Consider the following 71,863-nt stretch of genomic DNA (forward strand, 5'->3'; position numbering starts at 1 on the left):
CATATTGTTCCCCTTTACTGGCTTTCCCTGAATTGCCCGAGCCATGCAGAGACGGGGACGTTGGATTTGAAGCCCATATTTTTTACTCACTTAAACGCCTGTTATAGTTTTCAGTTTTTTTTGGGGGGGCTATAGCGGTTACGAATATATTTAAAGAAATCAAATGATAATAAATCTCAGAGAGCACCAGATAGTCTCAATTTTCAAAGTAACTCTACTCCTATGTAGTTATTTAGTTTGATCATTTGGTTCCCTTGACCAAAAGATGCTTAGTTTACCAGTTTTTGTTAAATCTGTTGACAGTTTCATTTTTTTTTTCCACGAAAAGGTACTTTGCACTTATATATATATATATATATATATATATATATATATATATATATATATATATATGATATACTTTGGTGGAGTTGGATAGCTGTTCATTCTATTTATTTTCTTTATAATCGTAGTCTTTGTTTCTTACAACTACTCTTCTTATAAATTAACAAGTGTGCTGATATTCGTGTTATGGATGCAACCTAAGGTGTAGAAAGTATATGGTTGTCTCTTAGGGATAATAATTTTTCCAAAATCTACTTGTATATTGAGGAAATAAATATCTTTAAGAAAGTGTATTTAGGGCTCGTTTGGTTCGCAGGAAAAGGAGGGGGGAAAGTGTGGTCAACGGGAAAGTAATGAAATGCCTCTTGTTTGGTTGGAGTTTTCAAAGGAGAGAGATGGGAAAGTTGTATTCCCATGGGAATATGATTCCCACATTTCATGGGAAAGTCTTTCCCATGAGAAACATGGGAAAGTTACTTTCCCATGAGGTGGGAATCACTTCTTTTTTATTTTTTCCCAAAAAGACCCTTCAGCATTAAAGAAGCATTAAAGAGGCATTAAAGACCTAATTTTTATTAAGGGCATAATAGGAATTATACACAACTTTCCTAGGAAAATGGATGGTTAACCAAACATAAGCACTTTGGAAATTTGTCACTTTCCCATGGTTAACCAAACATGCCAAAAGTACTTTCCTAGGTATCCTCTTCCTAGGAATCTGATTCCCAGGAATCATATTCCTAGGAGGGAAAATACTTCCCGCGAACCAAACGAGCCCTTAGTGGTACACCTAGCCCAGCTATTTGTTTATATGTGGCAGGTTTTTCTTGAATTTGGTAGATGAAGTCCTCCAACAACACCAGGGTACTATTAACCCTGACTAATGGGGATATTTTTGGTATCACTTAGACTGTCATTTCTTTTTCGAGTCATAGAACGGTCAGTCATATGCACGTCATCGCAACCTACAGGAGAAGGCATATTCGGGATATATAACCTATTTGCAACCTTCCAATTGCAATAATAGACTTATCAAATCAATTATAAGATTTTTTGCTTAAAACAAGATTATAATCAATTTCAACAAGTTTGGGTGTAGACATCATATTTCTTTGAATATTTGGTGTGTTCAAAGTATCTCCAAGACTAGCCTCTGATTATTAAGATTCAAGACCACATCTCCTAAGTTTGGTACTAGAACCCTCCATTCCATCTCGAGGTACATTTCATCGAGCTCCTTTAGAATCCTTGCAAATAGTTATAGACATGTAGCATGGATCCAGAATCCGTAATCCAAGAGTAAGGAGGTCTGATTAAGTTATTCACTAAAATAAACAGCTCTTGAACACCAAAAATAATAGCTAACTGAATCAGGATTTTCAATTCAACAGTATGGCTCTATTAAAATCCAGTACTATCCCTTCAATATACCAAATCAATGATAGAACCTATTGAGTTCTCCATCCTATGTTTTACCCACTCTCGTGTGTGCATTGCGGGCGGGACCAATTTAATGGAGCAGATAGCAACTATCCTTCCATCCTGTGGTGAATACTGATATTGTAAATATTAGTATCAACACCATCATTTTCAAGTTAGGATGCTCAACCTTTTGTGTTGGTGCTAATAGAATACAAGTCCTGATACTATAGGGCTACCGTTACACTCAGAAGTGGCCCAATGTATTTAGGGACCTAAGACCATTTTATCTTTGAGGCCTTCTCTGCAGTGGGCCAGTCTAAGACGAACTCATAGTGAGGCCTTTTTTTCTTTCCGTTTTGTTCCTGCGGTGGGCCTTCTTTGGGCCGAGGCCTTAGGCGACCGCCTCAGTCGCCTAAGGGTTGGGCCGGCCCTGAATTTGCACTCATCAGTCAAGTGTGACCAACTGTCTTAGTTAGGAGTCAAAAGCATATGATAAATTCTATGTGAGCATGTACTTACATTCAATATGCTCATTTCCAATTTATGCACCACTATGAATGTACTAACAAAAGTACATATGGTCTCTAAATGGGCATATGGCTATCTAGCACCTTATGGAGTCGACAGTGAGGGCCATGGTGACTTAATATATAAGCCCCCATACACACATAACATTTAGGTATTGTTTGAGGCAACAACAGGCTTCGCCCTTTTAGTAATTGGTGTGTGTGTGTATCAATACATATACCAATATATATAATATCAAGCATGCAATGCATTTGTAGTAGGAAACAAACATATCTAGTATTTAAATAAATCAAACAGCATGTTCCAGTCCCTATGAATACGATGGCATCAGAAATTTATATCAAATCCATTTTGGTGTGCAGCCTAAATCCTTGCATTATGTGGCTTCACCCTTGAGCTACCGCTCTTCCGATGAGCCTCCACGAGATGTTATTTGTAATGATAAATGCATAAAAATGGTGGCCACTAGGCTGCAAAACAAGTCTTTAAGTTACATAATAACCATATTAATATACTAGTTGTATACAAAATATTATTCTAGGTCCTTGGTATAATTATTTTAATCAACCATAACCGCCATTACATAACCATAAAATCATATTATAAATTGAAACATAGGATCCACCATCTCACAGGGTTTAAACACAGCTTGCTCAATGTTTACAGAGAATCTCATGCACGTCATACAAAACAAGTGCCCACAATTGATACTAAAAAATTATTCAAAAAAATATCATGAATAGGGTATTGTGGAATCAAGACCCTTCCACTAAATCTAGGTTTTCATCCAAGCAAATAATCATATTAATTACTTAGAGAATTCTTATGCATGAATATTAATCAATAAGGCTGCATAATCTAGGAAATCGGTGGCCATAATGGATAAATCTAGGCGACAAGGCGTGATGGCCACAAATCATAACGGATAAATGTATGTTGGAAATGATTTAAAGGAAAGAACAGGGGTCTGGAGGAGACACAAATGGGGTTCTACCCTTTCTACTGACAAAGCAATTCGATTAGGGAAGCGGCTCCAAGACTTCTCTTGGGGTCATCAACCACCCAACTGTTTTGATATGCAATTATATCTTTCTCGCTTATGTGGAGGCTGGTTGTGGGAGAATCATGCAGCTATTATCCAACCATCAAGATGGTGCATATATAAATCATAATGAAACACATTCTGTGCATCCATTAAACAATGCTTTAATTAATTTAATTGCATGCACTAGCTGAATGAGAAGTGTGCAATGAATTAGACACCATAGCATGTGCAAAATCCATGGGTGACGAGAATGTCCATGGCTACTGCATTAAATTATTTCATATTGCCTTGAGAATAATATCTCTTGGGTAATATATCTCATTACTATAGGTTCATTGACAAGGTCGAGGTCGTGCATCAGTGAAATTTCAAATTGGGTGCATCATGCATGCAAGGTATAGAATGCCCTTGCACTTATTCGGTGCACAGTTTTGCTGAGCTTCTAGTGAGAAGATGAGTGGGGGTGTTTGCAATGCTAAATAAGTGTAATACAACTGATAGAAGGCATGCCCTATAATCATGTAATATGAAATGTTGACAAGGTGTGCACTGAAAGATTCATGTGGATAAAAGGTGTGCACTTCGCTAGCAGAAAAAGTGCATTAGCATACACGAATCCTAAAACAAATGGTAGCTTGGAGAAGTGAGGGTGGGGGATGAAGATTAGGCGCCGCTAGATAGCCACAATGGCGATCTCCATCTCAGTCGTCCTGAGGTTGCAACATGGATGGGGCTAGGGTGGCGAGGCATTCTTTTTAGAATTCCTAGGTTGGTGTGAGATATTAGCATATCTCTCTTGCAAATTGAGATGCGTCTTCTTTTAAGGTCGATCAATTATATCCTTAACTCGGCACATTATGGGCTAGAACCTTGCCTCCAGATGATTACCGTATATGCCCTTACGTACTTTAGTGCCTTAGCATTGAAATGGTTGATGAATTATCGAAGCAACTCATCTTTCTTCTCCTCGATTATCATCAAATTCACTGAGGACTTTTTGCACCTCACCCTACTAATGAAATGACTAACAAACTGTCGACTGCATTATTTGCTCTTTTGTAGACATGAAAAATCTCAATAGAACGCAATGCACGCATCATTCGCCAACGATCATGTAGAAGAGGATGAAAACTAATTTCATCAGGAGGTAAATTTGAAAGCTATCTAATAACTATCATGTAATCTTCCTCTAAACAAATGAGTTGCTCTCAGTGCGTGCCTGAGTTGCATAATTTGGTTCTTTCTATGCGACACGTAGTTCCGCTATTATAATATTTGTATCAAAATTCTGATATCATTGCAGCACCGCTAACACTTCTAACAGTAAAATCCGCTTCACCGAAAGCACCACTATTATATATACTATCATCAAAGTTAATTTTGAGAGAATAGAGAGATAGCAGCGCCTAACAAAATAAAATATATATAAGGAACCAAAACTATTGTGGAAGACAGGGACTATGTAGTGATTTATGACATGGAAGGGATTCACAAGGAGATTTCAGCACAAAAGGCCACCACACTGATTTGACGCTTGAACGCATCTAACTTGCAGCCCTACCTAACTCAGGTCTCCTCCTCGCGGACTCCTGAGAGACCTGTCAGTTTGAAACGGGAGAGGACACAACAGGTCGTCACCGGACTTGGACAAGTTCCCAACTTTCTTATCCAAGTACTTAATAAAAAAATTACATGACGTTGTCGCAAAAAATAAAATGGGATGGTGCTTTGGTCCTCTGACTCTCTCTTTTTTTTTTTTTTTTTTTTTGCATTACGCGAATCACATTTATTGTAGCATACGCGAATCAGAATATACAATGTTCCAAAAAATCCTCTTGACTTCTTTGTTGGAAAGATAACCATATCATGAGTTGTGGGTATATGTTCTGGTTCTTCGCGCGATGTCTATAAAATCTAGGGGGGATTTGGGCATTTCCTTCCACTTTGTGAGATTGGCGGCAAGGTAAGAAAGTTCCTGTCTTTATTGTTACCAAAAAAAAAAAGGATATTCCAGTCTTTATTATTGCCGGATTCCTTTTTCTCCCCTTATCCTTTTATTTAAAAACCTTCCTTTTTTCCTTCCACCTTGTCTCCTTGTTGTTCGATATTGGGTGGCTCAAAGCTGTCCCGTTGATGCAAGACTACAGTCTTTTTAGTTTTTTCTGCGGAATTTTGGAATTCTGGGTTCGCTTTTCTGAATCAAAAATTGGGTTCTTCTTTCAGTTCATCCATGGGATTTTGCGTGGCGAAAATCTAATCTTTTTTGTCTTTTTCGGGAAATTCGGAGCTCTAGTTTTTTTGTCTAGAGGAAAGATCGCCCCTTTTTGCTCATCTCAACCGGTATCCTGTTTTTCCGAATTTTGGCTTGTGGATTTCGTTTTCTGATGGAAAGCTTGCTCCTTTCGGTGAATGCACTGGGTTTCACCTACTTCTGATAAGCTTTTTTTCCCATCCCTCCCCTCAGCTCTTTCGGGGTGTTTCCATTGAGGGGTTGATGAGAGTCTTCATCAGAGGTGGAAAGGGTTGAATCCAGGAAATTTTCTTCTTTCTATTTCGAGGGGGGAGGAGATTCTTTCTTATATGTCGCTTTTTTCTGGGTAATGACGTGGAATTTTAGTGACCGTGATCTGTTAATCCTCGGGAAATTTTGATGAGGGTTTCCTCCTGCAACTGCCACTGCCCGTTGATGTGCTGCTCCAAGCCCTCGCTGCCTCGCCATTGCCCGCCGCATGCTTCCTCGGTCCCCGCTCCGGTTTCTGTGGTTTCGGAGGAGAAGCCATCCGATGAGAAGGATGCGGATGAGCAGGCTGCAGTGGATGAGGGTAAGGTTGAGGTCTTTCTGAAGAGCAGTCTAAAGAAGCCAGAGAGCTCTGATTTGAAAGAAGATGAAAAGGGGAATGTGAAGTGGATGGATCTCTTGGGGAAAGAACTTGTCGAGATTAAGGAATTCGAACCCAGGTATATTTCTCTCCCTCTTACCATTCTTTTAGCAGATCTTTGATTGCAATGCTGATTGTTTGTTTGCTGTCGTTTTTTAGATTTCTTTTAGTCTGGGTTTGTTCTTCATTTTTTTTTTCTTTTAATGTAGAGTAAATAATTACTCTTTACCATCTTTGCTGGTGCACATTGATTTTATGTTGGTAAGCCACGTTTCCCCCTTCCCCTTTTTTTCTTTAATTTTTATATTATATCAGCACATTAATATAAGCAGAGAGGAGGGTGCTTGATAAAAAAAAAATTCTGATAACCTTTGGAGTTCAGTAATAACCTTTGGAGTTCAGTATGTTGGCATGTTCTAGATATGGTTCTGTATGTTATGCGTTGCCAGCTTTCCATTAACAAAATGCTCAGACAAATTGAAGTTACTCCTTTGTCACTTTTCTTCAGGTACACTACTCAAATCGTTGTGAAGGAGACAGTCTAGGTTGTTCTATTACTTAGTATGTTCTTTTAGTATGTAATAGACCTTTTATGTCTATATGAATAACATACTCCAGACACTAAAAATTAGTTGATTTCTAAAAGAACAACTAAGTAATAGATTAACAAGTTACAGCAGAATGAATCCCAATAAGATATGGACTGACCTGACACCAATTTGGCTGACCAAAAACTCCAAAAATCCCTAGAAAAGTAACCCAAAAAATTAATAAGAAAATTGTATCTAAAAAGGCCTAAGTCTTGAAATAAATACAATCATCTTGAGTGCTTGAATTCTGATTGCATCACAAAATAATGGATAAGCATTTTGAGATGGTAAGTGTGTTTACAATTGGACTATTGGAGATCTAATAGACCATGTTCAGGAGAGTTGTTTGAATCTATGTTAAATGGTTTCTAAAGAGGAGGGTAAGACATAAGTGAACACTTCTGCATTGTTGATAAAAAAACAAGTAGAATTAACCAAATTAGAATAAGTGAATAATTATAGACATATTAGTTTAACAGAAACATTATAATTTGACAATCTAAGTTAAAATTATGTAACATTTTTGGATATTTGTGTGGCAGACTCACTTAGAAACGGGTAAAAACATGTCTCTCCCTTCCATTTTGAATACGCTTTTTCGGAGTAAATGCACCTACATATTTTTACTCTTTAATTCAAGAGTATGAAAGATCAGAGAAATACATAAATGTTTCAAAGGAGAATATATTAATGGATGTACTTCAAGAACCATAATTGACAAAATCATCTACACATTTAGTCCTTATATGTTTTATTTATGGCAGAAAGCATGGATGGCAGAACCCTCTCGAACCGTGTGGTTCGGAGCATACCGAGCCGTACTATCGGTGGATTGGGACGGTTCTGACAAGCAAAATGAGAACCGGCGATGGAGGGGGTGAGGGAGAAGGAAAAAGAGCAAAAGAGAGAGAGGGGGGAGGGAGGGGGAGAGAGAGGGAGAAGGAGGGGGAGAGAGAGAGTGGGGGCTTGGAAGCCCTCCTCTCCCCCTCGAGTCGTCCTCGCATCAGCGGAGCCCTATTTCGTTCAAAACAGGGATCGACCCCCTTTTTTTTTGTTTTTTTTTTGTTTCTTTAAGTGAAGTCGATACATGGTTTGCTGACTTTACTTAAAGAAGCAAAAAAATAAAAAAAAAAGGGGCTCGACCGATGTGCGGATGACCGGAGGAGGAGAGGAGGGCTTTTGAGCTCCCTCCCTCCCCTCCTGGCATCTCCCTCCCTCCCTCCCTCCCTCCCTCCCCTCTCTTTTTCCATGTCTTTCCTTCTCCCTCTCTCCTCTGGTTTTCCTTTCTCATTATGCACCAGGATGGGACGACCTGGTACCTTATCGTATTGTACTGTTGGCCTACTAGCACGAGTGCTGGTTCTGGTACTGTTGACCTTGGTAGAAAGGGTTTTCCACTTATTTTCAAGATCATAACTTATCTAATTATCTAACCCAGGGTTATGGAAGCAAACAAGACATAAACCTTATATTTTTGAAAAAATATAAGCTATGAATAGATCAAATGAAACTATTTCACTAGATATAGCTCAATTAATATATAGTTATCACATAAAATCAAGTACAAATATATAATCTTGGATACAACAGTGCATTTCAGAAAAAAAACTAAATTCTAAAACTATGAATAAGGCATTAGTTAATGTAAACTTAAAAGAATATGAATTTACAATCGATAGGAACTACAAACATATGAAATTTTGTTCACCAGTATATGAATGATTACTAAACAGAACCCACATCATATGTCTAAAAAATGTCCCCACAAACATTAAAATAATTTAGAGATTTAATACTAGAAATGGAGAAATTGGGTTTACAAGAGATGCAACCAGGACCAATTTGTTCTTGCACAGACTCACGTTCTCTGCATGACAACAAGCATTTTCAAGGCTTTGACTATTCACAGGCTAACTAATGTGATCCAAATAATCAAGGAGAATTATAGGCAATAAAGAAGTTTGAGAAAGTGAGAGAAGAATGGTAACAAAGTCAGGGCTGGGTTGTCCTGAGGTTGTGAGAAAAAGATGTTTCAAATACATAGATTCCACATGCTTTACTTGTATCTTTTTGTTTCTTCGAAAAAAGGCTTAAGGAAAGTCTATCGTTTAATATGACATAGTCTTTTAAAGAGCTAGAGTCTGGATGTTAACCAGCTTTGGTGGTTTATTAGATGAAAGCCACATCCTAACATGGCTATAAGATTGTGCATTGCTAGGAAGTAGTGGGAGAGTGGGAGCATGTGACTTTTTAGTCTTAAGTTGTTAGGAATTGGGGAGTTTAGTCAGCTAGCGGTATATATGGTCAGGATTCTTCTTTTTCCTTTTTACTTTTTTTTCTTGGTTCTAGGGATTTGTTGTTTGGGGGGGGGGGGGGGGAGCAACCTAATATTCAAAGAATATTATCAAAATTAGGATCTGTTTGGTTATTCCTATATGATTGGGCTGAAAATCCTGTAAAATTCATGGATTGGGTTGTCTATTTAAGCATGACCCCATATCAACCAAACTCCACCCAGCCCAAATCCTATGATAATAAAGAAAAGACCTATGGAGGTCTTTTTTTTTTTCCTTCCTGCAGCCCAAAAGCTAGGATCTATACTAGGTTGGATAGGTTCCTAAAAAATGCAAGCTGGAAGGGTGAACATGCCCGATTTCCTACAGAATTTTTAGCCCTATCCTGTTGGAATATCCAAACAGACCCTTGGTGGACTATTGGCTTGCAGTGGCTATATTATAGGTCTATCTCTATTTGAGTAGGCATGGCCTAAGCAAACACCTATAACAGCAGCACTTTTCTTTATGGAATAAGTTTTGACCAAGCTGAGCAGTTATAAGTAATGAGGTAAACATCCTATAATTATTTAGCAATCCTATTTATTTATTTAGCAATCACGTACATAGGATTGATTGCTAAATAACAATAAGATGCTAACTAATTTTGAAAATTCATTTACATACCACTGCTAGCTGTTTTTTATAAAGCATGTCCAATTGCTCAATAACTTGGCATTCCACAGTTATTTAACAAACATATACAAAAGATGCCAACTTATTTCTTATAAAACAAACTTATAAATTTGAAACCCAGTTTTAAATAACTTACACAGCTCACTTTGATGAGGTATTTAATCACAAATTGATGAATAGACTTATGCTACTTTCTAGATAAATAACTTTTGAGACATGTATAATATTAGCATATTCTGTAACCAATTGTAATTTTATAAAACAATTTTGTTTGTAGAGGGGGGAAAGCCAGGGACCAGGTTACCCCATTAAACTAATTGTTCCATAATTGAGTATGTGCTTAAAGCACCAAACATTGTGCCTTTTCTTTGTTCAGGCATCTATGTAGATATACCATATGGACCACATTCCCGCTGAGTTTAGAATGAAATGGTGACTATGATAACACTAGCAGCACATGAATGGATTCTCTAGTTAAAACACTAGCACAGATGAATGGATTTTTAATTATATCTTCTTGTCAAATTTCAACTACCATGTATCATGTAGTATGCCCTGGCCAGGTAGTATGAAACAATATCATAGTTCTCATACTAATGATATGATTATGTCTAAAGAATAAAAAATTCATGACAGTGTTCTATTCTTCCGCATGAGAAAAATCCAGGCACCAGTCACACATACCATATAGACTACATTTTTCTATGAAATATTATTTATCTGCGGCAGGCCAAAAGTTAACTGCCAGAAGACTAGCCGCTATGAATGTATCATTTGTTTATGTCCTCATAAACAAGTATCATGTATCAAGTATCATGCCTCATTTATCTGGAATATTATATGCATATTATACCAGTACTTGGCATAAATCAACATATAGGATGATATGCAGCTCTACCAAAGAATGCTTGAAAAATGCATAATACTTGCAGAAAATAATGCCATGCATGGTAATCAGTGGATATCTTTTCTAGTTTTAGCAATGTAGAAAAGTAGTGGCAACTTAACACCTGTATGCATAAGATGCCTGCTTGAGACACGTGAATGCATATGTACATGCATGTGCTCTTGTATAACATTGCATCATCTATGTATGTGTGCAGACATTGCTACTTGTTTTTTTGGGTCAATTTCATATTCTTTTGCTGGAGGTTGCAGATAGAATCCATGTGACATGCTGAATGGGGAACGCTTTAACTACACAGTAAATTTAGAAGCCTGCTTAAACACATGCAAAAATAATAGCAATATTTTGCATAAACCGTCCATAAGTTTATAAAAATTCTCAGAGGGAACCATAGGAACAGAGTGCCATAAGAGTCTGAAAGCAGGTACTTGTCACTCTAATAACCACTGCCCAGAATGGTGTCTTCATGTGCGAAGACATATGGAACAAGTCTCATTTTAAAATGTGTCTTCTTAGACATAAATAGTGGTCATCTGATATTGCGTTTTTTGTTTCCATTAACACAATCTATTAAAGAATTTCATGTAGATCCCATATGGCATAAATCAGTTTGAGTGTTCGTGTGAATAAATCTTCTACTTTCTTGTTAGGAATCTCTTTTGGGCTGAAGAACAACGTAGCAAGCTCAAATACATTTTAGGACATTGAACTTCACAAACATTTATCAGGCAAGAACAAACTTAGCAAAGGAAGTGAAGCTTCAAATGATCTGTAAAAGTTGCTGTTGCTTTCCAGAATAAACGTACCTTTATTGTTACATCAATTCAGAACCAAATACTCTGGTCTATTTGGGATGTTATTTTATTGAACTAAATTTAATTAGGAGATATAGGTAGGGGGATAGTTTAGGAATCTTAGCTTTTCCATAGAGTTTATTGAAGGATTAGGAATATAAATAAGTTTACGGTAAAGTAGAGGTCATGTGTTTTTCCTTAGAATTACTGAATACTCCAAGAATTCCTACATAGGATAGATCTTCCATAAGGTTAAAGTTGTTAGGCCCTGAAAAGTTCAACTGTTTTTGCCAAAGCCTTGTTCATGGAGAGGATGATTCAGGGCTAGCCACAAAAAATAATTGAATAGAAAAAAACTTCAAGCATATGTTATTTGGTTTAGCATATTGTTGCACATCACTATTTATTTTGTCATCAAAATTTCAAGTTGAAACCTCTGTTAATGATAGATTGTATAATATGGTTGAAGCTTCATGTCTTCTGTACCAACTTCATTCAGCAGGTTGATCAGAAATTTTAAGTTCATACGAGATTGCGGCAAAATGAGTGACCTGGTTTGTATGACCTGATAAAATTTTGGAATTTAGGACTAGTATGCCATCTGATGGCTGCTGTTTCACAACCTTCATTTAGATTGCACTACTACATTGATGATGTTGGCCTTGCCTTAAAATGTCCCAAATGCCTCCGCTCAACATGTTCTCATGTTCATTGATGTAGAACTTGTTACCTTCTAGTAAGGCTTTAAAAATTGGATGATGATATATTGTGTGTTTCCCCAAAATTAGATGGAGTGTAGGTGTATTGCCATTATATTTCATGGTGAAAAGAAAAGACGAAGATAATTTTATATCCAGACAGTACTCTACTGTAGTTTCTCAAGGAGGTATTATTTAGTGCACCTCCATAGTGACTGAAATCCTATTACTTGGCTCAGCAATCCACTGAATTTGCCTGGTTTTGTTTATATCATTCTTCTGGGATGAAAAATAAATATTGATTGGTTGCTGGTGTCAAACCTCCTTTTTAGTTTTTCAGCTGTGAGTATTGTCATTTTTTAGGAAAGTGCACTACAGTTTATTTCACAAATGAACCTTGAACTCATCTAAACATTCTTGTTGATCTAATAATTGATGTTTATGAGCTTTAAAAAAAATTAAATTCTTATCTTAAAGATAGAACCTTATTTCTTTGGATGATTTTTTACGAGTTATCATTTGATATTCAGTGAATCAGGGGAAGAGGACAGTGCTGATGGCATACCAGCTTGTGTGTGTGTTATTCAATGAGCCCATGATTTGTGAATTATTTGTGGAAAAGGCCAAGCAGCCATTTCTAGTTCAGCTATTGGGAAAAGAGGCCTAAAAAGCTTTTCCTGATGTTTTAGTAAACTCTGTACAGCTCCACCAGGAACTTGTTAAGCTATCAAGCATCATGTGCATTTTGTGCTGTGAAATATGATGTCTATCTTCAAGTAAATACAACAGTTCATTCAAGCAGGTGATATTGACGCTTGGATATCCAGCTCTAGTTGGGATCGTATGAATTTCATTTGTGAGATATAGACTGTTTAGTTGGGACCTCTATCTGATGTTCGCATTAGTGATTCTTGTCCTGTTGGTTGATAGTGCCATAAGGTTTATTTAATTTTATAGCATTTTCTTATCCCTTTCTCATTGCTTTATCCAATTTAATACATGGAATCTTTGTCCAAACCATCTAATCTGATTAGCAGTTGCAGAATTCATAAGAGAAAGTCCACTCGTCGATCACTTATTCTACTGGTTCTGGGTAAATCATGATTCATAAGTTAATATTGCTTAGAATCAGCTGGTAACTAGAGATGCATTATTTATTAAGTTGGAAATGATTGGTAAGTAGGAACAGCTAATAAGCCAGTTTGTGGATTCGTTGAAGGATTTTTTTCTCATGTTCCCAGAGATATCTTTTTAAGCATATATGCTTAATTTAAGTAATTACATACAGTTTATCATTTTCCTATTGGGACAATCATGCTTGTGGTGAAAATGGTCATGTTGATCTGCTCTGATTTGTATTGTTGCTATCAAATATATGTAATTGTCATGGCTAAATCAGAATCGACCAATGAATAATCATCATGTGACTACTACATCTATACATCTATTCATTGCCATTAGACTTGTCATCTCTCTTCGTCTGCCAACAAGTTCTTTGGCATGCTCAGAGAGCCCTTGCTGCAATGGCAAACAAGGTGTGATTACATTAAAAAGAAAATAGAAGTAGATATTTAGGGTGCCTATGTTTCTTAATTAATGTATGTTTGGTTTATATTTATGTTTTCTCTACTAGCATTAACATATGCAATGTGAGTAATGAAATTGAAAATGAAAGAATAATTAATAGATGGTCATGGTTCTATTAACTAAACTTACTTAGATTAGATAAAGTGTTTTCTCTTTGTAGAAATTAGATGAAATGTTTAACAGATGGTTGTTATTAGAAGGAACAATCATATGCAATGATTTATCAATCTATTGGATATACACAAAGAAACATATCTTTCTTTATTAATTGTATAAAAAGACAAAAGGACTACATAGGGTGACAAAAAATTTGACCACAAATTTGAAAACAATATGTAGGTCATGATTTCCTTGAGAATGGATAGTTAGTATTCAATTGAGGGTTTTGCCTTCATATTATGGATAGTCTCATTCATCAAATATAACTTCTAACCCTCTTCAACTATTTAAGTCTGCTTCCCCCTTTCCTCCTCCTTTGACAGACACATAAGAAAAAAAGAAAAGAAAGCAAATAAAGAACAATATAGATATAGTGCCTAGTGATCACTTTTCTATCCTACTGTAGCTGATTTGAAATAATTAGCCACCACTTATTTTAAGTGAAGTTGGTTTTTACAATATCTAGTATTTTGCTATATATTGTGTTTAGTAGGGTTTGAACTAGATCATGATTGACCCTTAATACCAATCTACATTAATCAATTCCTAAAAGCTAGCATGATGTAATGAATCATTATATTTGTAGATACACTCTCTCACTAACAGTATTTAGGCACCTCCACTTGTCTAGATCACATGAAGATTTTATATCCTTTTCTCTAATTTAGAATTAATTGTTGTAGTTTGATTGAAAAGTAATGAATTAGCCTGTTCTAGAAAAGCCAAATAATCCAATTGCAGTCTCATTGAAACAATCAACCATTTTCGCGTAAAACTATCATGTATAACTTGAATAGATGATACAACCATTCATGTCATTCAACTAATTGCCCAGTAGTACAGTTTGTGCTATAAATCCATGCCTTCTCAATGGCTAGCTAATTTTCACATGACATTATAGTCTAAACTAGCCAAAATTACATTCAAAAAAATGGAGATATGCTTTCCTTTTATTCTTGAATATTTCTAGCTATGCCTAACAACACTTGAAATGGGAATTCAATGATGGCCATGACTTCAAATCTAGGATAAGAAAACATGCAACAAATAGGCAAATTTTCACACTATGATGGTTAATAATGTATAATGGTGATGTGAGACTCATGAAAAAGTATGTACTACCATTTTTTTCCCTTGTAGGGAAAGCTCTCGAAGTGCCTTTTCAATGGACCGGTTTACCTTAGGTGCTATAATTAGCTGAAGATTATTTCAAGGCTTATACTATTGCCCTTGTCAAATGGACAACTACAATTTTTTAACCATTTAATCAATTTAGTTGAAATAAATAAAAATTAATAAATGATTTGCTAACATGGTTTATCATGTTTATTAATATATCTTTTCTTAATGCAAATGTATTCTTCACATGCTTAGCTCATGTTCATATCCCTCTAGAGATTTTTTTTTTTTTCAAGAGAAATAAAAGATTCTAGACCATATGTCCTATTTGCTTTTCGTTCTTAAGGTTCCATTATCCCCCATACTGCCTAGGTAGACCTTGAATGACATGGTGGAAATAGAGAAATTATCGGTTGGACTAAGTCCATCAGCTTAGACGGATTACTCTGGCTACAAACCAACATACATACAAAGAAAAAAGGAAAGAGAAAAAACGAAGCAATTCAGGCATGCATGTTAGTTTATGGTTGGACTAGTCCATCGTTAAGCTGGTGGATCTGGTCCAATCAATAAACATTCGTGCCCAAGGCAATGCGTTTTGTTTTTGAGTTGCCGATTACCGATGGAGAGGAGGCTATGCACATAGAATAGCCAGACGCCCAGTCATTCCGAAGAACACTTGCCCCCCCCCCCCACCTCCCCCGTCTTACCGCGGCTGCTGGCACGAAGTTAGCCGGGGCTTCTTCCTCGAGAGTTGATGGTTGACCGCCGCCCCCCTTGTCCTGTCCTGGGGGCTCTCCAGCCGGGGAGGGCCAGCAGCAGAGCAGTTCTTCGGGTCCGGGGTGTAAAACGGGGTTCGGGAGTGCCCCCTGAAACTTGTTGCTTCTCCTCAGTTTCTCCTCAGTTTTAGAGAGAAAGAGCTAGGAGTTACCCAGGCGGCTGAGCCATCTAAGCATGAGCAATATAAGCGGATGTTGCTTCCACATGAAGAAGGTTCTTTCTGATCAATCAAAGTGCTAGCCGCCTCTCTAAGTCCTGGTTGCTGCATCTCTTTTGGAGAGACAGTTGAGTTTCCGGGTGACTTACATTTATTTATATGACATGAGACAAATTTAAACCTAACAGGCTCTCTTATAAAACTTTTAGTAGAGCACCTGCCATCTATGTTGTTCATGCTGAATGACGTCACCAGCCTCTGTCATCATCATTTTCTCCCACACCTTTTTTTTTCTGGAGTTGGAGCAAATGATACTACACTTGCACAATCACACTTATGTTATTGGATCCCTCTTTACCTCTAGCTCTAGAGTCCGTGGTCTTCTTTTTGATTCCTTCGGTGGTTCTCTTTCTTCTGGCTGAAAATATGAGTGCTCTCTGCTGAATTAGACGGCATCCATTTTACGCACCCCAATCATTTTTAATAATTTTAGGGGTTTTGTTTGTTGTAGTAAAGTGCTTCTTGAAATGTGTAGAGTAATTTTTTAAATTTCTCCCTACCATCCACCAAGGATGTGCAGGGGTTGAATCGGATTAGTTTGGAGCTAAATCCAAAACTGAAACCGAACTTATCATCTACAAAAATAGTTTGAAATCAATCCTAAAATTTCTGTTCGGTTCCACTGAAGGACCAAGGCGAATATGACTGCTAGTTTTACCTTGATGAATAATAAGATGAAGGGATGTCCCATACATTTAAAGTAGAAGATCGTTCAACTTATCGAGATCATCTTCTAATTGGCGATGCCTTCAACACAAACATCAGAAATCTCTATTGCAAAGCTATCTTCCATGTTTGGATACGAAGATCCACCATCTAGCAAGGAGGATGAGTATCCTATAGGTACTCAAAATTCCTCTCTTCGGCTCTTCAAAGTTGAAGCTGGAATTGAGATCCTTGTATACGATGCGACCATCGATGCAGAAAAGCGCTAAATGACTAGCTAAACCACTTAGAGACCTACTTTATTATTTAAGGATATATTAGAGTCCAAAAGGTAAATTTTGCCCCCTCAAACTTTCTAACCATGTTTTTTTTAGTAAAATTCATACATAAGGAACAGCAATATCTATAATCTGACTTAGAACAAAATTAAGGGTTTAATTAAGAAGCAATTATATCTAATCAGTCGCAAGAAGGATCGGTGGATCAAGTGGCAGTATTTGCAGTCGAAGTATAATCAATCTATCCAAAATTACACCACCAAGTTCCACAAGCAAGCTATCTCACTCGAAATCTTCATCAATGGTCATGCAATCTTCATGAAGTACGTTGGAGGTCTTCAAGAGAATATCAAAAATGAGCTAAAACTCTTCAAAGTTGAAGATATCAATGAAGCTAGTGTGAAGGCAATGGGGATTGAGAAGAAGAATCAATCTAGAAAAGGCAAGAAGGGTGGCAAGTTCAAGAAAAATGGCAAAAAACTAGGTTAGAAAGGGGAGCAAAGCAGGAAGCACGTTAACATGACTCAAGAACATTATTGCAACCATTGTAATATTTGTGGACGCACCAAGAAGTGTTGGAAGTTTCATCTCGAGTTGCAGCCAAAAAGAAAGAATTGAAAGGATGAGAATTATAAGAAGAAAGGGAGGCAGTCCTCAATGTTATAGAGGTTGAGGAGCTACCTAAGCTTGAGCAAGTAGACTTAAAACTGAGCTTGATGGCAAGAAAATCAGAGACTATAGTTGAGGTAGATCTAGAGGTGCGAGAGGAGATCTTTTACTTAAATATCTGGATGACATTGATATCATCGAAGCTATTGTAGATTCTAGAAGCCAAAAGAATTTCATCTCTGAAAATTTAGTTTTGAAACTAGGGTTGCAAACCAAGGCTCATCCATGTTCTTACCCTCTTCGTTGGATTCAAAAAGATATCAAGTTGAAGATCACCAAGCAGTGTACTTTCAAATTCACCATAACTGAGAGATAAATTAATGAGATGACATACGAAGTAGTACTTTTAGATGTCTGTATATCATCCTTGGGAGCCCGTACCTTTGGGATTAAGATGCAGTCTTCTACAGGCGAAAGAGGAAGTATTGTCTTAAAAAGAATGGAAAGGAATTTATGATCAATGCCTCCAAAATATAAGAAAATATAGATCTTGCAATCGCAGCCTAGGCAAACGACTTGTTATTGTCTGCAACAAGTGTGCAATGATAATACAAGAAGCCAATACCACTCATGTGAGACTACACTCTCAGTCTTTGGTTCCATCGATTGATCAACTAAGATCAAGATCGAGGGAAAGTTAATGTCATCATCTTTAATGAGAAAAGGTGGAAAGAAGAGTCCTGACCACAAAGTCCAGGTGCAGCAGTGGGACAAGTTGTTTGTTGAGATTCGGGAGCAGAGAAGAGAAAGGCCATAAGCATCTTTGAGCAAAACTAAGTGGTTTAGCCATAAGATAAGGAAGCAAGCATTTTTTCATCTTTAGTTCTAATTTAGCAGGAGATATATTTACAAAAATTCGGAGAGTTCTAATCTAGAAGGATCACTAGACTCCATGTGGACTATTTTCCACTACGAGTAGAGTCGGATAGGATCTAGGTGTGAGATCCACTATAAAGCCAAGTCGCGAATCTAGGGTGGCCTATCCGACGATGAGCAGGTGGAGCTTAGAGCCATGCTGACCAGACATCACTCCCTTGAAACAGTAGAAGGTCTTCTGGAGACAGAAGCCCCGCATTTAGTGGATTCGGAAAGGTGACTGGAACACAAGGTTCCTCCATCAGTCAACTATCATCCAGAGGCAGAGGAACAAGGTTGGCAGAATCAAGGATAGCGGTGGTCAAGTGACTGAGGACTCCGATACCATTAGACAAATTTTGGAGCAGTTCTTCAGGTTGAGGTGGACTGATTCGGGGGTGTTTCAGGTTGGGGAGCAATCCCAGAGCTAGAGGCTCGAGTCTCCGAGGCTAAGAATTCGGAATTGTTCAGTCCGGTGTCGGCGGAGGAGGTTCATGATCCACTCTAGTCCTTAGCTGAGGACAAAGCCCCAGGCCTGGATGGCTTTTTCCTAGTGTTCTTCAGGAGGTATTGGCACATTATTGGGCAGGAGGTTTTGGCAGGATATAGCAATTTTTCCTGTCAACGACAATGCTGGAGGATTGGAAGAGAACTTTTATCACATTGATTCCAAAGAGGTAGGATCCTACGGAGCCCGATCACTTTCGGCCGATTAGTCTATTATTACCCTCTACAAGGTAGTGGCGAAGATTTTGATTCGGAGGATGAGGGAGATCTTGCCTATGTTAGTATGTCCGGAGCGGGGGCTTTCGTTGGGGGCCGATCTATTTTCGATAATGTGCTCATCACACAGGAGTTTATGTCTGACCTCCAACGAGCACTAGGATAGACGAGCCTGATGGGAGTCGTGTTAGATATGGAGAGAGTTTACGATAGGATGAGGTGGAATTTCGTGGCTCAGTCACTGGAGTGCTTCGGATTTCACACGCTGTGGATTAGGTGGATCTAAGGGTGCATTCACGCCTCGTCTTTTGCTCTTTTGATGAATGGATCCCCTTCACAGTTCTTCTTCTCATCAGTGGGGTTGAGACAGGGATGCCCCCTATCTCCGCTCTTGTTCATTATCTATGCAGACCACCTATCCCAAGCACTCCGGATGGCATCGGCCAGATAGGAGGCGAAGGCCTACAGTCCAGCACTGGGTATGACTCCAATTTCTGATCAGCTGCTATTTGCGGACGACTGCTTAATGTTGACTTGGGCAATGAGGGGAGCAGCCAAGCACTCCAGAGGGTGCTAGAGGAGTACTATGTGGTGTCAGGCCAGCGGGTCAACCGGGCCAAATCTGCCATATGTTTCAGCCCGAAGACCCAGGTTGAAGTGAAGACAGCTATTATGAAGATCTTGAAGATAGGGGAGAAGGAGGGCACTTTGAGATACCTTAGGGTCCCAATCACAGGTCAGCGTCTTCGCGAAGAAGAGTGCACAACTCTGGAGCAGAGCATCAGGAGGAGGATAGAGGGTTGGTAGGCGAGCACCTTGTTTATGATTGGCAGGATCATCCTAGTACGGTCAGTCTTGAGCTCAGTCCTTATATACCTGTTATCCAATACCTTGGTGCCTATTGCAGTACTACGGGATCTGGAGCGATCATTCAGGGACTTCATCTGGAGGAGGCACGAAAGCAGCAGGGGTGTCCACCTCTTGGCTTGGGATTCGATTTGCCAGCCGACTAGCTGTGGTGGTTTGGGGATCCATTCCCTGATTGAACGACGGGAGGTCATCGCTATGAGGATGACAGTTAGGTTTATTCTGGAACCCGTGAGCCTCTGGGGTGCCTTGATGAGAGTTAAGTATGAGGACTTGGTGGACCCCTCGGTCTTTCATGCAGGCCGACGTAGCTCTTTTTTATGGAGAGAGCGAGCGAGAGAGATGCTCTCGAGTTCCTTTGTTGGTTCCGGAGATCAGATGAGAAATTGGCGACGGACGAGCTGTGGATGCCTTGGAGGACTATTGGCTTACCGAACTACCGTTGAGCAGATGGCCTACTTTCATCGACCCCGACGAGCTAGAGGGATGCAGGGTCCATGATTTGTTTGTTTCTGGAAAGCAAGGATGGGATGTGGATCTTGTACGGGGGGCATTTGGTGAGTAATTGGCAAAGAGGGTGTTGGCAATATCAATCCCGATAGGTGAGGCGGAGGACAAGAGGGTGTGGGGCAGTACTGGTAGATTAGAGGTGCAGACTCAAGATCTTGTCAGGCTGGTTAGGAGGCTTGCAGCACGGCAGATCGAGGGAAGATGAATTTGGAGGTTGCATACTCACCATCGAGTGGCTCTGTTTGTCTGGAAGGTTGCCTGAGAATGTTTGCCCACTAGAAGGGTGTTATCTCGGTGGGGGGTGAACATCTTTGTGGGCTGCTGGGCCTATCAGGAGGCGGAGAAGACGATCTACCATACTCTCTTTGGGTGCCAGCGACCGTCTGGATCTAGAAGTGTGAGCCTGCCTCCGCTGGTCAGTATCGGGATGGTCATCGATGGAGGACTTCCTGACCTTCTTAGCAGAGTCATCTCAGCAACATGGACTTTTGGAGCAGGGGACTTGGGCAGCTTACTTGGCGTACCATTATTGGCTAGATAGGAACTCCCAAGTATTTGAGGATAGAGGAGCACCCCCGAGAGTGGTGGCGGATAGAGCCCTACTTCTTGCAATGGAGGTCCTTGGTACTACTGCATCATCGTCTTTTGGGTGGGCTAGAAAAATCTGGAGCTCCCACTACGCTCTAGTAGGGCCCAGGCTTATGCTTATATCTTAGGAGCCCCCATCTCTTGATTTCCTCAAGATGTATTTCAACGGGAGTGTCAAGAAGGAGGGTCGTTGCGGCATTGGTTTCGTCATCAAGGATCAGCGGGCCAGACTAGCAGCTACCAGAGGTCGGTGCATCTTCGATCAGTCCGTCGCGGATGCCGAGGTTCATGCTGCCTGGGAGGGTATCTTCTATACCAGACGGGTGCTAGGGATAGACTGCATCATGATTGAGGGGGACTCTGCTATGATAATTGAGGGGATTTTGAGGCTCGGGAGTGCCATCAAGGAGACGTGGTTGCTTCATGATATTCGCCGTTTGTTAGGCAAATATGTTGTATTTTGGGCCATCCATGTCTTCAGAGAGGCTAATAGCGCTATAGATTGAATGGCATTCTATGCGACTCATCTGATTTTATGTAGGAGGCCCATGATTCTATTTTATCCAACTTGTATTTTTTTTTTTAATTGTGTGATTCTTTAGGCTGTGTTCGCACCAGCTGTGAGTGGGCTGCGGATGTACAAAAAAAAAAAAAAAAAAAAAAAAAAAAAAACCATCTAATTGTCGAGCCATACTCGTCCTATTATCGAACGGACGGCTCTTAAACTGCGGGGACAGCAGGTAACGATGTCGTCGTCGTCGTCTTCTCCTTCTCGAAGCTCGGAGATCAGACGAGATGCCGTTTTCGACCGTTGGGTCGTCTTCTCTCCGGCCAGGGCTCGCCGCCCCTCCGACTTCAAATCCCAGGCCCCGGCTTCCAACCCTAACCCTAAGCCCAATCCTAATCCAACGCCTTCTTGCCCCTTCTGCATCGGCCGCGAGAGCGAGTGCGCGCCCGAAATCTTCCGCCTGCCTCCCGGCGGCGGTGCCGCGTGGAAGATCCGGGTCATCGAGAACCTCTACCCCGCCCTCCGCCGGGACGCGGAGCCCCCGGTCCCCGGCGATACCGCCGACGCGGCCGGACCGGTGAGGCTCTCGCTGCCCGGGTTCGGGTTCCATGACGTGGTGATTGAGACCCCCTACCACTCCGTCCACCTTCCTGACCTCTCGCCGCAGGAGGTCGGCGAGGTCTTGCTCACCCACAAGGAGCGGATTCTCCAGCTCAAGCGCCATGGATCCATCAAGTACGTGCAGGTGAATCGTCGTCGAAACCTAAACCCTAGTCCCAAGATTACGTATTATTATTTTTTTTTCCAAAATTTATATTGCATTCTTCTAATATGTTAAAAGATTGTAGGAAGCTTCTTGCAGAAAAGTCCTTAAAAATGATTTTTTTATTTCAGTTTTCTGGTTGCTAAAAAGAAGGATTTTTAAAAAAAAATATTTGGTATGTATATAATTATCCGTTTTCGTAATGATTGGGCTAGTTGGTTAGGAGATTCACTTCTCTATATCATCTCTCTGGTTCATAGATCTAATGTTTCATATAGCGTTTTTAATCTTGGAAATGGTTAATTGTCTGATGTGATAGTTTTCTTTGTTCTTGCATTCAAAAGGTGTTTAAAAATCACGGGGCATCTGCTGGAGCATCAATGAGTCATTCACACAGTCAAATCATGGGCCTGCCCTTGATACCTCCAACAGTTGCTGCCCGGCTTAATAGCACGAAGGAGTGGTTTGAGAGGACTGGGAAGTGTAGCCTCTGCGAGGTCTGGTCTGAGGAGATTTTGATCAATGAAACGGTGCATTTTTCTGCAATTGTTCCATTCGCAGCCTCATATCCCTTTGAAATGTGGATTGTACCTCGGGATCACTCCTCTCATTTTCATGATATAGATGGTGAGAAGGTAAAAGCATTTTCTTCTTCTCTATATTCTTTCTCTTCATGCATATGATGGGTGAATTGACTTTTTGTTGGTTGACAATTTTATATTGTTTCTTTAGACTTACTTAAGAATGCATTTTATATAATTCATTGGATCCATTCAACAAATTTACCTTTTATAAATCAAGAAACTGAACATATATGAAGATCCATTCTACAAATTTACCATTTATAAAATCTGATTTTAGATCAAGTAAGAAGAGATTACATGGAATCCGCCTTATTTGTGGAGGAAAAAGAAAATAAAGGAAGCATAGTACTGAAGGTTGTAAAAATTGTGGATGGGGTTGTCCCAGTTTTTCTATGGAGTGGGATGCCCCACATACTGATGCTGGGGATGGTGGATGTCCCATCATGTCCTGGTCCATTCGCTAACTCGTCCTGTCCCGATAGTTGTGATGATGCCTTGTTCTAATACTCAACATAGTGGAATACCATGTTATCTCACTGATATTTAAACTTTATGCTAGCACTACTACTAAATATTCACATATGATCATTGCAACAAATGATAGCCTTTTAAAAGCACTGTGGCCAGAACAAGCATCTTAGTAAGCTCATCACTTTCATATATTAATATATTTAGGGATAAATCTAGGGGCTTCTAAGTTCTAACGTAAGCCTAGAGCAATTACTTGACTCCTTTAAATTTCCTAAAAAGAAAACCCAGAAGGTAATCATGGAGATACATAATAAATAAATTAAGAAGTAGCCAAATCCTCATTTGTTATCCGACAAACCTCACTATGTTTGCTACACTTGTATGTATATTGTCCTTCACCTTAAGGTGGGCTCTCATTTTATCACCACCCCTCTGTTCTGGAGTTTGCAGAATGGATCATGATGCTACTGATATATAGTGAGAAATTGAGCAACAGGTAATTACAATCCTGAAGCTTTATGTAGAAAAACACACTAATGACTAACTATGCAGGCTTTCAACAAGTTTCAGGATATTAATCAGTGAGACTGTGACATATGTATCTTGATTAAACAAATTGTAGTGGCACTGGTGTGCCTTTAAGTTATTTGTTTAGCTTAGTCAAGCTAAACAAATGATAGTGGCACTGGTGCGCCTTTAAGTTATTTAGCTTAGTGGCACTGATGTGCCTTTAAGTTATTTAGCTTAGTCAAGATGGGGTTATTGGCTATATATCATGAAAATTTAGAAACAAAGGAGAATTTGCTTGTTTACAAATATAAAATAACTTGAGATTGCTAATTAATTTGAGTTTAACCATTTTAATAAATAAAAAATGTAATAAATGAAATCGGTGGTTTTGGACATTAAAGTTTGAAACTTATTGATAACAATGCAATAACTTGTTTTCCTAATGTGGAGGTTTGTTGACTTAAAACTCTTCTAGTTTAACAATGCAATATTTAGAATTTGATTTTTGATTATCTTTTTTTGTCAAATCTGGTGGGTAAATGATTTTGCCAACACGAATCTTGAACCTAGTCAATAGTTGACCGGCATATTTACAAACTCGGTGTCCAACACTCAAACTATTGATGGCTATATGTTGATTCATATCAACCATCATTTGATCCACTTACAGAAATTCTGATGGAAGACCATCTTTTAACCATATTATTCCTTGTAGGGGGAACTAAATTACTATTACTTTTAAGATTTTCAATTTTTACAATGCCTTCAAGCACTTTTATTCTTTTTTTTCATCAATATGAATGATACTATTAGCATGATCCATACTATGGTCTGCCGTACCGATCCGTATGGACCGGTCGGGCCTGGGACCGGTACCGGATTACCGGATCAGCGTGGAACCCGGTATCGGTAGCTTATCGTTGGAGAACCGGTATGGGACTGGTATGGACCGGTATTGGACTGGTATAGGACCAGTACGTACTGGTTCGGGCCGCCACTGGTACGCCGACCGGTACCGGTACGGCGGACCTTGATCCATACTAACAAAATTTACAATTTGTGATATTGAAAATTAATGTAAAACATTTGTTGCATGATTAGCTGTTCTTTTTTGCAATATTTATAACATTCTAAATGGCATCTAGCATATTCATCTAATAGTATGATGTTGAGTTCACTTATCAACTTTTCATCAAATTTCCTAATTGTTGCTTGTATTCAATCTTTATAATTATTAACATTGTTATTTATTTGACTACAATATTGAACAACTGATTTGCCCATCATATAAGATCAACATCATCCCCGATTTGGACCCTACACTTTATGGTTTAAACTAATTTGCCTTTACCCGTTAAAACTAATATATTTAATGCTCGTAAAGTGTGCCCCTCATGTAATGTGAAATCCACGACATTGCCTACTACTTGCCTTACACTTGGATTGCCCTATACTAGTCAGTAACACTTGCACATTGAGAAATCCAATTTTAGTTGATGGGGCACACACATCAAATTACTAAATTATAGAAACATTTCATACGTGTAAATTTGATCTTGTGATCTTCTAATTCTTTGGTTGTTGAAGACAATTCTAGTGATAGCTTGAAAACGTATTTCTATCCTCCCAAGTTTTTTCTCTATAACCCTTTAGTGAAAACTAAAATTTTCTTGGGGTTGTGGTCTTTTAATTACCATTGTTATGTTATTCGTCGCTTGTCTAGTTTGTTAATGCTGAACTCCTTACTTCCTTGTTACCTTAGCATTTGCACTTTACTCAAGCTCCTATTCTTTATGACTTAGGTTTAACATATAAGCAAGATGATATAGAAAACATTGGACATGCATTTGTTTGTATAAGTGTTAGAGCTGCTTTTGCTTAACCTTGTCAATTTATCATGCTTGAAAATGCTTGCACCATTCTTCTTGCTTAAATGATTACAATACTCTCTTGAGATGAAAGACTACCTTCTTTTCTTGGTTGATAAAAGAATTTTGTGTACTTACATTGATATCTCTAATTCTTAATAGTCCTTACTTAATAGATTGATAAAAGAATTTTAATAATCCTTATTAAAAGAATTAGTAAGGATAACCCTTACTTAATAGTAAGGATAATTCTAAAGTAATTGAAGTTTCATTTCGTATAGAATAACCATAGTTAGGATTATGCTTAGTAAATCTTAATAATTTGAAAGCTTTCCTTTCCCATAGTCATATTCCTTTGTTGCTGACCTTGTCTTATTGATTTTTAGTTCATTATTTACCTTATTCCTTTAATACACAATTAGTTGATGAATTTTTTTCCTTTGAATAGTTCAACAAATACTAAGTCCACTCTTTTATTTTTTTTGGAGAAAGAGTTAGGCGAAGAAATCCATCGCACTTTCATTAATAAATTGCAAGATATATAAGAGGAGCCCTAGGAGGGGGTAGCACATCTAAAACAAAGAAGGAACACTTGATTAGGTGACAATTACATTTAATAGGTTTAATCATGGTATGCAGCACCTTATCAAACTGTTTGGTTTGGTCGGTGTTGTACTGTACTTGCATGAACCGAAACGGTTATTTGTCTTGGTATGGGATTGTGTTCAAACCGGTGTGAATTGATCCTTACTGAGTCAAAGCAAATCGAGAAGTTCGGCCTAGTAAGGGCCTCATGCTGGTTTTGGGCCTCAATTAATAGGGAGAAAGGGCCTCATGCTTGTTTCTCCCTCTATTTCAAGTTAAGAGAGGAGGAGAGTAGAAAGGGAGAGAGTGCAAGGATGGGTTGTTCCTCTGATCTTGGTAAGGAGAGGAGAAAGAGAGAAGGTGGAAGGATGAATTATTCCTCCAATCCTGGTATTTCCTTTTCTATTGTATTTTCTCTGTTACATCCCATAAACAGGTAGAAATTGAAAAAGTAAGTGGAAATCATGCCAACATTTTGTATTTTTACATGATTTGATATATTCTAAATCTTAGTCAGATCTACTCAAATATATATATATATATATATATATATATATATATATTGATTTATTATATATATAGTCACATCATCATTCAGGCATGCAATAAAAAAAATAAAATGTATTATATTTGAGCATCAAAAATCAACTCACAAGATCCTATTTTTCACTCAAAACTAAATAAAATGTCGGACTATGTATTGGTAGGAGATAGGTAGACCAAATCATACTGATATACCAAAAGAAAAATAGCTAACTAATTTTTTTTCTAAAGCCACCAATATCCAGTCTTTAATACGAAACTTGACGGAATCAAAAATTTATCTTGTAGTTTAATGTTTATTAGAAAAGAGCTCTATAATTCTTCTCCAACCACATACACCAAGTAATAGTTACCACGGTTTCCTGGCCTTCTTAACTAATCTATCAATAGAAGTTCTTCGAGAGGTTCCCAATTCAAAGGGAGGTACGTAAGGTAGGAAGGTTTAAGGCTGCTAAGAGATATTGCCATATGATCTTAGAGAAGGGGTAAGTAAACAACAAATTATCTATGATTTGCAAAGCAGAATTATAATAGGGATAGGATGCTGGTGCATTCTAGTCTCTTTTTTGAATATTTTCGTTTGTCAGGATCTTATTATTGATGGCCAAGTAGGTAAAGACATTAATCTTTTTCAAGATTAAAGTTTTGCATTTATGTTTGCAAAAGGAGAGATAATTCCAATGTGGCTAAGAAAACTAGAATAGAATTTCGCAAAAAGAACACGATTGTTGTTCCATCTCCACCATGGTTGATTGCTGTCTTGCTCGAGATGGATACTTTGGATGATACAATCCTTTTGGAAAAGTGTAGCTTGCAAGTTTTTAGTATCACAAAGTCTAGGGGAACCATTTTTACCATGAAGCATTTGATAGACCATAAGATTTTGATGAGCAGAACATGCCTATAAAGTATGGAACATTTGCAGTAGAGGTCATCTCCTAACCACTAATCTTCTCATAACATAACTTGATGGCCATTGTCAAAACCAAAATTATTACATAAGAAGAAAAAGGATGTTGTCTTGATAACATCTTCCTGGAATTAAGAAACTTTTTTTTTTATCATGTTCCAGAATCATCCCTTCATGGTGGTTCCTCTCCTAGATTGCTGTACCACCCCGTGCCGCCCAATATGAGGCGTACCGTACTGTATTGGGTGGGAACCAGTATGAAACTTAAGTTTGGGTCAATACGGGTTCCATACTGAGGTGTCCCAAGGTGTGTACGAGAGATGTACTAACTCATTGAGAAGTATCGAGATAAAAAGTGAAATAAACAGCTGGAGGGTTGTTTCGATACGAAGTGCATATCGTATCGTACTGACCATACTGTGGTGAACTAGAAAGGTATTGATACAGTATCCGGTACCGAGGTTGCAGACTTTGGTTCTTTATTGTAGTAGGTAGGGGAAAGTAGAGTTCATCTAGCAAAGGAAAGAAGTGTCTCCACCACAATTTACAAAGTGAAACAAAATTGAAGGTGCTTGTGGAGGAGGAACTTCAACCAGAATCGAGAAAGTCCTTGAATGGTTCAAGGACATCATGCCAAAGATGTTGTGCAATAAACTTATGGAGCCTTGATTGCGGAGCCGTTGTTGGGCCTTGATTCCCTTCCAAAATAAAGTGATGGCAACCTTCATCGTTGCATTGATTATCAGACATTTAGCAAGGTGACCATTGAGAACAAGTGCCTCATCTTGTCGTGGCCAATTTCTCTGATCAAATAGGCAATGCACAACTTTTTCACCATACTTGACTTGCGTTCAGGAAACTATCAAGTGCAGGACAAGGAAGGGGACAAGCTCAAACCTACTTGTGTAACAAGGTACAGCTTATATGAGTTTCTTGTCATGCCTTTTGGATTGACGAATTCCATTGAGTTCAAACAATTCAAGCCTGCAACACCAATAGATTTAAACGTTTTGGCATCTGGCACAGCTTAGTTTCTTGAAGACAAGCTATTTTACATTTTGAGCCTCTTATACAATCCTTAAACTTCTAAGACCTCTTACATTTGAAATTAAAATTGACATTGCAGTTGATTGCTAGGAGGAAGTCCAAAACAGTTGCAGTGGGCACATACCACAAAACAAAATACACCAAATAACCAATTGACATGATATGCATATAAATATTAGAGATATGACCTCCATATATTTCCAGCTTACACAATTCCCTCCAGAAGACTGGAAAAAGGGGACACTACCCATCTAGCAAAAGATTCAACGCAATCAAGTCAAAAGAAGGGATAGATAAATGATGAACCTCCTAAACTGGAAGACTTTAAAACACTTCCCCAAATAGAAAACTAAAAGTATCATTTTAACTTTGAATCTTATATGCTAGCATAGGAGAAGAACCAGATCTTTCTTGCTAGCCTTCGCTAGGCCATCAGCATGCTCGATTCCATCTCTTGGATCAATCTGGAAGCACACAAATTCTGGGATTCTACTAGCACCAAAGCACACTTCTTCCTTAGCTCGATAAGGTTAGTTGGGGTAATGGAATTCAACATTAGAACCGCCTAGGCACCTAAAGAAAAGGCCAAAGCACCCCTTACCCTTACTTGCATTGATATGTACACCTATTTTAATTAAAGATGGTAACCAGCTTTCCTTTTGCTTCAAGTGTTGGCGGTCATCTTGGAGGCGATAGCTAGGACCACAAAAGGAAGGACTAATCTGGCTGAGATCCAAGAAGATCAAACAAAGGCATTTTACAACATTTTTTGAGGTGGCATCAGGTACCATCTTGGCAACAAAAGACTTGCAACATTCTTAGGAACAACAACTAGAATAGAAGGAACAATATTTGTTGGCTTAGTATTACATTTGGGAGATTAAAATTAAACTTGGCTGAGATAAGAGCCCCTCTTGTATTAAAAATCAAAACCAGCTCCAAACCTACTTAAATGCTATTAGAGTAGTAGAGGTTAAACTTGAGGGAATCTCAAGCCCAGTAACTATTAATGTGCAGAGATTCAAAATTTGGAATAGGTTTCACGTTCAACCAATGTTTTTAAAATTGGACTGGATCGGCCAGTTCGACCTGTTTAACCGAGAACTGGTCTTTTAAAAGTTGGAATAGGTTTTCGGTTCTCACGGGTTTGGTTTGTTTTTTCGAAATCTGTACTCAAAATTCTTTAAGTTTGGGTCAGGTCTTTTGACCCAAATCAATTTTAAATGTTGAGCCCAACAGAAAAAGTCCACCTCAAGAACGAGAAGCCCAACAACATTTTAAATAAGAAAAAAGGTAGGCTAAAAAATTGTATTTTTTATGGATTGGTTAGGAGTTGTTATATTGAGCCATATTCATATTATTTTGATTTATTTGCATGACTTTGTTGTACATTAATTGAAAAATAGGCTAAAAATTGTATTTTTTTATCTTCACTCATTTTTTTTCTATTTTTTGGGAATTTTTCTCTTTTTTATTTTCCCTATTTTTTATTTTTAAAGAAATAAACATATAATTATGATATCATAATGATGTCTAGCTGATGTCACTTGTTGGACTGGCCAGTTTGATCGATCAACTCAGGAACTGGACAGCTTGCTGGTTCGCTGTCTGGACCGATTTTAAAGGCATTGGGTTCAACCCCAAATCCTAAGACATACAACAGTTGGATGGGATCTTGACCAATTGTAAAGAGATCCTATAACTATCTTGCCCAAGGAGAGAATGTTCACCAACACAAATCATGATTAACAACCCTTTGGTCCTACCTAAACCAATGAAGAAGATGGAGATCCAAGAATTTTTACATCACCAAAGTTAGTACGAGTAACTCTAAGATTCAAAATTTTAAATAGGTTTCAGGTTCAACCCCAAACCATAAGATATACAATCAGAAGGTAGAACGGGATCTTGACTAGAGGTTTAGTCAATAGATAGGTCATTATCAAACAACTCTCCAGCCCAAAGAGAGAATGTTGACGAACACTAGTTCATGATTGACAACCCTTTGCTCCTACCTGAACCAATGAAGAAGATGGAGATCCCAGTATTTTTACATCAACACTTAGTGACTACCCTTACTAGCTGTTAAATTTTAGTACTAGACAACAAAGAGCTTGCACTTATGGGCTCAAAACCTTTACCCATGTGTAAGGCGCCACTACCTATAGTAGAACTACTAGCCGAACCTTGATGCAAGAAGCAACCCATGTGCTCGTGCCCAAGAGTCCAATCATCATTAGGATGGCGATTAGTGGGATCAGAAGGTATCTCGGGGACCTAGTGATTTATCATTTATAACGATATGTACCAAAACGTAAATCATCAAACTTTGGTAGCTTATAAGGATCTCTGTAGTATAATATAGTTTCAAAGTTTTATAGTCAAATCACATAGAGCTTTCAAGACTAGGATTAATTAGCAGCCAAACATTGAAACCACGGGAGATATTGTGATTTTACCAATGAAAGGAAAATCCTTAAAACAAATCCCAAACATGCTACATCAGAAAGTGGTGCACCCTTTTCTAAGGTTGAGGACATAACCAAAGTAAAATCATCCTTCTTAAAAGGACCAACAAAAACAACAAATTCATAGCGCTCATGGTTAGGTCAAACCATCAGAAAGGTTCTCTCGACAATTTCCCTTATTATCTAGTCATTCTGCTCTTTAATAAGTTAGTCGTGGGGGTGACAACCAGAGCTTTGTTAAGACTTTCTCCCAACACCTGCACAATCACATGTGCTGATGGAAGTGGTAGAAGTATAATATGTTTTCCGAGATGGAAAGGATGTAGAGGGACTTGTCTAGCCTAACAACCTTATTAGCTAATGTCATCTTTTGTTGGAGAAGAATGCTTTGTTTCATGAACTGGAATGGCCAATGCCTCCACACACACAGTTAACTCCCTTCCTACAGGAAGATTTGTAGTGGCCTTTCTCCTTGCATTAATGCCACTCTTATTGGGAACAACTTAGGAGTAAATGCCTTATAGTTTAATGGGCCACCATTAATAGGGGATAAATAGAAGACTAGGGGTATATAGGAGACGACTTTAGACAAATCAAAAGGAAAGGGTATATAATTACTCTGGAATAATACCAAGAAAGGTTGGGCGAATGGTATTTAAATGGAGAAGAATTGATAACCACATCCCCTAAAACTAATGCTTTGTAACCTTTTTAAGTCTAGTATGTGATGAATAGGATGAAAAATGTTCCCCAGGAGTTATAGATAGAAGAATGTGAGACTTGTTCTAGCAAAACCTAATAGCTTCTTTTATAGTTAGAAACAAATCAACAATTATCATTAACCACCACCTCATTTATTGAGTTACACCACCATGAATGAAGAAGAGGAGAGCACAGTGATAGTCGGTGAGACCTTCACAGAGAATGGCGAAGGTGGGTCTAACGGTGTGAGGATCCGTGCGGGCGTGTGTTTAGTCCCACATCGGTTATTCGTTGGGTAGATTTTGGGTACTTATACAGGATCAAAGAACCCAAACAATACCTTTCGGCTAGCCATTTTGGGTGAGGTCCTGGGTTGTTACAAATGGTATCAGAGCGGACCCGGCCCATAACTTATGTAGACTAGGGGACACTATAGCACGGATCCATTGGGTTAACCACGGACCCATCGTGGTGTTTGTGATTAAATTTGAATGGATTTGAACCCTTAGCCTGACGAGGACGTCAGGGCTTGAACGGGGGGAGTATGTGAGGATCCGTGCGGGCGTGTGTTTAGTCCCACATCGGTTATTCGTTGGGTAGATCTTGGGTACTTATACAGGATCAAGGAATCCAAACAATACCTTTCGGCTAACCATTTTGGTTGAGGTCCTGGGTTGTTACAAACGGTCACAAAGATGTAAGGCTCGTTGTACCCCTCTTGCTCCCCACCCTCTCTCTCACTCTCCCTCTCCATTCTCCCTGTTACTTTGCAAACTTCCCAAAGCTAAATCCTACATTTATGTCTTTTGAAGAGACTTTGATCTTGTACTTTATGGCCCTTAGTTGATGCAACTATCACTTTTTAAATACTTAGTTATAATTTTTTTTTTTTTTTTGCAGTTTTATATCATCTCTAACTTGAACTCCATGGTGCATGTAATACTTTTATCTTTCCTTAATAGTAATATAAGATTTTTTTTGTAGCCTTAACCCAACATCCTTACATTGTCGTACCTCGTGTGAATTATATCATGTTGACTAGACCGGAATAGTTGCCACGAATCTTTAATGAGCATCTTCTAGAGATCGAGACTATATGCTATCAACAAAACATCAACGCGACTCTTGTAAATCACAATGTAAATTGTTCTCGTATATTTTAGACAACTGAAATGTACAGTAGATAATAGACTTTGAAGGCATACTGACAAACTTTGAAATGGAAACAATGAAGAAGATGATTTAATAAGTTAGAATATATTTATCGATATAGGTGTATGCACTCTTTTTTTCATTCCTGTTTGCAAACTACCATATAAACTACCAAGTTCATAACAAGAAATTCCACTTAGGCTTCTCATATGGTTTCTTGCTACTTGGTTTAACTCTGCTTGATTTTGAAATAACATCAGAAATAGCTCTAAACAGGAATGCTTTTGGTTGTAGTAAATGTCTCTGCTTGACTTACGTTCTTCCTTTGGTCAAACATATCTCTGCCATGGTTTGTATCTTTAGTAACTTGCCCATATATGCATGCATGAGTCTTATGGTTGCCAAGTTTAACATTGTTTTCATACCTTTGTAGAATAGCCATTAAACAAAATTCTCGAACTCAAACCACCATCATCTTTATGCAGTTTAATTTCATGTGTAATTTCATGAGCAAGCATTTTTCCTAACTGATGGATACTGCGAACAGGCTGCGGATCTTGGCAGTTTGCTAAAACTAATGCTTCGCAAGTTGTCCAAGCAGCTGAATGACCCACCCTACAACTTCATGATTCACACTGCACCACTTGAGCTTCCACCATCTTGCTCACCGTATATGCACTGGTTTCTTCAGATCGTGCCTCAGTTGAATAGGCTAGCTGGGTTTGAAATGGCAAGTGGATGTTTTATCAATCCTATCTTCCCAGAGGATGCCGCAAAGGTCCTGAAAGAAGTTGATTGCTCAATATAGTTAACTGGTAGTGTCTTCTGTTACGGTATGGCCCATATGATGGGAGTTAGTATATGGCCCTTTGAGTAGAGAGGAAGGTTATTCTAATCTAATTGTGAGATAAATGGAATAGCACAGGATGAGTGCCAGATATTGTGCTGGCATCTTTAAAGTATCATGCGATAGCGACATCTCCCTTGACCAATCTTCAGAGTCTGAGGAACTCCTAAGTTACATATTTCATATGTATTATTCTATACAAGTAGCTTTCTAGGCTTGCTTGTGGACATGCTTACTGAATAATCTTGCTTTTAGATATCATGAATAAAATTGCTTCCTGCGTCTTCTTGGTTATAAAAGAACTGCTCTATGATTCACTAGGTCGCATTACTGTCAGCATAAAAAGGTTCTACTTGCTGACCAAATCTCATCCCTTGAAATTCAAAACCACCCATCAATCTGGATTAACAAATTTTGCCAGACTCGGTGCATGGACTTGTCATTTAACAAATTCAACTTTATTGAGGCAAACTTCTAGATTAGATGAGCTTCAAATTTTTCTGTACCAAATGCATAATATTGTAGTGGTGAGGTGTTTTTGTCCTCACAGTTGTGACTTGACTATGGCCTCTTGGAAGGTCAAAAGCTTTTATTTTTTGATAATTTTAATTTATTTGGTACAAATTTGGAACATCTTTTTGGCTCTTCCAGTGGCTAAAAAAGTCTATTAGAGAAAAAGTTCCAATTTGGAGCTTTTGGATAAAAGCTCCATTTGAAATATGTTTGAGAAGGTTTTTTTTTTTTTTTTTGGTGGGGGGTGTGTAAAGCTCATCCAAGTGACCTAGGTTTGAGTCACAGTAATGAATTCTTTAAAAAATTAAATTAAAATATTTTTTATTATCATAATTTTTTAAGTTGGTGTTTTTTATTGTTGTTGTAATGATGTAATTAAGAATTTTGAGTTTCATTTTTATGATGATGATGGGGGTCCATTTCCTGTTGATTGTTTAGAGGTTGATGAATTACAGGGAAAAAAAGTATGGAATAAAATCAAATATTGAATAGCTGTGAGATGGATGTTTTGCATGATGGTAGTGTAACTCTTCTTATAAATCATTGACTTATTTTTTGTATGATATTGTACTTAATATGGGTATTGAGAAATATTAGATAATATTTATGTCTCTATTATGATTATGGATGTACGAACAATTTTGTCGTCATTTTGTACCTAGATAGATAAAGAAACACTCAAATTGCTATGGCAATCAAAAACTATACAGTTTGATATTATGATAGTCTTTGTTTCTTGGTAATCGCCCATAAAAATTAATTATATTATTTAGATTAAAAATAATTTATAAATTTATAACATTTTGTAATAATAGTTTTTGATAATGGAGTATAATAAAAATATAATTTAGTAAAATATAATTCTAATTGTTATATTATATCATATTATATTGTATTGTACTATATTATATTACATTATTAATTTATTATTATATTATTATGATCATCATTATTATATAATAAAAATATTATAATATCATTGTATTATAATAATATATTATTATGATAAAATATTGTTCTAAAATATTATTATATTTTTGTAATAATATAATATTTATCATTTATTATATTATTCAGATTGAAATATTAAAATAAATAATGTATAAATTGAGAATATTTTATAATAATAATTTTGATAGCACAACTGATTAGATAATTGAAAATATTATGCGATATCATTTATTATTATTTTCTGATACTAAAAGCACTTTTCAGTCTAATTATCAAAGGTATGTTAAAGTTTCACATAACTTTATAAATTTATTACCAAATATCAAACAACTTTTTATTAAAAACTCTGCTGCAAAAGCTCTAGACTCAAATCTCTAGTATCTACAACTATATCAAATAAGGTATACATCTGCAAGCTTACTCTTGGCAGTGTTGTGACTCTCTCTCTATATATATAAATATTGCTTGTGTTCTTGGGGAATTTGCGAGCTACTTGAACATTTAACAGCTTCATTCCATTACTTTAGCTCATGTGCTTTAGCTTGCTACTGAGACTGACCCTTCTATCTGACCATTGAGCACATCAAGATGTCGAAAGTGTCTAGCAAGTTAACCTAACCTTTGCTCCCATGACAATGAGGTTAATGTTGGCTATCAAGTGCACATATGGTCCTTGCACCTAGTCAGATAAGTTTTAATTGATCTCTGAAAGCTTTTGTCCACTATCAGCATATTTTGTTATGATTCTTAGAAAATGCGTTGAGTGTGCTGAATCGGATTTCTGAAAAAATGGCCAGCACAAAGCAGCAAATCATTTCCTCTGAAACTCTCCTAAGTAGCAATATTTGATGTAGTAAAACAGAATAAGTAAAAGAAAAAGGCAGCCTTAACTATACATTCAGCCTCTTCGCCTTTAGATACACATGCAGATCCAATGAGAGTTTGTGGCTCAGAAACAACAATGGTATGACTCCATTGCTATCTGTTGGCCTTGGCAATATGCTGCAAAATTTCCTAGCATACGGACCCGAGGCAAAAGATTGTCGTTGACTATGCTGAAAAATGATTTGATGGGATTGATGGCATTCTCATTGATGGAGGAGTAATCATGGTTCTTAATGGTCGGCAACAGTTAGCATATACAAATATGATACTCCAATATAGTTGCATTATAAGAACTAGCCTGTGATGTAGCTGTGATGGTCGCTACAACTGTAATTAATTTTGACATCAAGAAACAATGCAAACTGAAATCTTCTATAACAGGAGTATTCTTACCCTAAAATCTTCATATCCTGCCTGCATGGCATCTTCTAGAGCAGAAAGACTTGCTTGTAACCTGCTTGGCAGGTCATTTAAATGACATACATGGAGGTTTCTGTTTTTAACTTTATAAATGCCTTGAGACAAGTACCTGATTAAGCTTGGAATAACAGCATGCTATGTTGTAACTTGCAACTGAAGCTTCATCTAGTTCTGGTTTCGATCCCCATGCTGATTCAAAATTTTCCAAAACTTTTTCATACTGCAGAAGAATTTCTCTCTGTTTTTTTTTTTCTTTGTGAGAAAAATCATTGTCGAAGAGAATATGTCAACAATAATCTCAGTCAATTTTACCAACTTAAGAAAATGCAGGTCAATATTTGATGCCAGAATATAAGTCTTCATGTCTTTCCACCTATAAATTACTGAGCTCAAGTACATAGAGTACTGTGATTTCAGTACTTCAGCTCGATGACGAGAGTATAAAGCTATGTCCTTCTGCAGTTATGATTGATTGGTAACCTATCAAGGGTGTCAATCTACATATTGTTGGAATTTCAAATTCAATGAAATTCCCCTATTGGTAACTAACAGAGAAGTATAGAATACGACATTCAACAAGAAGAAGATAAATACATCTTCATCATCTGGAGTTCCCTCTTAGACTAAACTTGGCTACGCTTCCTTATTGCACTTTTCTCACCTCTCTCTGGCTCGCCCTTCTCATGGACTTTATTTTATTTCCTGTACTTTCCTCTCCCTCCAATAAGTCTTTGAAAGCAGTCCTCAAGCCATTTGTAGATCACCTACTCAGGATCTACAATACGGCAATGTAAAAGATTTTAGAACGGCCTCACTTACAAGAACAAATGTCATATGATAAAGGAAAGGCCAGTATTATGTGGAAGAACCTTGAGGAACTAAGCCATACATACAGAACAATGAAACTTTTGGCAAGCTGCAAATCCGGTTGCAAGCAGGCACATAGGCTAGTCATAAGCCGAATGTAATTGCTACTGCGGGGGATTCTATCGATCAACGTGGAAATGGTAATAGGCCCGAGGTGGAAGTTGTGGTTTAGCAACAGAAACCATTACCTGGAATAAGTACGGTTTTAAATCCTGAACTTGCCTTGGTGAATCCATTACCCCCAAATTCTGTTCATACTTGGCAAGTGTTAAGAACCTACTTTCATGCTCAATTTTATAGAACCGAACCAATGATGTTGATGGCTGATTTGGTCGTACTGATGCAACAATACTCTATGTTGATAAAGAACCAACCATGGTGGCAGAAGATGGTGAAAAACCGATGGATCTTATTAAGAAGAGATGTGCAGCAACCACGGAATTCCAAAAACCAACAGAGAAAATAGGTAGACATATGTTTGGAAAGCAAATTCAATATATACTAGTTGATAATAGTGCGGTAGTTAATATTATGCCAGCCATGAGGAAGTTAGAGAAGAAAGAAGATGGCCTAGGCTCTGCAGATTTGATGGTGACTAAATTTATAGGTGGATCTTGAAAGCCAAAATGAGTTTTGCTGGTACATCTACAGGTTGGTTCCCGTACATCCACCACTGCAATTTTTATTTTTGAGGCTATACCACGTAAAATGCTTTACTCGGCCGAGATTGGCATGCAGATTTCTGGGTACCTTCTTCACTTCGCTAACAACTTGTTTTGTAGAACTTGGATGCAAAGGAGGATGAAGATGAGGTAGAAATAGTAATGGCCAATAATAAAGCTTTTGCGGTGAACGCTGATGTAATGGAGGCCAGACTTTACAAAGAAGATGTAGGCATGGTAAAGTTTATGGGACAAAATAAATAATGGAAAGCCTACTAGGTTTACTATTTCAAATATGGTGGAGGCTAATAATGGCGATCTCTAATTTATACTTAAAATACCTCGGTCGATTGGGATTGAAGGGCCAAGTGATTTGTCCATGTTGCCATGATCATAACAGAGGAACAAATAAAGGTTGTAGCTGAAATCCTAACTAGGAAAAGCCCAAACAAAACAAAAGAGAAGGAAAAACAGAAAAGAAAGTTAATGACACCATGGCCAAGATATAGATACCATAATTAACAACACTGTTCACCCAACACACTTCGTATCATTCTATGCTCCTCTTCTTCCTACACAGGTATACAATTTATTGACCATTGAGATAAAAAAACTACCTAGCAAAAGATTGTCTGACATGGTACTTGCCAAAACTTTTCCCAAGGATGACATGCATACAAGTTTTTGGTTCATTCTTTTTGATCTGACAGACACTTCTCGAAGCACTTACAGCTGCAACCCTGTATAAGAAGTGGTTCTGATCCTAGGATGCACTGTGAAAGAAAAATGGTGATGCCTGAATGATTCAGATGCAGAAGTATGGCACATATTACTTTTATAGACCAGCACTAGACAAAACTCTCCTCCCATAAGGGTTATTCCTGAGTGTTGTAACATGGGGCTTGATAGCCCCCACAAGAGCAGCATGAAGAACCCCCTGCTTCGCCAAACGAGTTATATGTGAAATGGAAAATACAAAAAAAACTGGTGGCTTAGTGGTCTAAAAGGAAAAGCTATTACCTTGCATCCGCTAAGAGCTGATTGAATCACATAATTTCCATATGGATCTTGTAAGGTTTGGAGCAGTAGAGGATTGTTCATCAGTTCATGAATAATTTTAGCATGCTGCTCCTCTCCAGCTACTTTCAGGCATTTTTCTACCACATTGCTGCTGTATTTCTGCATGGATAGGCAACTGTACTTACCTGCTAGTTGGTCCAGTATTAGATCAGTGACCCATGGAACCTTCTCATCAAGGATATATTGCACCACGTAATTCCTGTGCAATATGACTTATTTATTACCCATTTGGCTGTTTCTAGGAAACCTAGATAAACAACAAACTAGTGAAGTCAAAGCATACCCATATGGATCCTGAGAAAGGATAAATGAACTTGATGAAATTGCATACATCAGCCTGTGCTTCTGTTCACCATTGCAATGGCTAAGACACTTTTGAAGTACACAACAGCCTTGACGATCTTTTGCAAGCTCAACACAATGAGCAGTTGCAGCATCAAAAATGAACTGTAAGATGATAAAGTCTTTCTCAAAGAAAAGTTAAAAAGATGATATGTTCCATCACAAGTTTTACATATATTCTGAGAGTTGGAGCATTATATGAAGTACTTCTTTGACAATAACTAAACAGAAAATTAGTATTTTAGCTCAATTTTATCATTTTGGGCAAATAATTTCTACCAAGATCGGGTAAAATTTGGTACAAGGCCCTCAGCAAGCAGGCACTCATACAGGTGGAAGCCTCATTTGTTAAAGAGAAGGGCCAATATTCAAACAACTGGACAAAAAACATCATGGTAAACCATAGCCACCAAAAATTAACAATGATCACTGTTTCTACTAGTTCTAAATTTCAGAATTTGATAGAGGACCATGCAAACAACTTGTCTAGTAAAATGTACAACCAAGGACTGAATTACTGCATGCAGATGGCATGCTGGACCTGCACTGGCATGGTACCTACAGTGCCGTGCCAAGCCGTCTGGCTCTGATCAAGAAAAGCCCTCACCTCTATCATCATTTAAACCAAGAAACTTCTCTCTCTCTCTCTCTCTCTCTCTCTCTCTCTCTCTCTCTCCCCCTCCCCCCACCCCCACCCCCACCCCCACCCCCACCCCCCCGCGCACGATCTCCCATTCTAATGGACCATACTTTACAATCCAGCACCTAATATTTGCTAACCCTCCCTTGCCCGTCACCAACCTCGGAGTCCATTGGCATGTAATGGTGACCTCCAAACTTCTTGTTTTTCTACCTCAATGCACCACCTCCCAACACCAAACATGTTTTATCACCCACCACCAAGCATATCTTCTGTACCTTTGAATGTTTCATGCACTCTCTTAAACATGGCGAGCCAAACCGAGCCAAGCGTAAGCCAGCATGAAAATTAGCTGAGAGCTCGGCCTACCCAATTTGTGTCGAGTTACTCAACCTAGCCCATTGCCAAGCTGAGCTTCAGATAGCCTTGGCATGCTCTTATTTGGTTCATTTGTATCAATACACAAAAACATGTCAAGTACTAGCATACTGCCAGTAATGTGCCCATAGCTGGAGAACTATTTAAACCATGCTAGTTTCATTAACATCCACCGAACAATAAGTATGGCCCCATGCACATGTGTGGGAGTCACATGCTATGAATAAATTCACATGATTTATCATTATTCCTTATTCACATAGGTCAAGAGGATTGCTTTCACTTTTAGAAAATTTTCGTATTACTTTAAAAATTAATGGAATTTGTTGATATTTTATATTTTTATTTCATAACTCTTATACAAGCACAACATGTTAAGATAAAATCAGAAAGTTGAATTTGGTTAAATATTGATCTTGTGGAAAATTTCACAATCCCTCTCGTCTCCCTTTCATCCTCCACATGCATCCCTTTATTTTATAACATGAGGAGGTTGTGTTGCAGCCAAGGCTTTAAGAATCAGGTTTTGGTTTCTGTTTCTCTTCTAAGTAGAGTGTTAGTTACAACGATTTTGATAGTTTCGCTCCGAGTTTGGAGTTTCAGTCAAAAAGGTCAGAAAAATCCAAAAAATGAAAAGAAAAGTTATTTCCAATCATTTCATTGTGTCTTGAGTTATTTAGGATCATAGTTTGGGTAGTTTTAAGTTGAAATTAAACTATGTTCAAGCTTAATGCATTATATATATTATATTTTTCACTAATGTCCATAATGATCATACATTTTATCTAATTTTATAATTTCTCATATTTGATCTAATTTTTATATTTAACTAAACTTTTCCCCAAGCATATTTCATTTCATTTCATTTTAATAACCCATCTAAGCAAGAAAACCATTGGAGCATATTTCATTATAATCCATTTTAACAATCTATTTAAGCAAGAAAAGACCCATCCATTAAAAACCTATTTTATTTCACTATTTCATTTTAATATATCATTTTATTTTAAAATAGGAGAAAAAATAAGTCATTTAAGTAGAAAAGAATCATCGGAAAATAGCACACTTTCTAATTAGTAAAGACACAACTCAAGATTGCATCTTGTCCATTATAACAACAAAGCTTATAACCAAAATTATATAAACTACATTATTATAGCCTTAAATAAAAATGATATTGAATAATATTAACAGATTTTTTTAAAAAAATATGAAACATATATTAAACACAAAAAAAAGGATAAAAAGATTTCAGTTTCAGCCAAAACTGATCGAAACCGAAAACCTTGGATGATTTTTGACAAGTCTTGCCCAAACTTGATATAGCACATGTATTTCTAATAAACATATTGTAAAAAGCAAAATCCAAATATGTAAATTATTGGATACAGCCCCTTACACGTAATGGGATATAGCATGTCAATATTGCTAGAAGTACATTCAAACAACAGAAATGCAACCACATTGTCAATTGCTACTACATATGAAGTTCCAACACTTTATGCTTTATATACTATCTATTGTAGCAAAATGCATCAAATGCTGCCATAACAAAAAATTATGGATATTCAGCTTGAATGAGTTCACCTTTCTCATCGGATTCTATGAGAAGTTCTCATGCCTATAATAGAACATAGCTGTGCAAAGAATTGGCAAGCTCAAACAAAGTTAATCACATCAACTTTGGTAGATAATCAATTTCACACTCTCAGAAAATAAAAATATATATAAAAATTAGATAAGAACTGATATGTATGCTATGAAGAACATATTAAATCTTGACAAACTCGGAGTTGATTTTAAGATATTAAAATTGCTGAAATACAGAGAGCACCAAACCTCAAAACTTCCCCACTTTCCAATCACTCATCTTTTCTATCAGTTGAGAACATAAAAGTTGCAATACCCTGTACTTGTTCATCAGCTAAAATCATCCTTTATGCTTGAGAATCGCGACAATGTACAAGGAAAGAAAATTGGCTTATTCTTGTGGGCTCAAGCATTCCCAAGCATTCAAAACTTTTGGATTATGCATGTAAAGTCTCTCTCTACACACCATTAAGAGATTTCCATTGCCAACTAGTAAAACTTCACCGCTTTAGTATAGATTGTTTAAGAAACAATAGAAGAAAGTCATTACTGAATTTGGGAGTTGGGACAAATTCCATGCTGCAAAAATGAGTAATTTTCTCCTATTGGCAAAGAGGCACAGGACGAAACAAGCATATTGCAGTCCTTGAACTCAAGCAAGATATAGATATAGAAAAAAAATCAAAATACAAATAATTTCTCTGGTGCAAACGTAAAACATGCGTTCTTAACCTGATCACTCAACTTCATGTCATATTGCTGACATGAATCTGGATATTCAAGGGTCAATATCGGGATTTACTCAAAATCCTTTTCTAGGAAGAGTGACAAATGCTTTCCACCTCTCCTAATACCTTAAATCACAATGATCTTTACAAAGTTGAGGCATCATTATTTAATGTTTCTGTTACATATTTGGATGTATATAATATGTAATGCAGTTGCATACGCATTCATTCATTTCTAAGACAAAAATTTAAGGTCAACCTTTCGCTAGACATCAAAACAAAACACTTAATACATGTTCAAGCCCAGCATGGAAGCAATACAAAATGAGACAATGTGCAGCACATTTTGAGGCTCAAACTTATGCCTAATCATATGCTCTTTATGGGTTTTATACACATTATATTTGATCACAGTCATGGGCAATGAAGCAAGTAATGGAATATTCTATCATCACGATGGGACAAACAAGACATCTTGTAGTTTAGCTACACAAGTTTTCAATCTTATAAGTTGTATTTGGATATGATATATCAGACGTAACAAGATTTCATGTATCACCACCTTTATACAGCAATTGAGAAATATCACTCTCATGTCATGCTTCTTTCATTTCTAATAAAAGATCTCCAGTTAGATTTCTAGAAAAGAAAATAATACAATGAAATGAAAGATAAGTACTATCGAAGTACCAAGCTGCAGACAAAATAAAATTTGATAGTCATAACAGTTCCTTAAATGATTAGAAAATGAAAAGGCTTTCATTGACAGATAAAAAGAAAAGAATTAAGATAGAGGAAACTGATAAGAATTTCCAAAAGTAAATTCTAGTAGGAAAAACGCCTGTGTATGGATTTTACAGAGATAGGATTCCATACTCATGTGACATATGCTTTTAGAAAGATAAACTGAAACTGTCACTGAAAACTTAATACAAAAGAACGTTGAATATCACAATTGGGTTCTAATGAATTATATATGCAGGAATATTATGCATGATATAAAGCCTGCACCCGAAAATTGAAAAGACTGAGAACTCTTACCTCATTGTATTCTGGTGAAAGATGATGCAAGAAGCATTCTGCAACATGACTACCATTGATATCTTTCATCAATCTCACTATACCAGGCTTCAAAGAGGCAACAATCATTGAAAGTTGTTCTTTAGTCTGGAGCGTTTCAATTACCTTTTGTACAGCCCGGGTTCTGAAATCATGGAAAAAGCAATAAGCAAGCAAAAAGGAAGAAGTGTTAGGAAAATTTTCATCATCGACCAAGCAATAAGATAACTCACCCATGCATATTGCATGAAATTCTAATGAGTTCATCGCCATCTCTGGTAATTGCATAAAGTATGTTCATTCTTTGATTCTCAGTGCACACTTCAAGAAGCTTTTGGACAAGATAATTTCCAGATGGATCAGTCATGAGTTCAACAATGTGGCCAATAGTCTCGACAAAAATCTTCTCAACATGTTGAGCAGTATTTTCCATTAATCTCTTCTGCAAGAAACGGCAATCATTCTGATCCTTTGCCATGAAATAGATTTCTTTAAAAGCATCATCCTTTGGATCATAATTCTTATGCCTTGACTTTGAGGCCTTCACAATTTCAGAATTGTCAGGAGACAGAACAATAGGGTAATCAAGAAGTCCATTAGCAAATTTCCAACTATTAGATTCAGCAAAGAGTGATGATCGATCAGTTGTACCGAAATAAGATCTAAGAGATCTAGGCAGGTCCACTAAATGTGACTTTGTCAAATTATTTTCAGGAAGACAACCTTGTTCAACATTCTCCAAAAGATGGTGACCTAAGGAAACTTTGGCATGACAAGTTAGACCATCTACTGACATTTGCTTCACACAATGTGCAAATCCACAATTTTCACCTGTCCCACACAAAGGATAGCATTCACAAAAGCCACTGCCAGTCACTGAACCATTCAACTGACTACATCTCCTATCAGAAGCATGAAAATTCCTCTGATTAATCTGCTGAGGGTTAGGCATCTCAAAGTATGAAATTTCTTTGCTTCCACTCAAAGGACTCATAACTGAATTTGTATTATTCTGAATTTGACAGAATTCAAGTTCTCGAGCTGGGAGATGTTGTGAGTAAAAATACTGGTCATGCATTTTATGACACTTTTGATCCTCCATGGCTGACCAGCTCGATTGCTGACATGGAACATGTCTCAGATTTTGCGAAGCCAAGTAGTATTGCCTATTTGCTGAAGCTGTTAAATCTGCTCCAGGAAAACGGAACCTGGAGAACAACTGATGAGCATGAATTCCGGGGTTTTTACTCATACGTCCAGATTCCAGTGGATAGCTTTTCTTCCACTCCATAAGATTACCTGGTATATGTTCCAACTGCTGCTTCCATCCACAGCTGTTGAGTTTGAGAAGCTCTACGTCATCTTGACTATCTCTCTTTCCTGCATATTTATTAAAACCATCTCTGCTCATGAAAGACAGGTATCCTTCTAACTCATTACCAGACAAATTAGGTCCATACAGACTAGTAGATGATGGAGGAATGGATGGTTGTACAGAACTGACTCCCAATAAAGAGTTATAAGGTTGGTTTGAGTACTGTTCATTCAGGAAGATAGTGTGATTAGGAGAAGTTTGGTCATACTTAGTTGAGGTAATCATGCTTGGCTTTGATATCACACAATCGTTAAATCTCAATTTCTCAAATGCAAGAATTAGTGATTTGTCATTCGACAAGTTCAGCTCATCTTGTTCAAAAGAAAGTGCAGGTGCTTCTTTATAACCATTATTTTTATTATCAAGCTTTCCATTGCTCTGAAGTTTCTGATCTGGTTGGCCCTTTGAGAAGCTCAAGTTACCAAAGATTGCCATGCTGCCTCCATTCTCATACGCCTGAGAAGAATTGCATAAGTTAGTAAACTTGTGTGAATGATAAGACTTTTTGTCCCTATCCTCTATGAGGACTGAGTCCGGAAAGGCACCGACGAGGTTAGTATGGGAATAAATCGAAGTTGCACTACGAGATTCCCCCAGAAGAACCTTAAACTCATTGTTGTGTTGTTTGCCTTCCCTTTCCATATTACATTACAAATAGGAAGAAGTTTGCTGCTGTCCAGGAATGCCAAATAGTGGCAGCTCTACTCAGCCATGCATATTGAGAGACGAGTCCTAGAGGGACACAAAGGTATTTGATTAGTAATCATGAATTCATGATTCATCATTCACATCAAAATTAGCAAACTGCAGCACTTCGTTTTGAACTGACAAATCAAGATATCCAAAAAAATATCTGTGTCAAAAATATACATTAAAGCAAGCAGAACTTTGAGCACACTCACACATTTTACAAATCAACATTACCCAATGGAGTTATCCGATGATCTAAGGAAATCCTGATATCAGAATTCCAACATTCATCATAGAATGCTGCTCAATTGCCCAAGACATAACCTTGGCGAGCAACAAGCAGTTAAAGTATAAATCAAGAATAATATTTTTCCCTCTTTTTTTAAGTAAAAAAAATAGGCTTTCGAATCTATTGTTTTGAAAGAGAAACTTAAATAGCAATAAAGCCCCCCACACCCATTTCATTGCAAAATTTTCAAGAAGAAACGAGAACATCGAACAATGAATTTCCAATTTTCATGAAGAAACAAGAACATACAACAATGAATTTTGACCTAATTAAAAGGAAATCTTCTCTGGTCCTATAAAAGATCAAATAAGTCTCTCCAATAGGTTCGCGGAAAATAATACAAAATAGAACATCTAAACCAAGATAATCTCCATTTTGATTCCAATCATGAGTCATCCAATTCTATTATTGATTAAAAACGAAACATATTTTTAAAAAAAAGAAAGATGAATTCTGTTTCAATGCAGAGGCATCGGAGAGCCAAACGAAACCAAATCACAAGAACCCAGTAAAACCCTGATCGTTCCAAGAAGACAGAAACAGAAAACAAAAAAAAAAATCTTTTACAATAAAATCCCAAAAAGACGACAAAAATCTAATAGAAGGAACGATGGAACAGGGCCAAGAGCTTCAGATGATAAGAGCACAGAGAAATCAATGAGAGAGAAGACTTACCGGCGACTGAGAGTGAGGAAAAGATTCATGGAGAAGAGAGGGCCACTGACGTCTGGGAGAAGAAAACAAGAGAAAACGGAGACTTGGGAAACGGAGAAGCAGGCAGGGGAGTAGACGGCGGTGACGTGATTGCTACGAAGTGACAAGGAGAAAGAGTCGCGAGGAAGGAGAGAAAGAGGCGTGCTTTTTATTCCACCGGACATGTCCTCGACCGTCAAAATTGATTTCATGGAAACCTTGCGCGCGTTATGTACGAGATAGAAGCAGGGCATGCATGCACGGATGCATAGATTTGTTATTTATTCTGTAGTTTTTTATATTTTAAATAAGTTAATATTATATCTTTTATAAAATAAATATTATGCTATAAATATAGATATGATGGAAATAAAAATAGTTCATAAATATTATATCAATCAGAAAAATTTTAAATATAAATGATCGCTAAATCAATAAATTAATATAGTATATTTAATAAAATAAATATAATTATAAAACTGACCATAAAATAATAAAAAGAGAAGCAGAGCATCTCTCCAATTTTTCTCGAGAAATATTTTGACCCTAAAAATTTTCAAAATTTTTCATTAATATTATTAAAATAATATTTTGTGGTAGCATAGCCAAATCTTAAACTACTTTGGTATAAATTATCATGTCACTATCATGCGATAATTAATAAGTGTTGTTACTCCTAGTACATGTTACTTCTGAAATTCTTAGATCTTTAATTGGACTTCGAGTGAAAGCGAGCACATGATCACTACAACTATCTAGTGCTACATTGTCTCCTCCACCTTCTTCACCACCACTACCACCAACAAAAACTCTAACCCTCGAGCCCGTGTAATCTTTGTAGGATAGACAGGATGGAGATTTGGCATAGTTGGAAAAGAAGAAAGTACATCTCAAACTAGAGAAAGTTGAGATAAGATAATGTTCCTCGGTATAAAAAATGCATTCAGCTTTTATATTAGATAGAAAAGCAATTATATCTCAAACTTTTGTACCACTTAAAAAGATAAAATTACAAAAAATGATAAACTAAACTGGAAACATTTGAAGAGTGAAGTAATTTTCTACCACTTCGCTTTAAGATAGTTGTACCACCAGCCTCTTAATTGCCCAAAGAAACTAGCTACGGTCGCCCTGGCAATAGTTTTTTTCAAAGTTCCATTGGGCTTCATAGGTATTTAAGTATATAATCATCCGATGGCATGTAGTGAATATATGATACTCCTTGAATATATCTAAATTCCATTTTAACTAAAGTTCTTCCATTAAATTCTACTGCAGCTATAGTATCAGAGGTCTCTTCAAACTGTAGATCAGCATGCATAGGTCTAGAATAATATCTTTTTATCCTAGAGGCTTGGAATATCGATTTATAAGAAAAAAATTTATTTACCCCATCTTCTGATTCTACTTGAGTATCTCCATATCTCCATGCTAGGCTATATGCCAATGTATGATTAAAGTAGGCCTGAAGGCATAGGTCTTTGGTAAGCATAAACCTGACTTGGTCTCTCATAATAATATAATTAACATATGCCATCCATCTACAAATTAATTGGAATAAAATTCCAATTGATAATTCTCTCACAAATTGAGACAGACTCAAATATAATTGGAGAAGAGATTAGGCTAGATAATTACTATAGATACAGAGATTGGGCTAAGTTAGGCCAAGTAAGACCTAACTTGGAAGAAGCCAGGAGCCACTTAGATTAGACATAAGTGGGTGTTAGCCAACTAAGCTAGGTGGCCGAAGCCCCTGCCTTTTAGAGCACCACCTAGATGGCACACTCCAAATTATAGTGTGCATCGAAAGAAGGGGGGCAGCCTCCTTAATGTGCATATGTGCTTCTTTGCATGAAAAATATCATAAACAAAGATCTAAAATTTCGGTACAAGTTCTTTGATGATCCCCAAAATTCTATCAAAATCTGATAACTTGTGACATCATAAATAAAGTAAATATTATAAAATAGTAAATTAAGAACTTATGTAATTATAATATAAATTATTACATCAAGATGGCACTAAAAAGTGTTCTGGTGGCTGGGAGAGGGGCTATTGTGTCAAAAGGCATGGGATAGAATCATAGTATGTACAAATTTTAGTTTTCTTTAAAGCTTTTATCCTTGCCTAGATGGGTCAAACCAAGCTGAAATGGGGCAAATAGTTTTCTCCCAAATTCTGGGTCATTAATAACTTGATGCATTAATGCTCTTGGGTTCGAGTCGGGCGAACACAACCAGGTCACAACGCTGATTTCAAACCTTCTTAATTCAAAAGAAAAAAAATATTTAGACTCCACCATCGGTTATCCACTCTTCCATCTAGGAATAGCTAATGGGAGAAGATAATTGGATATTTTCCTGGTTTGATGGTACCTCAACAATTCAATAGAAGTTTGTGAAAATAGTACACATTTTAAAATTATAGTATGTATAAATTATAAAAATATTTTGAAATAAAATTATTTATTTATTTATTTATTTATTTATTTACACTAATTTAAAACTTTATTAAGGCATTTTCTTTATTTATTTGTGAATTGACTTGTTCTTTTTATTGTACATATTCATTATTCACATAAAAAGCTATCCAAAGAGAGAGGATTTTTTGGTATGACCTCACCAATAACAAAATGTTTTATCATATTTTTTTTCTTATATACTTGTAGTTGGTTTCTTTGATTTTTCTTATTTGTTTTCTATCACAATTATTTTAAAATTCAATCATTTTCTTGGATGTTTTTAACTGGTTTTTTAATTTCTCTTCTTTGATAAACTAAGACATTTTGTTTATTTGTGTATTTTTATGGTTGTAATTTTCTGAAATTTCCTTATTTGGCTAGATTTCAATTTTTTACATTTACATACAGCTAGGTAATCTTAAAAAAAGGTAAAAGGTAGAACATTATTTTTGGGACAAAAAAGTTAAAAATATAACATGGGAAGAATATTCCTAGAATCCAAAACATTTATTTTGTATGTTATAGATTTTGTAATTCTATTTTAATTTTGTTTTCTTACATTTTAGTTATATTGTATTGTCTTTAATTATTCATATCTCTATTTATTAGTTTAACCATTTTTATATTTATCTTTTTGCATTAGTTTTTGAATTATTAGCTTATTTTAATTTTGCATCTGACCTATTTATTTGTCTATTTAATGTATTACTTTCTTACATTTTCTTTTATTCTTCTTCTTTTTATTGTATTTCTTTCATTTGTAAAAAATTTATATGGTTGAATTATTTATATTCTTATCTAACTTGATTATTAACCTAAATTCATATATTTGTTTTGATTTTATCAAATGTGCACTTTACATGCCTCTTTATACGATGAAACCATTCTAAGGATTACTAGCTATACTTTTACCAGAGAAGATGACCGGAAGCACATTGAAGTAGATTGCATTATTTATAGTTTTTAATTAGATTTGGGTATCCGAAATATTGAAAATGAAGATAAGTCTTGTTAATCAAAGGGATAATGTACCTTTTTTTTAATTACTTGTATTGAGGACTTGAAAAGTACTATCAATGTACATTAACAAATAAAATAAGAAAAAGGGTTCAAAGAATTGAGGGATAAGATAGATAAAATATATGAATCAGATAAATAGTATCAAATTTTTTATTTTTAAAATTTTAAAAATAGATAACTCTTTAAATAAAGTCCAATTGGTTTGGCATGTCCAGGAGAGATCATATAAATAAGAAATAAAGATGAAGAAATAAATAGATTGTTCATAGATACTGAGGAACTAAAAGTATTCTAGTCATAAAATTTGACGGATATAATCAAAAATGGTATACTCCTCTTTTATTTAATAATATAGAATAGATAAAAATTTCTAATTAAAAACACTACCCTAAGGACACTGGAGAATTTAATGGAGTATTAATTGCCAAGGTACCTCTAATTATGAAAAGTTATTGTAAAAATAGAAACGGCATTCTCTCACACATTAAACTAGAGCACAATGACAACAAACCAGTGACAAACAGGAGAGACACTCAGGAGGTGCGGAGACCTATTTTGTTCTTGGCATCTGAAAGTTGTTATTATCATATTATGTTGACCACTGTGTCACTGCAGGTGAAGCTTGAGGAAGGTCTCCGGATGCTTGAGGTTTTTAAGGATCATACCAGCAAGACTTCCATTTTGGATGGCTTCACTTTTTATGAGATACGCCAGAAGGTGATGCAAGAAAGAAAGGCAAAGCAACAACAGCTTCAAAAAAAGGCACGATCAGATTCTGAAATATGAATTTAGGATGGTTCATATTTTTCAAATTGTCATGACTTTGTTATATAATTCAATAACCTTAAGTCAGTATGACCACTGTCGTACGGGCACAGACATGAGAGTTGGATTTGGATGCATGCCCAAATATCTTATTCTGAAAGCAAGAAAAAAGCAAGTTACTCAAGCATGTAGGGAAAAAGATCATGTTAATTTGATTATATCTATTTCACTTTGTTTTAGCATATGCTTACACAGGATATAACTGTGGTGATATTTGTTAAGGTGTTTCATCTTATATGAAATTGCTGAAGTACTTCGTTCATTAATTGACTTGTAATGTTTCTCCTGATTTCATGAATTCCATTGATTCTGATTCTACAATCACTGTGTTGTAACATATACATTAGTGAATTGATGATGCTTCCCACATCTTAAAAGTAGTCAAGAAGTAAACTATTGTATAAGCATCTAATTTGCCTGATGCACATTCAACTCATTAATGTGTTGATGTGGATTCTTCGAGCTCCACACGGGCAATACTGAGAATGATTCCTGTTGGATTTATATATTAGAGTGCATTATTTTGGTTGATAATTGGTACGCCTAAACCATTTATAATCCTGGGTATGCCCAAACCATTTTATAATTTTTTATCCGCATGCTTACCTCAAAATATTATATTCGGGAGAAAGTTTAAATGCCTCATTATCATTGCTGTATGCTGCAGTACTTCAAACTTGCTATATAAATGGCTTGAAGTTTCTTTTTTTCTGTAACCATGACAGCATCATACTCTCTTTGATAACTTGTTGGCTAACTAACTACCCTACTTTTTTTCTTTTGAAGGCTGTGGATGGACTGCCAGGAGATGTTGAGAATAGCAAAGATGGGACAAACTGGAAGCCCAGATTACAGAAGCCTCTGGTTACAGTTTTGGAGAAGGGACCTGTCCAGGGTGAACTGAAGCCATCTGAGGAAAGTGAGGCGCCTGCAGTGTCTGGTGTTAATCCGAAGGATGCTACACCGGTGACTGAGGAGCAGGTTAGCAAAAGTAGCATCGCCGTTGGGTGTTAGGTTTGCGACCCATTTGTCATCCCCTGGAGCCATTAGTTCCATTTCTGGAAATAGGTTTGAAAAATAGTTTTGCTGCATCCAAGAGGCTGGAAATGGACAGCTGAGGCAATATATTCTTTCTCCAATTTGCTTGTGATAAAGATGGTATATATTTCTCAGATCAGATACTTCCTTTCCACCGTCGTAGGGGGGTATTTTTTTTTTCCTAACTTGTTTCTTCCATCCTCTTGATAGCGCTCCCAATAAGTTGGGGGATATGTTGTTTTTTCCCTTTCCTGTTTTATTTTCATCAATCGATGTTTCTTTGCTTAGAAAAACATATTGATATTTATTTAATATATATTTTCATGTGTGTATCTACTGAACAAAATAGAGCTTTCTTCTTATTATTATTATTTTGATTTTTTTTTTTTGAAAAATTGGCATTGCCTTGATGATTCAGGGAAAGCTTTCGGACGTTAAACTATGTTGTCCAAGGATTACCTTCAAACAGACACCAATCTGTAGGACCAGAAGGCTGTGGAGCAATTTATGGGATTTTGATTCTGGTGGACTTTTATGATCCCTCAGATTTCTCGCCCGGCCCGTATCATCTTCTCCGCAACTCCTAGTTGGAGGGGAGAGTTGTACCATGGTTAAGTTGTCAGGCCATCCAAAAACCCCCTAATTGAATTATGGCCTATTACATGGATGGAAATCACACGGTCAATTGCAATGTTTGCGTGTGAGATGAGTTCAGGTTTGCTGTTGACGTAAGCTCCGTACTTTACAGTCGAGGGTTTCCGGATAACTAGTCCATAGGATTAGCCTTTGGGACAATATGTTTGGATACTGTGCTGCTCATCAGAATAAAATCAATATGATTCATTTTTATAAGAGTTGATATTAATATGAGATCAAATGATATTATAATATTAATTTTTTTAGTACATCAGTGCTCATACTAGCCTCGCATGAGTACTGCCATAAGAGTCTAGAAAAAGGACACACCTCAGAGGTGGGGAAATAGATACATGGCGAGTCTAGAAAATTTCTTCGGAGTGGTAAGCAGCAAAGGAGGCGATTCAGTCCGCAGCTCTGTTCGCTTCTTAGTAGACATGTATGAAGGCAGCACACTCTCTCAGTAGCTTCCGGATATCGACTAGAAGCGGATGATCTGTCTCTCATGCCTCCTGTAGGATTTGCTCAATAAGCTCCATTGAGTCTGTCTCTAGAATGATACTGCCAACCTCAAGCACCCATCTAGCTTAGGAGATTCTCTCTCACGCCGCTCTGAGTTCCGCTCTAGGAGCACCTGCCTTAAAGGTACGTCATCTTTATGTAGCTATCAATCTGGAGTAGTGGTCTCTGATCATAAATGCAACACCGACACAGTCATCGCCTTTGGCAGACTACTATCGAAATTCACCTTCAGATGGTCAGGGAGTGGGGGCTTCCAAGTAGTAAGGTTAATTTTTTTTTTAATTAAGAATAACTGAATTATTTTTACTGAATTTTGATTATTTTTATTGAATTTTTTAAGCGTACACCCTCTAAATGTGTAATTGCACGAATGTTCTTTCAAAATTGCTATTTTCATATATATATATATATATATATATATATATATTCTTATAAACTTTTCTTTTTTTGCGTCTGCCTATAAAGGTATTTCAGTCATTTCAAATTTAAATCAGTTTTTTAATGGTGTTAGATGATATATATATATATATATATATATATATATATATATATATATATATATATATAAAAGAAAAAGAAGGGTATATATGTAAAATAAGTATTTATAAGGGTATACATATAAATAGTATTTTTAATAGGGCATCCATATAATTTTATATATGTTGGAGGGGATACATACAAAAAAATCTAAAGAAGAAAGGAGAACTCAATAAAGATTTCTTCTAATTTTGATGTTAATCTGGGCGCATGAAGTATGTCAAGGACCCATTTTACCATCACTAACCAGGATGGTTTTACCATTGGGAGTTCGCATCTGTCACCATCATTCTTCCATCCTCACATGGTGGTTTTACAGCTAAATTAAATGGTTTAACCACCCAAAATAGAACAATGGAAGTATAGTATTGTTTAGTCATTAATGGATTGACGGGGTCCATAATATCTTATTATATGCAGACATATAATATTTGTAACTTTGAAGAATTGATGATTTATATGCAGATTAACATAATTTCGCTATGGCCAAAATCCTTTAATATTATAGGGCCAGGTAAGGATGCAACTTTAGGGCTTAACCCCAATCCATGCGCCCAACCTACTCATCGAGTAGGATTGCATATTGAAGACTTGTAAACTTAGATTGGGTATGGACCCAAGAATCCCAATCTGACCTGACCTTAAGTAGGATTTGGCCAGGGTTAACCTTCAACCCAACTAGAATCCGACCCCAATCTCACCCTTCTTAACCTAAGTTGATAGATAGTTTTGTTTATACTATCCGACTTAATCTAACCTGAGTTGACCTAATCTCCCCCAAGCTGATAGATAGATAGCTACTAAACAAATAAACAAACAAACCAACTAACCAACCAACAAACAAATAAACAATAAATAAATAAATAGTTATATTTATTTTTTATATAGATTACTTATATATTTATATAATTGTGTTCTTTGATCTCATTGAATTATGTATGAACATATCACTTTATGAAGGATTAAGGGCTTAATATTAATTTATTAAAAATGTTTGAAATCTCTTACCTATCTTAAATTCTTATTCAACCCAATTTAACCCAATTAATAAAGTCCAACCTGGATTTGACCGGACTAACTCAACCCAATCTAAATTTAGTTAATATTGGGGTTAGGTTGCGTGAGAAAAGTCGCAACCTGAGACCAGATTGGCTTGGATTAGGGTTGAGGGATTTAGAGATTGGATTGGATCAAAAAAAAACTTGTCCTCAAGTTGACCCAACCAACCCGAGCTGTAGCCTTAGAGATGTGAAGCTCGAACAGATGTAATAAAAGAGGAAGGAATCGGCCCCATTCAGCCTTTATATTGGGAGCACATGCTCGCAGGTCAAGGACTGATGATGATAGACAGATCACCAGCTGGATGGTTATTCGAGGGCCGCACAAACTTGCAAATAAAGATATCTGCAAATTCCTCTGGAATATGTGCATTATCTTTCATTGCCATTGAACAAAATGTAATGATTCTTCCGAAAATCAAGATGTATTTCCTATGCACAATAAGAAAATATTGGTCCTGAATTTTGCTTTGGAAATAAAAGCTGAGAATGATGCATCACTTCTCTAGTCTCCATTTCCCAAAATCATCCAAAGCGGCATCCCGGAGTATCGAAGTCTTGCAAAAAAGAGCTCTAGTTCATTTCATAGCATAGAGCACGCAAAGGTGACATCTTTCCACTCTTTACACAAGATTGAATGGACATCACCAAGAGCACTCTTATTACTATCACGCAGGTTTAATAGTAGTGCTATATGGTTGAGAGTCGTTCATATCCAAACTCCCATAGCCTCACCTTTTCTTCCAGGAACAACAATGGATGAAGAAATTCCGAGTTCAAAATGCGATGCCAAATATTTGATGAAATAATAGACAATCCAGAGGAAAGTCAGTGATTTTGTCCTTGTTCAGTCAAGAAAGCTAAAAAGCACTTACATTCCAATTTCTCCAACACCAATTCCCATGACAGCAATATACAACCCAAAATTCAAAATTAAGAAAAGAATGCGCAAAGAAAAGAAGGACTAGCGGTGAAAGCTACATAGAAACTACCAATATAATCTTAATAAAACCGAAAGTTTTCAAAGGAGCAGAACACTACAATACAAGTTGGCAGTAACCTTCTACCTTTGCTCTTTTTGTTTTTTTCCTTTGCACCACAAGCTTAAACGTACAAACTCAATTGGATTGGGAGGAGAGTATGGCCATCATTCTCATCTCCATGACCTTCTTGTGTGAGTTGGAGTGCTTGTAGCTCACAAAAGTGGGGCTCTTTGCCGGCCTGTACTCAGGAAGCAACCTCCCGGACTTGAACCTCACCCCACACGCATTGCAGAGGGTCTTGGGCCCCAAGGGCCCTGCCCTCCACTGGGGCGTCTTGTGGGAGAGGCAGTGGGTGCACCTCCGGATCTGCTGCTGCTCTTTTCCCATCTTTTCCCCTGCCTCACCTCCTCCACCCACCAATAACTCCACCGCTGGTGCCTTGTCCTCTTGCTCCTTTTTAGGGAGGATGAGCTCGCTGTCTGCAAGCCAGCAGGTCTGGTGGAAGAGAAGTGGGTCTTGAGAGGTGAGCTCTTTTGGGGTGGTGACTCTCCGTCTCTTGCTTCTGGCCTTGGCCGGGATGGCAAGGTCCCGGAAGGAGGAGGTTTTGGTGGGGGGCTTTGGGGGTGGAGTGTCATGGCTTATGGTGGTGGGAGGTGGGAGGGGTTGGGAGGTGTAGCTTGTGGTGCCTGAGAGGCAGTCCTCCACATAGATGGAGAGCCATTCTAGGCTCACATCCTCTTCTCCTTCCTGCATGCAAACATAAAAACATAAAGGAAGGAAAGGAAAGGAAAGGAAAGGAAAGGAATTCTCTTAATATGATAACACACAAACTCTTCAATCAATAGATGTTGCAAAGCAAACTTCTTATGAAACCCATAACCCACAAAGAGAGAGAGTGAGAGAGAGAGAGAGAGAGAGAGAGAGAGCAGTAAATTTCCATGAGGCAAGTTCACCTATTCATTCCATTAAGAGCATGAAACGAAGGGAGAAGCCATACGATCAAACATCAAAGCTTACAAGCTTTGAAGGCACACAGATACCATAGCCTCAAACTAATGTAAGAAAAATTTCAAGAAAAACCCCTGAAAACTAGAAAGCGTGGTGTGACTTGAAGTCTAAAAAGAGCTCGGAGCACACTCAAAGGAATCATATTTTTTAATTGCACATGTACACCGGACAAAATAGTAAGATCTCCTAAAAATAATAATAAAAAAAGAATTGCACTACGTATATAGGCCAAAAAGTCTGCAATCAGAGTAAGTAAAACTTTAACAAAAAAAAAAAAAAAAACACAGAAAGCATCAATCAATTCCAAGATAGAAGTGGATGTTTAGCCAGCACCAACACATAAACAAGAAACCATGAGGCACAGGGAGAAGAAAAAAAGAAACACCCATGACAAGAATTTTTTTTCTCTTTTTGTTGTTAAAACAATAAGAGAAGACCTCATTTTTGAATCATTAAAAAGAAAAAAAAAAAGACAGAAAAGAGAAACAAACCGTGGTTTCTCCGGGCACGAACTCGCCCAACAGGGGACCCGCCGGTGGTCCGCCGGAAACGGATGCATTGGAGGAGATATCCATGGCGAGGAAAAAAATGAAGAGAGAAAGAGAGAGAGACAGATGTGGGGGGGTCTTTTGGGTTTATATATCCATTGCCTGTGCTGCGCTGTGGGTTGTAGAGGTATAGGAAACAGCTGCCTCCCTCTTTCAGTGCCTTTTTAAATCTCCGCCTTGTTCCTTTGTCGGTAGAGAGAAGCAGGAACCCCAGAAGAAACAAAAAACGCTCTCTCTTTCACACCCAAACCAATCTCTCTCTCTTTCTCTCTCTCTAATTTACTACTCTTTTTTTGTCAACACGTAATGTAAGAAGACATCTCTCCTTCCTTTTGAACGTGATATTTGTTCCACCCTGAATGGTGCGGCGTGGGTCTACGAAATGCACCGCTGAGCTGGCGGACCAACCCAATTGCAAGAACTTTTTTTATCCGCATTACTCCATAGTTGGACTGGTCCACCCCCTAAGCGGTGGACCTGGTCCAACCAATAACCTTTCAGGCATTATATTACAAGAGGCAAACCATTTCACCGAGCGCATCCTTTCTTTCTACTCTTTCTTTTCTTTTTTTTTTTTCTTTTTTTTTTTGCTGAATACGGCTTTCTTTCTTTCTACTCTTTGGACTCGAGAAAGAGAGCGGGATTTGCTTGCACATGTGCGGGGAGCGTGTGGGGGAACTTTGAGGGGCCCCACAGCCACAGACGAGGACTTGAGACGAGCTGCTTTCTTCATCGCAAAGAGCTCGTTAGCTTCCAAAGTTCCAACCGGAGACAGCTGTACGCGCTGCCATCTTCAAAATTCTAAGCACTAAATGGCAAGGAAAGTTGAGGTAGAAACAGGATTGCTGACCTTCTACCTCTCGGGTTTTAACACAGCATCCACCTTTTGGCGTGTTTTTCGTTTTACAGGTGGGCGCGTAGGATGATGGACATGTGTGAGCATAAAGTTTATCTTCTCCCAAGTACTTTCTCTTTTTACGACGCTTGGATGTCAAGGAAACGGTGAGCCACATATGCATCGAAAAAAAAAGTGAGCTACGTGAAACTGGCTCCAAATAAAAGTTATTTTGTCTCAGAAAAAAAATAATATCAAGTTATTTGTTGAAATGCTGACACGGACGTCTCCACGGATGCATAAGAGGATAGAAATGAGAGGTTACTGGATTGTCTCCAGTAGGATCTCCGATGCTCAAGTCGGCGATGATTTTAGAGGATACTTAACAAAGGAGGAAGAAAGAGCAAAAGAGACAAAATTTCTTCTAACTTGGATGATTATTCCATAATTTTGTTTTGTTCTTACGTTTTTGGTGGAGAGTTTTGGATTTATTTATAATTAGTGTTGAGATATATGAAAACATTCCATATATCTCATTATTTTGAGCTTTGTTGGGAGCTATTTTTTTACCAAAATACCCATAATAAAATATAATAATTACATATTTTGTCCCTTTATAAATCTAAAAATCTGCTGGAGCCCTAATAAAGAACCCTAGCCGTGGATCAGACTCCTTTCCGTGCAAGCAAAGGTATTCTTCGTGCCTTTTTGGAGCAGTTCGAAGATCGATCTCGGCAATCCAACACTACAAGGCTGTTCGCCCAACACCGATCTTCAATCCAGCAAAACTTTACGTTAAACCGTTGCGGCGCCGTGTTGAGGACCCCCACAAACTACGCTGCCAGCGGAGCAACGACCGTGCACCAACCGAGGGCCTAAGCGGCCAATTGATGTGTCTTGTGACTGGCTGACCCTTGGCCGACCGCGAGGTTTATTCACGCCTTCGGCACAGCGTGGGATCAGCCCGCGCGCCAGACCTCGCCTCATCAACCCAATGGGCACTCGGCTGAAAAGAGCAGGCCACATGGATAGCCATGCGCGCAGGACGGCGCGCACAACACGGCCATGGCGAGAGCACCCCCAGTGTGCCGGCGCCCGCATGGCCGACTTTGGCCGGGCGCGTGCATGGCCTCACGCAGTAGCGCGCATGCGCCCAGGCCCGCGCGCAGCAGTGCGTGCGTGCTCGCCCACGCGTCCGCGTGCGCCGGCTGGCGAACTGCGCGCCCAAGTCCCAGTCCCTCTCGGCTTGGGACTCTTCCAGCCGGGACGCGCAACCCGGTCAATCGGGACACGCATCCCTTGTGCCCAGCCCGCGCCACCCGAGCAATCGCAGCCTTCCATTGTCCACCCTTCAACGGCCAAGGACCAAGTCAACATCAGCTGCGGAAGGACCTCTTCTTGGGTGATTTTCAGCCAGTGATCTCATGCCAATCGATGGTGAAAAAGCCTCAGATCCATGTCTCTCTTAGGCCAAATATGCTTCGGACCTTATTTCCAGAGTAGGCTTGATAGTTAGTAAGACAGCCAGGACTCCATTATAATATAACGTCTGACTTAATCTCACTAATGGTGTGCCTTTGCCCGATGTCACTCTCTACAGACTGCTGGTTGCCAGTCTTATCTATATTATAGTTACACGGACAGATATTGTATATGCAGTTCACATGGTTAGTCAGTTCATGCACCGGCCTCGTTCTCCCTATTATGCCATTGTCCTTCGGATTCTGCGCTATATCAAGAGACTCTCTTTCATGGTCTACACTACTAATCTCAATCTTCTCTTGACTTGCGGGCCTACTTTAAAACATACTGGGCTGGTGACCTTACCGATCGTCGTTCTACTACAAGCTATTGCTTCTTACCAGGATCTTCTCTCATTTTCTGGCGGAGTAAGAAGTAGACAGCTATTGCCCATTCCACCACTGAGACCGAGTATTGAGCACTTGCCGATACAACTTCTGAGTTCTTATGATTATGCTGACTGTTGACTGACATGGATGCTCCTCAGCTCTCTAGTTATCCTTTACACTGTGACAATCAGAGCACCATTCAGATTTTCCATAACGATGTATTCCATAAGCGCACTAAGCACATTGAGATTGATTGCCACTTTACCTGGCAACATCTCAATGATGGCATTCTCCACTTACGATCCATTATTTCTGCAGATTAGCTTACCGAAAGTCTCACCCATCGGGTCGTCCCGGTGAACTTACTAGCAAACTTAAGTTAGTTTCTACGTCACCACCTTGAGTTTGAGGAAAATATTAAGATATATGAAAATATTTCTATGTGTCTCTTTTCTTTGTACTTTTGTACTTCTGTTGTACTGCTTTATTATACTACTTTGTACTTACTCCCTTTAGCTTCACTCCCTATAAAAGGGCCATTCTTTGTATAGATTAGGGACATAGAAACACACATAACTCTCTCAATTCTTTCGACTTTCTTCTTTTTTACAACAAGGATTCTACATCTCTAATAAATCATATTCCAACAAACTCAAAATCGTACTGCAACAAACTGTTGTTGATGTAGCATAACAATCATGGAGACATGCTATAACAGTTTGGCATGTGATAGAATTGCTGAGACTACATGTAGATTTGAGATGCAAAACTAATGTGTTTTCTTTGTGCATGGGAAGTTCCTACTGAGCTTGAATCGATGGCCAAGGTGGCCGAGCAGAGTCGAAAAATATCAGCCGCAGAGGTCGGCCGCGTGCTCATCCAGTCAGAAGATCCGATCATAATATCTTGGAGAGTTTTTGGATGCGCCTGAGCCACTATATAAGTCATGAGTTGAAGGATTCTCATCATGCCACATCATTTTGATGATTAAATATCATGAGAAGTTGCGGAACAAGTGTCCACAATTTTTTGAAGCTTTCCAACCGACAGTGTCTGAAAGATTTTGCCGATGTATGATGGTGACTGGCGGACGCGTTGTTAATCCATGAGATAGCGTAGAGTCCCCCTTCAGCCGTAGAACTGATTATATATCATTTCAGACCGGGTCACCAGGTCAAGTCTATTTGAACTCATCTCCCAAACTATAAGTTTCTTCCAAGTGAAGAATGCCAATTCTAAAACCTTTTAGCATGAGATTTTTTGTTCTTCAACCTTTTTTTGCTATGAGTTTGTCAAAGATCGAACGTCCTGCAATATATCTTGAACAAACTTTTAATGTTGACGAACAATCACAATTCATTCTCCATGTCTGGCTCTGTCCACGAAAGAAGTGCTAGTTCATGAAAAATTCTGTCAAAAATTTTTACTAAAAGAAAAGAAAAAAAAAGAGGTCCGAGAACTAGATACATCACTATCGAGTCGCAGATGAGAACATGCATCGAACAATCAGAGAAACTTCTCTCTCCATTTCATCTTCTAAGATTTCTTGAACAATGATGGGAAGGACTTTTGCCTCCGTCCTTATAAGACTTCACACCCCTTCGACTTTTAGCCATCTACAGTTACACACTTACACCTCTTCTTTAAGAAGTTTCAACTATCTCCATTAAATTTTTTTTTGGCTCAATGTTACCCTTGTATCTATCTTCATCAACTGGCTGGTAATAAAAGTCAGCACGTAACCATCACATGCCCATATTGATAGTTTTTTCTTTCGAAAATTATCTACGTCGGTGGGAGGCCTAAGGTTTGTAAGGCGTTTCATGCCAATTGTTAGGATCATATGATTGTTGCCTATTCAAGTGGGTTGCTATTGACAGAGATGGAAAGAGGATAGAGCATTTGAAAAAGGTTTGGGATGCCAGAGTCGCACTTAAAAGGTATAGCGTCACAATAGCTTCTGGTTGTTAGGCGATTGAAGGAAGCAGAGATGTCAATTAGCGAGGGTCTATATATGGGTTGTAAGGCAGTTTATTCATAGAGTTTTTCTTTAGAGTAATTTTAATCATTAATGCATGAGACTCCCTCAAGTCTCCGATGCACTCAGGCATTTAATGAACACGGCCCAAGACGATCTCCGGATCACTGAACCATCAGAGCGCATGGCTCTACCTGACCGCCGGTTCATTCGGTAATAAATGCACTTACCATCCACAGACCCCAGGCCCGCCACGGCCGGCGGTTCAACCACTCCAACAGGTCCGATCGACCGTGACAACTCCCTGGTTCCGGTCTGATTCGGCCCCGTTCTCCACTACGCCATAAATGGGCCAAATCGTGCCCAATTATTACGGACAGGGACAAATCCCCCGGTCACCTCCCAGGTAACGTAATCCCCTCCTATAAAAGGGAACCTGGGGAGAACCAAGGGGGGAGGACAACAAAAAACGGAAACAGACCCCCGGGACTGAACCCTCCGGGAAGCACAGACACAATTGATGACATCATTCCCTTCGTCTTCTTGATCTGATAAAATACTGTGTCTTCTCGATACACTTCCTCTTCCCCGCTCTCTCCACATACTTGCCCCCTCTGACTTAGGCATCGGAGGGCCGGCGCCGGGGAGCCCGGCCACCGGTTTTCCTTGCAGGACTTGCACACCCCCCGCGGCGGAGGACGCAGCCAGCCGGCGCACCGCCGTCCGCCTCCTGCAGCAGCGGAGCTCCTCCTTCCCCGGCTTCACGGCGGCCCCCGGGTCCAATTTCCAGCAATAGTTGGCGCTAGAGGAAGGGCCCGAGTTCGCTGCCATGAAGCTAAGAAGCAAAGGGGCCTCCAACGCCTCTCGACGTCCTCCACCCAGTCCTGAGCACTCCGTCCGAAACTCACCACCTCCGGCTGAGTCAGTTCATCAAGTTCGGCCGGAGCAGTTTGATGCTCTGGTGCAACAGGTGCAGGCCTTGGCCACCGCTGTCCAAAGCCTGCAACCTAGAGGCATCCCAACGGCACCGCCTCCCCCGGCTCCAGTTCAACCGGAGCCCCCTACAAGCGGGCTTCCTCTTCGAGGTCAGGACTCTCAAGTCCAGGCCTCCCTCTGGAGAGAGCACCCAGTCAGAGGCCACGGAGGCTGGCCACAACCTTCAGAAGCTGAGTCGGTTCCAGGGCAACCTGCACCCGGAGGAACCGCTGTAGCGATCCTCCAGAATGATGAACTCGACAAGAAGGTCGAGAAGCTGGAGCGCCAAATCCAGGCACTCCACGGGAGAAAATCGGGACGTGACGGCGACTTCGAGTTCAATACGAAGTCGCCCTTCTCCCAAGAGATTGAAGATGAACCGGTTCCCCTCCGGTTCAAGATGCCCCAGGTGGAGCCTTACAACGGCAAGGCTGATCCCCTTGACCACCTGGAGAGTTACCGGGTCTTAATGGCCCTACAAGGAGCCTCGGAAGCCATGATGTGCAAGGCTTTCCCGGCGACACTCCGAGGACCAGCCCGGCTTTGGTTCACCGGGCTGAAGCCGAGTACTGTCTCCTCCTTTGAGCAGCTCGGCAGACAGTTTGCTGGCAATTTCGCCGCTAGCCAGCCCCAGCGGCGGACATCCGACTCCCTCCTCGACATCAAACAAAAGGAGGGAGAGTCCTTCAAGGAGTATCTGGACCGGTTCACCGCCGCAACATGGGAAGTCCGGGAGCTTGACCAGTCAATCGCCATGTCGGCGCTGAAGACTGGAGCCCGGTCCTACAGATTCCTCTTCTCGATTAAGAAGAATTTCCCAGTGGACCTTACCGAAATGTTCGCTCGGGCCCGGAAATATGCCAAGGCTGAGGAAGCCGTGGTCGTCAGGCGGGGCGGGACTGAGCAGAACCCCAAGAAGAGGCGCCGCGAGGAGCGCGGCCAGCCCAGAAGCCCGTCTCCGCGACGAGCCAAGAATCCGCCCCGCCCGAGGAGTCCACCCCGACTGAGGGGACCGCCACAGCAGAGGTCACCACTCCGCCCGAGGTTCCCACTGCAGGCCCGTGCACCCGAAGGGAGGTATGAAAAATACACCCCCCTCAACACCCCTCGGGCCGAAATCCTCATGGAGATCGAGAATCGAGATCGCATCCGGCTCCCACCTCCGAAGCCTGATACCCGAACCCGGCGCGATAACCGGAAGTATTGCCGTTTCCACCGGGACAAAGGTCACGATACCGAGGAGTGTTACCAGCTCCGAAATGAGATCGAAGCACTCATCCGCCGAGGGGTGCTCGATCGGTTTGTGCAAGGCCGGCGTGAAGAAAAGCAGCCCGCCGAAGGAGCAGCACAGCCTGAAGGTTCGAATGCCAACAGGCCCATTGCCGGCGTCATCAACACTATCCGAGGAGGGGCCTCGGCTGGAGAAGCTTCGGAGGGAGAAACCTCATCGAAGCGCCCGCGCGCTTCTGAAGTCATCTCCTTTTCAGACGATGATTTAGAGGGAGTTGAAACTCCCCATGATGATGCCGTGGTCATCTCCATGATCATAAATAGATTTGATGTAAAACGCATCTTAGTTGATAATGGAAGCTCGGCGAATGTTTTGTACTTTGGTGCATATTGTAAAATGGGGATGACCAAAGAACAGCTACGGAGGATGAATGCTCCGTTGGTTGGATTTACTGGGGATTCAATCCCGGTAGAGGGCGAGATCGACCTTCTGGTCACGGCCGGGCTCGCCCCTCGTGAAAGTACCGTGGGGATGAGCTTCCTCGTGATATGCCTTCCCTCGGTCTACAATGCCATCCTCGGGAGGCCAGGCCTCAACGCCCTCCGAGCGGTAGTCTTCACTCACCATCTGCTCATGCGATTCCCCACCAGCCGGGGGGTCGGCGAAGTCCGAGGAGACCAAATGGTGGCAAGGCGATGCTACCTGGCGACCCACGAGGCAAAGCGACCCGCCGAGGTGCCTGCCCCAGCGACTGACCAGCCCTCAACCGAGGTTATGGAGGCACGGGTCGACCCTCAGAAAGAGCGGGTAGAGCCCGGTGAGTTATTAATTCAGGTTCCTCTACGTGAGAACTCTCCCGAGCTAACCGTGCAGGTCGGCTCCGGCCTTGACGAGCACGAGAGGGGTCGCCTCGTCAACTTCCTGCGAGACAACATGGATGTTTTCGCATGGTCGCCTGCAGACATGCCGGGGATAGATCCAGAGATCATGGTCCACCGGCTCCAAGTAAAGCCAACCAGCAAGCCCGTGCGGCAGAAGAAGCGAGGCGCCGCCCCTGAACGACAGCAAGCAGCAGCCGAGGAGGTCAGCAAACTCCTTGAAACTGGATTCATCCGGGAGATAGCTTACCCGGAGTGGCTCGCCAATGTGGTCCTCGTCAAGAAGGCCAACGGAAAGTGGCGTATGTGCGTGGACTACACCGATCTGAATAAAGCCTGTCCGAAGGACAGTTTCCCACTTCCCAGCATCGACCAGCTCGTGGACTCCACTTCGGGTCACGAGCTACTGGCATTCATGGACGCCTTCTCCGGATACAACCAGATCCGCATGGCGCCAGAAGATGAGGAGAAGACAGCCTTCATCACCGATGGGGGAACCTACTGCTACAAGGTGATGCCATTCGGCTTAAAAAATGCCGGGGCAACTTATCAGAGGCTGGTCAGCCGGATCTTCAAAGATCAAATAGGCCGGAACATGGAGGTCTACGTGGATGACATGCTAGTGAAAAGCAAGGTGGCACAAAACCATATAGCCGATCTCAATGAAGCATTCTCCACGCTCCGAAAGTACCAGATGAAGCTCAATCCAGCTAAATGTGCATTCGGAGTCACCTCCGGCAAATTCCTCGGCTTCATCATTACACAGCGAGGAATCGAGGCCAATCCAGAGAAGATCCGAGCCCTTCAAAAGATGACGCCTCCTAGGACGGTCAAGGAGGTACAACGGCTCACAGGCCGAGTTGCAGCTCTCGGGAGGTTCATCTCCCGCTCGGCTGAGCGCTGCCTTCCATTTTTCGCGGCCCTCAAGAAGCCGAAGAACTTTTTGTGGTCGGACGAGTGCCAGCAATCTTTTGAAGAGCTCAAACATTTTCTGGCTTCCCCTCCCCTGCTCACAAAGCCGCAACAGGGTGAGATCCTCTACTTATATCTAGCTGTCTCCCCTGTTGCGGTAAGCTCGATCTTGGTCCGAGAGGAGGGCAAACTTCAAAAGCCAGTGTATTACACCAGCCGGGTCTTGAGGGACGCCGAGACCCGATACGCCAAGCTCGAGAAGACCGCCTATGCTCTGGTCATTTCGGCTCGGAGGCTCCGACCCTACTTCCAAGCCCATATAGTGGCTGTGTTGACCGACCAGCCGGTCAAGCAGATCCTGCAGAGATCAGACCGTGCGGGCCGGATCACAAAATGGGCCATTGAGCTCGGGGAATTTGACATCGAGTACCGACCCAGACCGACAATCAAAGCACAAGCACTCGCAGACTTTATAGCCGAGTGCACCATACCGGACGAGGTCGAACCCGAGCCAGAGCCACCCACGGAGCAGACCCCGAGTTTGACATGGACTCTGCATGTCGATGGCTCTTCAAACTCGGAGGGTAGCGGAGCAGGGCTCATTCTCACCAGCCCAGAAGGGGTGGTCGCCGAGCAAGCCTTGCGCCTGGAATTTCCTGCCTCTAATAGTATGGCGGAGTACGAAGCGCTCGTCGCCGGGCTCAAGCTAGCCAAGGAGCTAGGAGTGAAGGACTTGAGGGCCTTCAGTGATTCTCAGCTCGTCGTCAACCAAATTATGGGCGACTTCGAAGCCAGAGACCCGACCATGCAGAAGTATCTTCAGAAGGTACGGGATCTCGCCTCGACCTTGGACTCTTTTCACATCCAACATGTTGCCAGGTCGGAGAATCTCAGGGCCGACCAGCTGTCAAAGCTGGCGTCCTCTCGTATGAGCGAGCTTCCCAAGGGGGCAGTACTGGAGTATCTTCAAAAGCCCAGTACAGACGAGCCCGAGCAGACCTTCTGCACTGAGTTTGAGCCAAGCTGGATGGACGAACTCATCAGCTATCTACAAGACGAAGTCCTCCCCACTGATGAACGAGAGGCTCGCCGAATCAAGCGCCTCGCCACCCGGTACATATTATACGAGGGAAAGCTCTATCGAAGATCCTTCACCTCTCCACTCCTCAGATGCCTCCGCCCAACAGAGGCGGATTATGCCCTGCGTGAAGTCCACGAAGGGATCTGTGGAAACCATCTAGGAGGGCGAGCGCTGGCCCGCAAAATTTTGCGCCAAGGATATTATTGGCCGACACTCCAGAAGAATGCCATGGACTTTGTCCAAAGGTGTGACCGGTGCCAAAGGAATGCCAATGTTCAGCGCCGGCCCTCGGCTCCTTTGACTTCTATCAGTTCCCCTTGGCCTTTTGCCCAGTGGGGAATTGATATCCTAGGGCCATTCCCACTGGCCACCAGGCAAAGAAAATTTCTGGTCGTCTCCATCGACTACTTCACCAAGTGGGTAGAAGCCGAGCCCCTTGCCCGGATCACCGAGCAGAAGATGCGGAATTTTGTCTGGAAGTCCATTATATGCAGATTCGGACTTCCCCGCATCCTTATTTCTGACAACGGTCGCCAGTTCGACAACATCCACTTCAGAGAGTTCTGCTCCGAGCTTGGCATTGACCACCGCTTCACCTCGGTCGCGCACCCTCAGACGAACGGAGAAACCGAGATAACAAATCGTACTATTTTGCAGGGTCTTAAAGCCAGGCTCGACAAATCCAAAGGACAATGGGTCGAAGACCTATATAATGTCCTGTGGGCTTACCGGACCACGTTCCGTGTCCCCACCGGCGAGACTCCCTTCAACCTAACATATGGAACAGAGGCCGTCATCCCACTGGAGATTGGGCTTCCCTCTCCAAGAGTCGAGCGTCATGATGCCAGTTCCAACTCTTCGCAGCTCAGAAGTAACCTTGACTTGATCGAGGAAACAAGGGAGGCCGCCCGAGTTCGTATGGCGAGGGTACCAGCAAAAGACAGCTCAATACTACAACGCCAGGGTCAAAATCAAATCTTTCAGACCAGGGGACCTTGTCCTCAGAAGAGCTGAAGCCTCCCGACCTGCTGAGCAAGGAAAGCTGGCCCCCAATTGGGAAGGACCGTACCGAGTCACGCGCGTTCGCCGGCCCGGAACTTACCAGTTGGAGTCTCCAGACGGGACGCCCATTCCGCGGAGCTGGAGCTCTGAAAACCTCCGCGTGTACCATCAGTAGAACCCTAAGGGGTTTCCCATTATTCAATTATTGAACCTCGTTTTATGAATTCCATTTTATAATAAACTTACGGTCCGTATACTCATTTTGAGCTCACCGATTTTTCCTGATTATCTCATGATGTCAGGTTTATCTCTCCTACCCTGACCACGGTCAGGATGCCCTGCCACAACGGGATGCCCCGATTCGTCGGGATGGCCCGAGACATCAGCAAGGAGTTAGCGGTCCTCTCTGACCGGACGAGCTCGGCTCGTGCTCCATCGGCTATGAGTTAGCGGTCCTCTCTGACCGGACGAGCTCGGCTCGTGCTCCTACCCTGAGACGTCAAGATGCCCCAATATATTGGGATGCCCTGCCGCAACGGGATGCCCCGATTTGTCGGGATGGCCCGAGACGTCGGGCAATGAGTTAGCGGTCCTCTCTGACCGGACGAGCTCGGCTCGTGCTCCATCGGCTATGAGTTAGCGGTCCTCTCTGACCGGACGAGCTCGGCTCGTGCTCCTACCCTGACCACGGTCAGGATGCCCCGAGACGTCGGGATGCCTCGATCCGTCGGGATGCCCCGAGACGTCGGGATGCCCCGGCTATAGGGATGCCCGAGACGTCGGGATATGAGTTAGCGGTCCTCTCTGACCGGACGAGCTCGGCTCGTGCTCCATCGGCTATGAGTTAGCGGTCCTCTCTGACCGGACGAGCTCGGCTCGTGCTCCACCGGCTATGAGTTAGCGGTCCTCTCTGACCGGACGAGCTCGGCTCGTGCTCCTACCCTGACCACGGTCAGGATGCCCCGAGACGTCGGGATGCCTCGATCCGTCGGGATGCCCCGAGACGTCGGGATGCCCCGGCTATAGGGATGCTCGAGACATCGAGATGAGTTAGCGGTCCTCTCTGACTGGACGAGCTCGGCTCGTGCTCCATCGGCTATGAGTTAGCGGTCCTCTCTGACCGGACGAGCTCGGCTCGTGCTCCTACCCTGACCACGGTCAGGATGCCCCAACTATAGGGATGCTCGAGACATCGAGATGAGTTAGCGGTCCTCTCTGACCGGACGAGCTCGGCTCGTGCTCCATCGGCTTCAGCCAACGAGTTCGGCCCGCTCTTCGTCATTGGATTTCTCTGTCGACGCCCTCCAAGAACGGAGTCCGAGCAGAGAAGCGTCTTCAGTCGCCTCGGCACCAGGACGCACACGGTACAAGGTACCTATTTATTTAATGTCTTTACATTACCTATTATTGGATTTCTCTGTCGACGCCCTCCAAGAACGGAGTCCGAGCAGAGAAGCGTCTTCAGTCGCCTCGGCGCCAGGACGCACACGGTACAAGGTACCTATTTATTTAATGTCTTTACATTACCTATTCTTGGATTTCTCTGTCGACGCCCTCCAAGAACGGAGTCCGAGCAGAGAAGCGTCTTCAGTCGCCTCAGCGCCAGGACGCACACGGTACAAGGTACCTATTTATTTAATGTCTACATTACATTACCTATTCTTGGATTTCTCTGTCGACGCCCTCCTAGAACGGAGTCCGAGCAGAGAAGCGTCTTCAGTCGCCTCGGCGCCAAGACGCACACGGTACAAGGTACCTATTTATTTAATGTCTTTACATTACCTATTATTGGATTTCTCTGTCGACGCCCTCCAAGAACGGAGTCCGAGCAGAGAAGCGTCTTCAGTCGCCTCGGCGCCAGGACGCATACGGTACAAGGTACCCATGTATTTAATGTTTCTACATCATTTTATCTATTTCTCTGCCGATGTCCTCAAAGAACGGACACCGAGCAGAGGAGCGTCTTCGATCGCCTCGGCGAAGGAGTGCTCATGACACCGACACATTATTGTACTAAGTCCGGTGAATCCCCGTCACGAGCTGACGAGTATTCAATCCATTTGTAAGAGAAGAATCCGGTTCGCCCCGGCAACCCGAGGCTCGGATTCGAAGTTCGCCGCATTAAGAAGTCTAAGTCCTAACGACCGCCCTAGGGCTTGGTCGAATTCTGGACTAGGCTCGGAAAAACTCTCCGAGCCCAAATCCTTGGTATAAGCACAAGCGTTGCTATACCACTAGTCGAAGAACCGAGCAATGGAGCTCGGCAAGCCAAACTTAAACTCAAACCCTGTGGCGGGAAAAGCTGAGGCCCTAGAGCCCATATCCTCGGAACCTAAAACGGATCCGAGCAGAAAAACTTAGGCTACGACAGACGAGTTTCCAAAAAAGAAATGTATATTCATTTCAAAAAGGCCCGTAGGCTAAGTACAAAATCCGGATTTGGCCCTTACAAGTATGGGAGGCCATCCCGACTTTACAAGAAATAACAAAATTACATTAAAGGCTCGAGCTCGACCACCTCGGCCTCGGCAGTACCAGGAGTGGTTGGCTCGGCAGCAATAGGAGTAGCCTCGGGAGCGACCTCGGTCACTTCGGGGATAGCTACGGCCGCCTCCGCCTCCGGAGTTTCTGCCTCTGCCTCCGCCCTCCCTGCTCCCGGCTGGAGCAGGTTAACATCAAAATCCGGAAGAAGCCGCCGCAACTGGTTGCGGAAATTCTGGAAGCCTTGGATTAGCCCGTTCACGCCCTCCTCAGCCATGAGTTCGCGAAACTCCTCCGACTCGCGGAAGAGCTTCACTGCGTTTTGGGCGTTCTCCCGGGCCTCTATCTCCCGGGCCTCGTGGTAAGCGGCTCTCCGCTCGAGGCCCCTCAGCTCCTGCTCGAGCTCCGAATGTCGGAGGCGGGCATTCCCCACCTCCTGCTCGCGGGAGGCCAACGCCTGCTCGGCCTTGGCCAATCGAGCCTCCGCGGCGCGCAGCTCGGACCTTGCCAATGCGTGCGCGCCCTTCTCTTCATCGAGCTCGGCGGTCAGAGCTCGAATCCTTTCATCGGATGCTCCGACCTTCTCTTGGAGCACCCGTTGTTCGGCCTCAGAGGCCTGGTACTTCTCCTCGGAGGCTTGGTACTTCGCCTCGGCGGCCATGTACCTCTTCTGGGCCTCCTCGTAACTGCGCTCGCACCTCCGGGCC

General features: G+C 40.1%; 5 protein-coding genes across 6 annotated transcripts; 3 read left to right on the plus strand and 2 right to left on the minus strand.

Annotated features, from left to right (window-relative positions):
• Window positions 1-5,098: 5,098 nt before the first annotated feature.
• LOC103723040 lies at window positions 5,099-13,130 on the plus strand. Of its 2 annotated transcripts, none has more exons than XM_026799949.2 (3): window positions 5,099-5,282; window positions 5,784-6,277; window positions 12,687-13,130. In XM_026799949.2, the coding sequence occupies exons 2-3, from the start codon at window positions 5,970-5,972 to the stop codon at window positions 12,745-12,747; spliced, it is 369 nt and encodes a 122-aa protein (XP_026655750.1). In that variant the 5' UTR covers window positions 5,099-5,282; window positions 5,784-5,969; the 3' UTR covers window positions 12,748-13,130. The 2 variants fall into 2 exon arrangements, with proteins under 2 accessions (XP_026655750.1, XP_026655751.1); XM_026799950.2 differs by lacking the exon at window positions 5,099-5,282 and adding an exon at window positions 6,408-6,459 and having other exon boundaries at window positions 5,289-6,277.
• Window positions 13,131-21,855: 8,725 nt separating this feature from the next.
• On the plus strand, window positions 21,856-34,431 carry LOC103723042 (ADP-glucose phosphorylase). Its single transcript, XM_008813834.4, has 3 exons — window positions 21,856-22,427; window positions 22,790-23,080; window positions 33,833-34,431. Exons 1-3 carry the CDS (start codon window positions 21,921-21,923, stop codon window positions 34,091-34,093), a joined length of 1,059 nt encoding a protein of 352 aa, XP_008812056.2. The 5' UTR covers window positions 21,856-21,920; the 3' UTR covers window positions 34,094-34,431.
• A 4,477-nt stretch (window positions 34,432-38,908) lies between these two features.
• Window positions 38,909-47,478, minus strand: LOC103723048. Its single transcript, XM_008813842.4, has 6 exons — window positions 47,277-47,478; window positions 44,481-46,354; window positions 44,230-44,392; window positions 39,794-39,957; window positions 39,451-39,709; window positions 38,909-39,367 (listed from the first exon to the last, which is right to left on the minus strand). Exons 2-6 carry the CDS (start codon window positions 46,262-46,264, stop codon window positions 39,266-39,268), a joined length of 2,472 nt encoding a protein of 823 aa, XP_008812064.2. The 5' UTR covers window positions 46,265-46,354; window positions 47,277-47,478; the 3' UTR covers window positions 38,909-39,265.
• Window positions 47,479-51,306: 3,828 nt separating this feature from the next.
• LOC113460990 (YTH domain-containing protein ECT3-like) lies at window positions 51,307-52,977 on the plus strand. Its single transcript, XM_026799953.2, has 2 exons — window positions 51,307-51,540; window positions 52,390-52,977. Exons 1-2 carry the CDS (start codon window positions 51,370-51,372, stop codon window positions 52,615-52,617), a joined length of 399 nt encoding a protein of 132 aa, XP_026655754.2. The 5' UTR covers window positions 51,307-51,369; the 3' UTR covers window positions 52,618-52,977.
• A 3,213-nt stretch (window positions 52,978-56,190) lies between these two features.
• Window positions 56,191-58,092, minus strand: LOC103723043 (GATA transcription factor 2-like). The gene is made up of 2 exons (XM_008813836.4): window positions 57,877-58,092; window positions 56,191-57,124 (listed from the first exon to the last, which is right to left on the minus strand). Exons 1-2 carry the CDS (start codon window positions 57,958-57,960, stop codon window positions 56,513-56,515), a joined length of 696 nt encoding a protein of 231 aa, XP_008812058.1. The 5' UTR covers window positions 57,961-58,092; the 3' UTR covers window positions 56,191-56,512.
• Window positions 58,093-71,863: the final 13,771 nt, after the last annotated feature.

This window comes from Phoenix dactylifera, chromosome 16 (assembly GCF_009389715.1).
Source record: "Phoenix dactylifera cultivar Barhee BC4 chromosome 16, palm_55x_up_171113_PBpolish2nd_filt_p, whole genome shotgun sequence".
Lineage (NCBI taxonomy): Eukaryota > Viridiplantae > Streptophyta > Magnoliopsida > Arecales > Arecaceae > Phoenix > Phoenix dactylifera.

Coding starts and splice junctions, on each gene's coding strand:
- LOC103723040 (XM_026799949.2), top strand. CDS start 5,970: ATGAGGGTTTCCTCCTGCAACTGCCACTGCCCGTTGATGTGCTGCTCC. Junction 6,278..12,686: donor ATTAAGGAATTCGAACCCAG/GTATATTTCTCT, acceptor TTTGATATTCAG/TGAATCAGGGGAAGAGGACA.
- LOC103723042 (XM_008813834.4), top strand. CDS start 21,921: ATGTCGTCGTCGTCGTCTTCTCCTTCTCGAAGCTCGGAGATCAGACGA. Junction 22,428..22,789: donor GATCCATCAAGTACGTGCAG/GTGAATCGTCGT, acceptor TGCATTCAAAAG/GTGTTTAAAAATCACGGGGC. Junction 23,081..33,832: donor ATGATATAGATGGTGAGAAG/GTAAAAGCATTT, acceptor TACTGCGAACAG/GCTGCGGATCTTGGCAGTTT.
- LOC103723048 (XM_008813842.4), bottom strand. CDS start 46,264: ATGGAAAGGGAAGGCAAACAACACAACAATGAGTTTAAGGTTCTTCTG. Junction 44,393..44,480: donor ATTTCATGCAATATGCATGG/GTGAGTTATCTT, acceptor CCATGATTTCAG/AACCCGGGCTGTACAAAAGG. Junction 39,710..39,793: donor CTTTCTCAGGATCCATATGG/GTATGCTTTGAC, acceptor CATATTGCACAG/GAATTACGTGGTGCAATATA.
- LOC113460990 (XM_026799953.2), top strand. CDS start 51,370: ATGTTGACCACTGTGTCACTGCAGGTGAAGCTTGAGGAAGGTCTCCGG. Junction 51,541..52,389: donor AACAACAGCTTCAAAAAAAG/GCACGATCAGAT, acceptor TTTCTTTTGAAG/GCTGTGGATGGACTGCCAGG.
- LOC103723043 (XM_008813836.4), bottom strand. CDS start 57,960: ATGGATATCTCCTCCAATGCATCCGTTTCCGGCGGACCACCGGCGGGT. Junction 57,125..57,876: donor TCGTGCCCGGAGAAACCACG/GTTTGTTTCTCT, acceptor GTTTGCATGCAG/GAAGGAGAAGAGGATGTGAG.